Source organism: Salvelinus fontinalis, chromosome 7 (assembly GCF_029448725.1).
Source record: "Salvelinus fontinalis isolate EN_2023a chromosome 7, ASM2944872v1, whole genome shotgun sequence".
Lineage (NCBI taxonomy): Eukaryota > Metazoa > Chordata > Actinopteri > Salmoniformes > Salmonidae > Salvelinus > Salvelinus fontinalis.
Genome location: NC_074671.1, coordinates 43,199,598 through 43,271,686, shown reverse-complemented (window position 1 = coordinate 43,271,686; position 72,089 = coordinate 43,199,598). Strand labels below are relative to the sequence as shown.

General features: G+C 44.6%; 3 protein-coding genes across 3 annotated transcripts; all 3 read left to right on the top strand.

Annotated features, from left to right (window-relative positions):
• The first annotated feature begins 2,399 nt into the window (after nt 1-2,399).
• On the top strand, nt 2,400-33,507 carry LOC129859505 (A disintegrin and metalloproteinase with thrombospondin motifs 5-like). Its single transcript, XM_055929369.1, has 8 exons — nt 2,400-4,326; nt 15,792-15,924; nt 16,586-16,753; nt 17,143-17,426; nt 24,705-24,888; nt 25,108-25,283; nt 27,129-27,304; nt 30,002-33,507. The coding sequence occupies exons 1-8, from the start codon at nt 3,232-3,234 to the stop codon at nt 30,663-30,665; spliced, it is 2,880 nt and encodes a 959-aa protein (XP_055785344.1). The 5' UTR covers nt 2,400-3,231; the 3' UTR covers nt 30,666-33,507.
• Nucleotides 33,508-37,260: 3,753 nt separating this feature from the next.
• Nucleotides 37,261-44,871, top strand: LOC129859506 (A disintegrin and metalloproteinase with thrombospondin motifs 1-like). Its single transcript, XM_055929370.1, has 8 exons — nt 37,261-38,420; nt 39,547-39,890; nt 40,142-40,274; nt 40,426-40,883; nt 41,379-41,565; nt 41,833-42,011; nt 42,285-42,460; nt 42,715-44,871. Exons 1-8 carry the CDS (start codon nt 37,796-37,798, stop codon nt 43,451-43,453), a joined length of 2,841 nt encoding a protein of 946 aa, XP_055785345.1. The 5' UTR covers nt 37,261-37,795; the 3' UTR covers nt 43,454-44,871.
• Nucleotides 44,872-47,097: 2,226 nt separating this feature from the next.
• LOC129859504 (cysteine and tyrosine-rich protein 1-like) lies at nt 47,098-71,837 on the top strand. The gene is made up of 4 exons (XM_055929368.1): nt 47,098-47,564; nt 50,821-50,920; nt 52,461-52,621; nt 71,483-71,837. The coding sequence occupies exons 1-4, from the start codon at nt 47,498-47,500 to the stop codon at nt 71,608-71,610; spliced, it is 456 nt and encodes a 151-aa protein (XP_055785343.1). The 5' UTR covers nt 47,098-47,497; the 3' UTR covers nt 71,611-71,837.
• Nucleotides 71,838-72,089: the final 252 nt, after the last annotated feature.

The window sequence follows — 72,089 nt, the reverse complement described above, 5'->3', positions numbered from 1 at the left end:
CCTCAACACTGGGGCCCCACAAGCATGTGTGCTCAGCCCCCTCCTGTACTCCCTGTTCACCCATGACTGCGTGGCCAAGCACACCTCCAACTCAATCATCAAGTTTGCAGACACAACAGTAGTAGACTTGATTACCAACAACAACGAGACTGCCTACAGGGAGGAGGTGAAGGCTCTGGGAGTGTGGTGATAGGAAAATAACCTCTTAATCAACATCAACAAAACAAAGGAGATGATCGTGGACTTCAGGAAACAGCAGAGGGAGCACCCTCCTATCCACATCAATGGGACAGCAGTGGAGAAGGTGGAAAGTTTTAAGTTCCTCAGCGTACACATCACTGACAATCTGAAATGGTCCACCCACACAGACCGCGTGGTGAAGAAGGCACAACAGCCCCTTTTCATCCTCCGGAGGCTGAAGAAATTTGGCTTGTCACCTAAAACCCGCACAAACTTTTACAGATGCACAATTGAGAGAATCCTGTCGGACTGTATCACCACCTGGTATGGCAATTGCACCGCCCACAACAGCAGGGCTCTCCAGAGGGTGGTGTGGTCTGCACAACGCATCACCAGGGGCAAACTACCTGCCCTCCAGGACACCTATAGCACCCGATGTCACAGAAAGGCCAAAAAGATCATCAAGGACAGCAACCACCCAACCACTGCCTGTTCACCCCACCATCATCCAGAAGGCGAGGTCAGTACAGGAGCATCAAAGCTGGGACCGAGAGACTGAAAAACAGATTCTATCTCAAGTCCATCAGACAGTTAAATAGCCATCACTAGCACAGAGAGGCTGCTGCCTATATACACAGACTTGAAATCATTGGCCACTTTAATAATGTCACTTCAATATTGTTTATATATCTTCCATTACTCATCTCATATGTATATAGTGTATTCTATACTAGTCTACAATATCTTAGTCTACGCCGTTCTGACATTGCTCATCCATATATTTATGTATTCTTAATTACAGTCCTTTACTTAGGTTTGTGTGTATAGGGTATATTGTCACGGAAGTCAACAGAAGTAGACCAAAGCGCAGCGTTGTGAGCGTACATCATCCTTTATTTATTATGACACCGACAAAAACAATAAACAATCCAAAACCACCGTGAAGCTAAAGGGCTATGTGCCACAAACAAAGTTAACCTCCCACAAAGACAGGTGGGAGAAAGGGCTACCTAAGTATGGTTCTCAATCATAGACATCGATAGACAGCTGTCCCTGATTGAGAACCCTACCTGGCCAAAACATAGAAATACAAATAATAGAACATAGAATACCCACCCCAAATCACACCATGACCAAACAAAATAGAGACATAAAAAGCATCTCTAAGGTCAGGGCGTGACATAAATGTTGTTAAATTGTTAGATATTACTTGTTAAATATTGCTGCACTGTCGGAACTAGAAGCACAAGCATTTCGCTACACCCAAAATAACATCTGCTAAACATGTAACCATGTATGTAACCAATAAAATTTGATTTGTACTCTGATTCTTAACACGGGTGCCTCACAAGAGTGCATCCTCAGTCCCCTCCTGTACTCCTTGTATACCCACGACTGTGTGGCCTTACACAGTTCCCACTCCATTATCAAGTTCGCTGATACTACACGAGAGTAGTAGGCCTGATTGCCAACAACGAGACGGCCTACAGGGAGGAGGTAGGCAGTCTGATGGCGTGGTGCCAGGTAAACCACCTCTCCCTCAACATCAGTAAAACAAAGGAACTGATTGTGAACTTGAGGAACCAGGCTGGGCACGCCCCCATCCTCATCAATGGGGCCGTCGTGGAGGCGGTCAAAAACCACAGGTTCCTCAGCGTACACATCTCAGAGGAGCGGATATGGTCAAACTGGTCAAACCACCTGGAGACCGTGGTGAAGAAGACACAACAGCGACTCTTCAACGTCAGGATGTTGAAGAAATTCCTCCCGCACACAAAGAGAAAGATGTGTTCCCAGCATTGTGAATATAGGACAGGACATACACACTTTTTGAGAGAGTTGAACTGTGAGAACTTCTATTCTGAAAATGCCATAAATTATCCATCTCCTCAGTTGTATAAATCTGACTTCAGACACTCTACAGCCCACTGTTACAAATGCCCCTTCAATAATTGAAAGAGACACACTTAGGAAGTTTAAAAAATAACAGACAAGTGTTAAATACACCCATTCAAATGCTGAGATAAAGAATGCTATTTTCTATTTGGCTTACTATAACAAGAGAGGAAGCTTATGAGTTGTGGTGGTGGCTGGTGTTGTTGTTATTGTTGACATTGTGTGGCTGGTAGTAGTGATGATGAAATGAGCTCCAATAGACCCACACATCACCAGAGTGAATGCCCCTGCTCCCATCGCACAATAGCCGTTATTCTGTACAGTGAGTAGGCTAAACCCGCGGGCGACTAGGGTAGCTGGAACGTTGTAATATAGTGCTGGTTTTCCATAGCAGTACATAGAGTGACTGTATATGACATAGCACTCCCTGTGACTGTAAATGACGGCACGTTTTTTTTATATCGCCTTCCAAAACACGGTGTATTTTTTATATCTCACAAAGGAAGAAGATTTTGATGGATGACCCCCGAATTGAGCCCTTGCGCGCTCTCATATCTAGACTACACACACGCTCGCGCGCTTAAAAACGCAAACAGATAGACTGCCACGCTCTTGCTGTCCCCACTAGTGGGAATGCTGAAGATATGGGTGACATTATTGAAAGATGCTTTGTTATAGTGCTCCTTTACTCTTGTGTTTGCGTCTCGGCGCCGGGGATAGGACCAAAAAATGGAGTTGAGTGGGACGGCAGACTCGGAAGCCTCCAGCACTTGACTTTGCTTTGATTTCGGCAGACACGAGAACGCAGCAGAGAGAGAGAAGAGGGGGGTAGAGTGGCGAGTGAGTGCAAAGGGGCAGGACTTTTTTTCTCTCCTCTATTAAGAGGAAACTTTTGTGTTTTGTTCTCCAAGTTCAGCTCGGTCCTCAAGCCCTGTTCTCCGCTGCTCTTTTCATACATCTCCGCGGCGTCTTTTCTTCCATACCCTCCGATGCCTTCATTTTTCTGTGTTTTTACACTTTTCATGGGAATTCTGGATATCAAGACCATGCGCATTCAAACGGGACCTGTTCTGAAAATTGTTTGTTCTTCGTTTCCATTACTGTTTTAGTTGGAATATAAATGTTTCGCCGTGCACTGCTAGTTTTGGGGTAAAGATGACCCGTGTATTTTGTGCTTTTGCTGGAGTCATGTTGGTGTTTCGGATTATTTTGCTGTGCATCGTGGAGTTGCATACTGGCTGCGATGCGGTGCTCGCCGCCGGTCTCACCACTTTCCGGGCTTTTGATCCACCTGCAAAAGAGGGTGTTGTGCGGACCGTCGATCGGATTTACCATGGAGGTGGGAAGGTTGGTTACCTACTCTACATGGACGGGAGAAGGTTTCAGTTAGATATGGAGAGGGATGAGTCAATTTTGTCACAGCACTTCAGTCCGAAATATGTGATGGCCCTGATAGGAGCGGGAGAAAGCGCCGCGCCTCTGCACCGGGAGTGTGTGTACCGGGGAACCGTGGACTCCAACCCCATGTCCCTGGCGGTTTTCAGCCTCTGTGGTGGGGGTCTAGAGGGCTTTTTCGCTTTGAAACACGCACGCTACACAATCACACCCCTTATCCGAACCAAGGGGCACAATAGCGACGTGCGTTCGCTGGATGACAAGGATGCAGAGAGCGCTCTCCACTACTTCACGCAGGAGAGTTTCAGCTTCGAAGCCATGCCTGTGAGCGAGAGCTGTGGGACCAAGGAAGGGCGCGGGCGCATGGATGCATCGAGGAAACACCGGCGTAAGGGCAGAGGGAAAGGGAAACGCGACCTGCACGGTGTCACCCTGGACAGGGGCAAGGAGCGAAGCAGAGCGCACGGCAGAAGATGGTGGAAGCAGTTCTCCAAACCTGCCTCTCCGCCCTCACTGGGAAGTCGGCGCAAGAGGTCAGTTTCGCGCGCCAGGCACGTGGAGCTTCTGCTGGTCGCTGACGAGTCCATGTCCAAGAAGTACGGCAAGGACCTGCACCACTACCTGCTCACGCTGGCCTCCATCGCTTCCAAGTTGTACGGCCATGCCAGCATCGAGAACCCCATCCGTCTGTCCGTTGTGAAGGTGACCATGGTCACGGAGAAGGAGAAGGGGTTGGAGGTGTCCAAGAACGCAGCCGCCACGCTCAAGAGCTTCTGCAAGTGGCAGAACCAGCAGAACCCACTGGACGACGACAACCAGCACCACCACGACGCCGCCATCCTCTTCACCAGGCAGGTAAACAAACAAACAAAACCATAGAGTTCGATTCGCCCCCCTCCCCCCCGACAAAACACATACCACTGCGCGCCAGGTCCATCCCTTCCCACTCACTGGACTAGAGCGCATTTTACACTGAGGTGTTATGGTATGGTACTGCTTGCATGACAGACCGTTTCTGTACTCTTACCTGATATTCAAGAGAGTCATTTGGCTCAAAATATGTTTATTACATTGTTGTTATCAAGGAGAAATCTGCTTCGGTTTAGTGTTTCCAAATTGAGTGAGTGAGCGTCTCTCTCTCTCTATTTCTCTCTGTCTGTCTTGCACACCCTCCCTCCTCTGTGTGGGCTCTCGCACGTGTCTTCTAACAACCCTAAAAAAGAGAGTTTCCTCCGCTTGTGTTTTTATGGGCAGTCTCCTCTGTCTCAGACTCTCCCAGTCCCCTGACAACCAATGTCTCGAGCCCGTGTGATCTCTCGCACCCACTGCGCACGCACATTCTTCCAGGGTTGAAGGGATGTACTTGAAATCAGCTGAAGGTTAGAGTTCAGAATGTTTATCTCAACCAGAAACTGCAGCCAATCGACAGCCCTATGTTTTTTTTTTCCTTACAGTTTTCTTTTTTCCCCCTCCTACTTTTTTTTCTCTGAGCAGAGCAGGGACTGTCAAAAATTCAAACACATATATCAAATCAAATTGTATTAGTCAAAGGTGTAGACCATACAGTTAAATGCTTACTTACCTAACCAACAATGCAGTTTACAAAATACAAATAAGAATAAGAAATAAAATAAGTAGTTTTAAAGAGCAGCAGTAAAATAACAATAGCGAGACTAAACTCAGCAAAAAAATAAACATCCTGTCACTGTCAACTGCGTTTATTTTCAGCAAACTTAACATGTGTAAATATTTGTATGAACATAACAAGACTCAACAACTGAGACATAAACTGAACAAGTTCCACAGACATGTGACTAACAGAAATGGAATAATGTGTCCCTGAACAAAGGGGGTCAAAATCAAAATTAACAGTCAGTATCTAGTGTGGCCACCAGCTGCATTAAGTACTGCAGTGCATCTCCTCCTCATGACTGTACAAGATTTGCCAGTTCTTGCTGTGAGATGTTTTACCACACTCTTCCACCAAGGCACCTGCAAGTTCCCGGACATTTCTGGGGGGAATGGCCCTAGCCCTCACCCTCAGATCCAACAGGTCCCAGACGTGCTCAATGGGATTGAGCTCTTAGAGATCTGGGCTCTTGCAGGAAATCACGCACAGAACCAGCAGTATGGCTGTGGGCATTGTCATGCTGGAGGGTCATGTCAGGATGAGCCTGCAGGAAGGGTGCCACATGAGGGAGGAGGATGTCTTCCCTGTAACGCACAGCATTGAGATTGCCTGCAATGACAACAAGATCCGTCCGGTGATGCTGTGACACATCGCCCCAGACCATGACGGACCCTCAACCTCCAAATCGATCCCGCTCCAGAGTACAGGCCTCGGTGTTACGCCCAAACGCGAATCAGACCATCCCCCCTGGTGAGACAAAACCGCGACTCGTCAGTGAAGAGCACTTTTTGCCAGTCCTGTCTGGTCCAGCGATGGTGGGTTTGTGCCCATAGGCGACGTTGTTGCTGATGATGTCTGGTGAGGACCTGCCTTACAACAGGCCTACAAGCCCTCAGTCCAGCCTCTCTCAGCCTATTGCGGACAGTCTGAACACTGATGGAGGGATTGTGCGTTCCTGGTGTAACTCGGGCAGTTGTTGCCATCCTGTACCTGTCCCGCAGGTGTGATGTTCGGATGTACCGATCCTGTGCAGGTGTTGTTACACGTGGTTTGCCACTGCGAGGACGATCAGCTGTCCGTCCTGTCTCCCTGTAGCGCTGTTTTAGTACGGACATTGCAATTTATTGCCCTGGCCACATTTGCAGTCCTCATGCGTCCTTACAGCATGCCTAAGGCAGGTTCACGCAGGTGAGCAGGGACCCTGGACATCTTTCTTTTGGTGTTTTTCAGAGTCAGTAGAAAAGCCTCTTTAGTGTCCTAAGTTTTCATAGCTGTGACCTTAATTGCCTAAGCTGTTAGTGTCTTAACGACTGTTCCGCAGGTATATGTTCATTAATTGTTTATGTTTCATTGAACAAGCATGGGAAACAGTGTTTAAACCCTTTACAATAAAAGTTAAGTTATTTTGATTTTTACGAATTATCTTTTGAAAGACAGGGTCCTGAAAAAGGGACGTTTCTTTTTTTGCTGAGTTTATGTACAGGGGGTACCGGTACAGAGTCAATGTGCGGGGGCACCGGTTAGTCGAGGTAATTGATGTAATATGGACATGTAGGTAGAGTTATTAAAGTGACTATGGATAGATAATAACAGAGAGTAGCAGCAGCGTAAAAGAAGGGGGGGCAATGCAAATAGTCTGGGTAGCAATTTGATTAGATATTCAGGAGTCTTATGGCTTGGGGGTAGAAGCTGTTTAGAAGACTCTTGGACCTAGACTTGGCGCTCCGGTACCGCTTGCCATGCGGTAGCAGAGAGAACAGTCTAGGACTAGGGTGGTTGGAGTCTTTGACAATTTTTAGGGCCTTCCTCTAACACCGCCTGGTGTAGAAGTCCTGGATGGCAGGAAGCTTGGCCCCAGTGATGTACTGGGCCATACGCACAATCTTCTGTAGTGCCTTGTGGTCGGAGGCCAAGCAGTTGCCATACCAGGTGGTGGAGCTGTAGAACCTTTTGAGGATCTGAGGACCCATGCCAAATCTTTTCAGTCGTCTGAGGGGGAATAGGTTTTGTCGTGCCCTATTCACGACTGTCTTGGTGTGCTTGGACCATGTTAGTTTGTTGGTGATGTGGACGCCAAGGAACTTGAAGCTCTCAACCTGCTCCACTACAGCCCTGTTGATGAGAATGGGGGCGTGCTCAGTCCTCCTTTTCCTGTAGTCCACAATCATCTCCTTTGTCTTGATCACGTTGAGGGAGAGATTGTTGTCCTGGCACCACACGGCCAGGTCTCTGACCTCCTCCATATAGGCTGTCTCATCATTGTCGGTGATCAGGCCTACCACTGTTGTGTCATCAGCAAACTTAATGATGGTGTTGGAGTCATGCCTGGCTGTGCAGTCATGAGTGAACAGGGGGTACAGGAGGAGACTGACCACGCACCCCTGAGGGGCCCCTGTGTTGAGGATCAGCATGGCAGATGTGTTGTTACCTACCCTTACCACCTGGGGGACGGCCTGTCATGAAGTCCAGGATCCAGTTGCAGAGGAAACTGTTTAGTCCCAGGGTCCCTAGTTTATTGATGAGCTTTGAGGGCACTATGGTGTTGAACTCTGAGCTGTAGTCAATGAATAGCATTCTCACATAGGTGTTCCTTTTGTCCAGATGGGAAAGGGCCGTGTGGAGTGCAATAGAGATTGCATCATCTGTGGATCTGTTAGGGTGGCATGAAAATTGGAGTGGGTCTAGGGTTTCTGGAAAAATGGTGTTGATGTGAGCCATGACCAGCCTTTCAAAGCACTTCATGGCTACGGACGTGAGTGCTACGGGTCGGTAGTCATTTAGGCAGGTTACCTTAGTGTTCTTGGGCACAGGGACTGTGGTGGTCTGCTTAAAACATGTTGGTATTACAGACACTTGCCAGTTGGTCAGCGCATGCTCGCAGTAATGTTGACCTTGTGAATGTTGACCTGTTAAAAGGTCTTACTCCCATTGGCTGCGGGGAGCGTGACCACACAGTCGTCCAAACAGCTGGTACTCTCATGCATGTTTCAGTGTTATTTGCCTCGAAGCGAGCATAGAAGTAGTTTAGCTAGTCTGGTAGGCTAGTGTCACTGGGCATCTCTCGGCTGTGCTTCCCTTTGTAGTCTGTAATGCTTTGCAAGCCCTGCCACATCCGACGAGCGTCGGAGCCGGTATAGTACGATTCGATCTTAGTCCTGTATTGATACTTTGCCTGTTTGATGGTTCGTCGGAGGGCATAGCGGGATTTCTTATTAGCTTCCAGGTTAGAGTCCTGCTCCTTGAAAGTGACAGCTCTAGCCTTTAGCTCAGTGCGGATGTTGCCTGTAATCGATTGTTTCTGGTTGGGGTATGTACGTACAGTCACAGTGGTTATGATATCATCAATGCACTTATTGATAAAGCCAATGACTGATGTGGTGTTCTCCTCAATGCTATAGGAACAATCCCAGACCATATTCCTGTCTGTGATAGCAAAACAGTCCTGTAGCTTGGCATCTGCTTCATTGACCCCTTTTTTATTGACCGAGACAATGGGGCTTCCTGATGTAATTTTTGATTGTAAAATTATGGTCAGATTTGCCAAATGGAGGGCGAGGGAGAGCTTTGTACGCATCTCTGTGTGTGGAGTAAAGGTAGTCTTGAGTTTTTTTTCCCACTGCTTGCACATTTATCATGCTGATAGAAATTTGGTAAAACAGATTTAAGTTTCCCTGCATTAAGTCCCCGGTCACTAGGAGTGCCGCCTCTGGATGGGTGTTTTCCTGTTTGCTTATGGCAGAATACGCTCATTGAGTGCGGTCTTAGTGCCAACATCGGTCTGTGGTGGTATGTAGACAGCTACGAAAATACAGATGAAAACTCTCAAAGTAGATAAGTGTGGTCTACAGTAGAGGTCGACCGAGTAATCGGAATGGCCGATTAATTAGGGACGATTAAGTTTTCATAACAATCGGAAATCGGTATTTTTGGGCGCGATTTGCCGAATATTTTTTTTTACACCTTTATTTAATCTTTATTTAACTAGGCAAGTCAGTTAAGAACACATTCTTATTTTCAATGACGGTCTAGGAACGTTCTGCCTCTTGCAACCTTACAGTTAACTAGTCCAATGCTCTAACACCTGATTACATTGCACTCCACGAGGAGCCTGTCTGTTACGTGAATGCAGTAAGCTAAGGTAAGTTGCTAGCTAGCATTAAACTTATCTTATAAAAAACAATCAATCATTGACTGTCATTGCTCCAATGTTTACTTAACCATAAACATCAATGCCTTCAATCAATTCACAAGTATATATTTTTAAACCTACATATTTAGCTTAAAGAAATCCAGGTTAGCAGGCAATATTAACCAGGTGAAATTGTGTCATTTCTCTTGCGTTCATTGCACGCAGAGTCAGGGTATATGCAACAGTTTGAGCCGCCTGGCACTTTGCGAACTAATTTGCCAGAAATGTACGTAATTATGACATAACATTAAAGGTTGTGCAATGTAACAGGAATATTTAAACTCATGGATGCCACCCGTTAGATAAAATACGGAACGGAATAAATGTTAAGTTTTCGAGGTGATAGTTTCCGGATTAGTCAAAGGTATATGGTTTAGAGAGAAATAGTCGACGCGTTATAATTCCTGTAATAACTTGTGGCTGAACTTGAAAGGGGTTCCTTCGTTATTTTACTGTTCATGTCTTCCATAGAGAATGTCTTGATCTACTTCGGTCTGCCTGCGTTTATAGCACACACATCTCAAACCCACTAAGCTCTCTGCATTTTTCCCCCCTCTGGTGTGGTTTCTTTGTCTGTCGGCTGTGGTTGAGGTGTCAGGATTGTGGTGCGTGTAACTAAGTCATGCAAGGTCTTGTTGTGCTGGAGACGGCTGCTAATACCAGGGAATACCGACTTTTTTTGTCACCGGCATCCAGGTGGAAGCTGTTGGCAGCGCCATGTGAGCATACCTGGGCTTGGCAAGTTGGTGGAGCATGGTGTGCCAACTATTACCACCACCACCACCTACATGGGCATCTACTTTCCACCCACTTGACAGTGCTTTCCCTCTGTGTCACCGGCAGGGGGTAAGGTGGCATGGTTGGTACAGTGGTTGGAACAACGGGCACGGAGATACCTGGCGCTGGCTCTACCCAGGGGCAAGTGACAGGTCATAACAACAGTAACAACTCCATAGCATGACAACATTATAACACCTGCAAGGTGTTTGGAGTGGACCATGACTTATCAAAAGGTCAAAGGTCAGTGAATCCCCTTAGCCAATAGGATTTGAACTCTGATTCCATGATTGGCTGTAGTGTTCGATCACTGTATCTTTAAAACAAAACCCTTCCATTCAGTTGTCTCTCATTGCTGTAGCTTGTCATCAAAGAAGTAAGTGTCGTAGCTTGAGTGAGTCACGCTCATTCAATAGAAGTCAAATCCATCATCAGACTGCATTCTCGCAGTCAGAGACAAGACCCATCCATTCTTTGGAGATGTAGAGGGGGGGAGCTTATTGGAACATGATGGGTTATTCATGCATGGGTCCAATTACTCCGGTCCCAACACCCCCGTGTCCTGAGTGAGCTGACCCGTGTGCCTGTGTCACCGGGCTCTGTGCATGCCGCACCAGGACAGAACAAGAGACACATTGAGGGGACTCTGTGTGTGTATGCATTTGTAATTTGTATGTGTGTGCATTTGTGGGATTGCGCGTGTGGGCATGCGCGCGTGTATGTGCGTGCCTGTGTGTGATTATTAGTGGTTACGTCACAGTGTGACCCGACGCATGACTGCTCTCGCCAGGGACCGGGACATTAAACAAAGCCTTACTGTGAGGAGAAGAGCTCTCTACTGACAGAACATAGAGCAGGGATCATGGACTAGATTCAGCCGCAGGCCTATTTTTGTTCTTGAGCGGATGGTCAGGGGGCCGGGACATAATTATAAATAATTTGTAGACTGCAATTTAACCCACAAGAAGCCCAAACAGATATAATATTTGACTAAAACATAATCCTTTCAAACATTGCCTACATTTGTATATGATCACGTACTGTATATCTCTCTATTATGCGTGAGAATACTTTGAAACAGATTTCCAAAATTGAAATCACTTGGAGTTGATTTGTTGGTGTTTTTACGGTCTATGCCCAACAATAACAAAAGTAATTTAAAAAAAACACTTAGTTATTTGCTCAGAAAACTTGGGGGGGGCGGCCAAATAAAATTGGCTCGCAGGCCGCCAGTTAAGGAACCCTGACATAGAGAGAGACAAAGAGCCCAGAAATAATCAACTTGAAATAACCAAGAAAACATAATTAATTACATGAATATGCAGCATGGAAATATTCACCATAAATATTACATCCTCAATCAAATCATTCAATCAAATGTATTTATAACGCTCTTTTTACATCAGCCGATGTCACAAAGTGCTTATACAGAAACCCAGCCTAAAACCCCAAACAGCAAGCAATACAGATGTAGAAGCACGGTGGCTAGGAAAGACTCCCTAGAAAGGCCAGAACCTAGGAAGAAACCTAGAGAGGAACCAGGCTCTGAGGGGTGGCCAGTCCTCTTCTGGCTGTGCCGGGTGGAGATTATAACAGAACATGGCCAAGATGTTCAAACGTTCATAGATGACCAGCAGGGTCAGATAATAATAATCACAGTGGTTGTAGAGGGTGCAACAGGTCAACACCTCAGGAGTAAATGTCAGTTGTCTTTTCATAGCAGATCATTCAGAGTTATGAACAGTGATTTATAACTAGGTCAATATCACCTTCTCTCATTACACTGTACTGTATGTCAATTGAGATTGTCATGTTTATTGTAGTCTCTTTGATTGTTCCCTCGTGCACTAGGACATACATGTTTAAGGTTTCCTTGTTGCCAGAGAGAGAGGTAGAGAGAGAAAGATTGAGGGGCTAGAGTGATAAAGAGAGGACGCCGAGAAAGAGAGAAGGAGCGAGACTGTGTGTGGACTCTGAGAAAGAGACAGGGAGAGGGAGAGGGACAGAGGGAAGGACTCTGAGAACGAGAGAGTGTGTATGCAGAGAGCACAGAAAGGATAGAAATGTTAGGGTACATCTCCTTTTTGTTGAAGGTTACGTATCTGTTGAAGGTTAAGGGCACGTATTCGCGAAACGTCCCAAAGTTGGACTACTGATCTAGGATCAGATCCGCCCTCTTATTCATAATGAGAAGTTCAATTATTGTTGTTTCCATGTTAAAGTACAGTACCCTGCAGATGTCCCTGTTAGTTTCACCAGACAGACAGACATGTCACCCCAGTGGTGCGCAGCCCGGTGGCTTTGCTCAAACCAATAACACCTAGGCCATTGTCACGTTATACACAAAACACGCAATAACCTTATGCAGGTGCCGGGTCTGAAAAGTTCATTCATAATCTGTGATACAGAGTAGCCTATCACACACTCTCACTAGGCAGCTATGGCATATAACAAGATGTTCCTGACCAATCACGTGGACCGAGTGATAGGTCGAAAGTTGAATGGCGGAGTATATAGGCATAAAATATAGGACCTGTGAAATACCCCAGTCTTATAACAAACAGAGGAGATATAGGCCTACCTATAGGAGGAGAGGACCGGGAAACTCACACACCTTAAACACATGCGCGCATGTTCGCACACACGCATACACACACACACACACACACACACACACACACACACACACACACACACACACACACACACACACACACTTTAAGCAGACACACACTGTACACACAGTACACACACACAATCTAAAAGCACACACGCACACACACTGTAAGCAGAAACACTGTAAGCCGACACACACTCACACATACACACTCAAAACAAGCATGAGCGAGGAGGAGAAGAGACAGGAGAGCACATAGGACACACTCTGTTCAAGTCAAATAATACACTTGCGTACATACTCAATTCTCCACGGCATAAATGATAGAGTGTGTGCATGTGCACTGGAGTTGGAATGATAGAGTATGGCCATATGGATGTTTTGGAAGGGGGTCTGTCTGTTGCTATCTGATTTGTTTAGTAGACAAAACAATGCCATGGAGTTAAATGATCACCTGGCAGTTAAGGTCTGGGATGATATTCACAAAGCATCTCAGAGTAGAACTGCTGCTCTAGGATTTTGTCTTTTTAAATCCTACCTCTGGAATGACAATCACAGTCTCTCTGATAGGCTGATATGGTTGAATATGAAGGATACTATCATGTTATTGGACGAAGGTAGCCGCTTAGACGTGTGTCATAGGTCACTGGGCCAGGAGTTTTGTCAGGGCCTGACCAGGAAAAACTTTGAAGGGGTGGGCTCTAGCCTAGTACAATTGCCATTTAATAGGCTAATGTCACTCTCACCAATGATTGGCAGGCCATTAATTTCACGGTTAGTTGACGATTACGTTGTTGACACTGATTTTTGAGTGACAAGTTGTTGTGTGTGTGTGTGTGTGTATGTGTGTGTGTGTGTGTGTGTGTGTGTGTGTGTGTGTGTGTGTGTGTGTGTGTGTGCGTGTGCGTGTGCGTGTGTGTGTGCATGTGCGCTAACGCCACCAACCGACAGTGTGTGTGTGCGTGTGTGTCTGTGATTGACACTCTCCTTTACTCAGAGTGGAACTGTGTTATCCGAACGAAGCTAGGGTGTGTCCTTTACTCACAGTTCCACTCTGAGTAAAGGAGAGTGTCAATCACAGACACACACACACACTGTCAGTTGGTGGCGTTAGCGCGCAATGCACACACACACATACACGTACGTACACATGTACATGTACATGCAAACACAAACACACCCTAACTCTCTTTCTCACACACACACTCAGCCTTCTTATATGATCGTCTACTGACCTAAATACCTTATCACCGGTGCTGAGGTTGTTTTTCTCAATGTTTCCATAACGGCCCATTCCCTCCATTCTTTCCTCCTCTCTTTTCATTTCCTCCATCCTCCCATCCCTTTCCCCAGGTGTCTGAATAAATAACTGTATTTCTCTTGCTCTCTCTTTCTCACCCTCCCTCTTTCTTTCTCTCGTTCACCCTCTCATACAGTATGTCTGTGAAAGCCCCTTAGGATAAAAAGGGGAAAATACCAAGCTGGAAACACACTGAAGAGCGGGAGGGAGAGGAGAAGAAAAGAGAGACGGAGTGAAAGTGTGAAAGACACAGAGGGAACATGAGAGAGACATGGACAGAGTGTAAGGGGGAGTGGTAGTCAGAGCGAGTTGGGGGCAACAAGTTCAAGTGAACAAAAGAGAGGGAAAGTGAGAGAGAAAGAGAGACAGGGACAGCTAGTAAGTAAGAAACAGGAAAACCAACACATCTATGGTGAACATGTTGGTTTCTACAATGTCCCTCCCGATTGGCTAGTTCATCTGATAGTGACAACAAGGAGTTCAAAACATGTTATGTCTATTCTCTCCATCTACACACACATCAGGGGGCAAATCTTAACAATGACCAACACAACGCATTTAGTGAAATGGAATCAGACTGGACTGTATTTGACTTTGTTTTTATTTCTCCTTTTTTTTTCTCCGTTCTGTCTAAAGCAAGAGTGTGTCCGAAATGGCATCCTATTCCCTACATAGTGCATTAATTTTGACCAGAGCCCTAAGATGTTCACTATATAGGGTAAATGGGGTACCACACTAGGGCTATGGCCGAAATGGCACTAATGGCCCTATGGACCCTGGTCAAAAGTAGTGCACTATGTAGGGAATTGGATGCCATTTCGGACACAGCCAGAGTTTGTGTCTAGAGTATGTGTATGTGGCGTTCCACCCTGTTGGTCATGTGTTGGAGAGCCCAGAACAGAACATAGACGGGTTTGTTCCTGAAGTGTTCCATCTGATACAAGTAAATACACACCCCAGAGTCTCTCACAAATGGCACAGTGGGCCTGTCAACACCTCTTATCAAGGGATTCATCCTGTCCCCAGGATGTGTGTGGGAGGGGGGGCTGGGGTGGTGGGTGGAGTGGAGAGGAGAGGAATGTGTGTGTGTGGCCTTATCTCATTCATACATGACACGTGCACTTTTACAGTTAGTAATGTACACACTGTATGTATACTGTGAGAGTGTGTGTGTTTATGTGTGTGCATGCCTATGTGTGTCTTGTGTGTGCATGCATACTTGTGTCTCCATGTGTGTGTCCGTGTGCGTGCATGTGTGTGTGTGTTTCGGAGAACGAGACAGTCGATGGCATAGGGACACAGTGTTTGATTGACTGATTGATTCCGCTACACAGCAGAGTAGCTTCAAGCCCTCTGGGCATCATCTGTATAGATCTGTGTGGGAGCTGGAACACTGGTCAATACACAGTTCCCTATGAGAGAGAGAGAGAGAGAGAGAGAGAGAGAGAGAGAGAGAGAGAGAGAGAGATAATGATTGATTGAAGAAAGAGCAGAAATATAGTGAACTCAATAGCATCAACAATTATGGGTCAAATAAGGTCTATTGGCATATGATCTTCTTTCATTTCTCATCTGTAATCTATCCAGCTTGTCCTTGCATTGTCTGTGTTTTGGTGTGCGTGTGTGAGCCCTGCAGTATATATGTGTATAACTTTACACTAACTTAAAATCAACATTTAACATGATACATACATTCAATCTCAGGTGATGGACAAAGTAAAGCAATATGTAAAGCAATGTGCAGGCAGGTATTTTTATGTAATATCACCCTTTTCCACCAACCCATTTGCTTGTGCCCCCTGTATAGGACCTGTGTGGGCACCACTCGTGTGACACACTGGGCATGGCCGACGTTGGCACCATCTGCTCACCAGAGAGGAGCTGTGCCGTCATAGAGGACGACGGACTCCATGCCGCCTTCACCGTGGCACACGAGATAGGTGGGCACCGCTCACACACCTGCATACAAACATACACACACACACACTCAATTACCTGCCAATACACACTCACATTCCCACACATTTTTTTTTTATATATGTAAGCACATGCAAACACACATCCAAACTCTATTGCCATCATTGTCACCAGGGGTCTCTTCATAGTCCCCAAATCCAGAACAGACTCTGGGAAAACACACACTACTACATAGACCCATGACTACATGGAACTCTATTCCACATCAAGTAACTCAAGCGAGCAGTAAAAGCTGATGAAAAAAGATGCAACTACAGGTTATGGAATGAAGTGGACTGCGAAGAGACACAAGCACAGGCACACACGCATACGCAGACACACGCTAACACACGTACATTGTAATGTTGTAATATTGTGGTATTATACATTTTGTATTGTAGATATGTAATGGTAGAGTACTGGTGTAATAATGTGTTACATGTTGTACTGTTTTATTTATTTTTTGTGATGTAGTTGCCTTAATCTTGTTTGGACTCCAGGAAGAGTAAATACATTAATCTTAATAAATACAAATACAAATACACACTCTCAAGAACACAATGCTCACTGTGTAACAAACACCCCCCAAAAATGATTTCTATTTCTGTCTGCCTGCATGTCCGTCTCTCTGTCTGTGAACCAAAGGTCACTTGCTGGGCCTGTCCCACGACGACTCCAAGTTCTGCGAAGAGCGTTTCGGCGCCAGCGCGGACAAGCGTCTCATGTCGTCCATCCTGACCTCCATCGACGCCTCCAAACCCTGGAGCCGCTGCACCTCAGCTACCATCACTGACTTCTTTGACGATGGCAATGGTAAGACATGAAGAGGGAGATGAGTGGAGGAGAGCAGGGAAGAATGGCAGGATAGGATAGGGGGGGATGAGGAGAGGAGAGAATGAAATACAGAAGTATTTTGGCACTCCAGGCATAGAGTTGACTAGCCCTGAACTAATGGTTAGGGAGGTAACCAAGTCTTTATTGTAAATGTCAGGAGAATACCTCAATGACTTACTTGGTTAAACAATGAGGGTTGGGCTCACCTACTGTACATAGTTAATGTGCTGTTGTCTTTGCCAAAATTGAATCCAATGTCCCTTCACACCTATCGAGTGGCAGATTAGAATGATCGCAGGTTTGACAAACCAGACAGATAAACAGTCTTTGGCATTGGACACCATGTCCACCCCTCTCCCCCTCTACAGCCGAGTGTCTCCTGGACACTCCTCGCCAGCCCATCCTCGGCTCAGAGGAGCTGCCCGGCCAGAGCTACGACGCCGTGCGCCAGTGCCGCCTGGCGTTTGGGCCTGAGTACACGGTCTGCCCGGGCATGGACGTATGCGCCCGCCTGTGGTGTGCAGTGATACGCCAGGGCCAGATGGTGTGCCTTACCAAGAAGCTGCCCGCCGTGGAGGGCACGCCGTGTGGCAAGGGCCGCATCTGCCTCCAGGGCAAGTGCATGGACAAGACCCGCAAGAGACACTACTCGGTAAGGACAGGGCGGAGGGTGAGAGGGAGGGAGGGGAGGAGAGGGAATGGGAAGCAACAACGCAATGGGCTGACAGCATAGACAGAGTGAAAGGTAGTGAAAGAGCGGAGTACTACTTTATTATGATGTATTATTCTCTAGAGAGGGAAGGAGGGAGGGAGGAAAGGAGGGGATGGGAAGGAGTGGAAGAGTGTTGAGAGAGGGAACGGGAGGCAACAATGCAAAAATTATAAATAAAATGTATTGTCACAAACACCAGATATGTGTTGTTTTACAAGATCAGCCATAGTAGTATGGCACATTAGGGTTAAGTACCTTGCTCAAGGGCACATCAACAGATTTTCACCTTGTCGGCTCTGGTATTCAAACCAGCGACCTTTCGATTACTCACCCAACGCTATAACCGCTAGGCTACCTCCTGCCCAATAGGATGACAGCATCTCAAATTATACTACTTGGTGAGAGGAATGAAGGTGGGAAAGAGGGAGGAGTGTAGGGAGAGTGGTAGTAGAGGGGGGCGGGTGGACTGTGGAGTAGGGTGAGTAGGGTGAGAGTGCCAACAATAGCATTGAGAGACACTATAAAACAAAGAGAGGAGGAATGAGAGAGGCAGTATAGAGAGAGGGACAGAGAGAATGAGAGGCAGGGATGGAGTTAGGTGAAAGTGTGGACAAGAGCCACAGGAAATATGCACTGCGTACAAAACATTAAGGACACCTGCTCTTTCAATGACATTGATTGACCAGGTGAAAGCTATGATCCCTTATTTATGTCACTTGTTAAATCCACTTCAATCAGTGAAGATGAAGGGGTGGAGACAGGTTAAAGAAGGAATTTTAAGCCTTGAGACAGTTGAGACGTGGATTGTGTACATGTGTCATTCAGTGCGTGAATGGGCAAGACGAAAGATTTAAGTGCCTTTGAAAGGGGTATGTTAGTAGGGGCCAGGTGTAGGGCTGTTGCGGTCATTACATTTTGTCAGCCGGTGATTGTCAAGCAAATAACTGTCGGTCTCACGGTAATTGACCCTAATTACCATAAACACATTTAGCATCTCCTAGCTTCCACGCATAGCCTACAAGCCACTGATGCAGACCTTTGGAACATCTACATTTTAAGTCTAATAAATCCATGTAATATAGGCTACACCATCACAGTAAATCCATTATTTATTTTAGACAGGTCTAAGGAAACATGATTTGAAGAAAATGTGGCCTATTTCCGAAGAACAGAATAGCATACTCTGAGTTATCCTTATGTTCGGCCCTAATCTGGCTATGTCCTATGGCTGTGGGCTACACTAGTTCATTTAGTAGACAAGATTTGCTTAGAATTCCGTGGCAGTATTTTATATTATTGTATAGTATGAAGAATATAATTGAAAATAACTGAATATAGTAGAAAGGATATTCTGCGGCTAATCTATGTTGAGCGGTTAACAAAGAAACCGGTACTCCTATATGCTTAATTTAGAGTTATTTATATAACTTTAGAAGTGATACAAATGTTGGGCTATATGTTTTGATTTTTAATACATTCTAAGGCTTCATGATGTGACTTTAATGATGATTTGAAAAAAGTTGCATTACATTTACATTTACATTTACATTTTAGTCATTTAGCAGACGCTCTTATCCAGAGCGACTTACAGTAGAGTGCATACATTTTATTGCATTTTACATACTGAGACAAGGATATCCCTACCGGCCAAACCCTCCCTAACCCGGACGACGCTATGCCAATTCGGCGTCGTCCCACGGACCTCCCGGTTGCGGCCGGCTGCGACAGAGCCTGGGCGCGAACCCAGCCCAGCCTGGGCACGAACCCAGAGACTCTGGTGCCCTAGACCACTGCGCCACCCGGGAGGCCCGGGGCGCCTTGCATGAAAGGCATGAGCGCTGCTTTGTTTTTTAGAGCAGGCTGTACACACTTCATCAGTCTCTCATTCACAATTTGACAAGCACTTGATAGTGACTAGAATTTCCCAGCTCCATCCCTTTTGTGTGCCTTTAATGCCCCCTAAAAAACTCCATGCCAGTGGCCTCTGTGCCCTTGGGCTGAATATAATAATTATAATTCCCTTCTCCCGGCTGCGTGACGAAGCCCCTCTCACTCACATGGCTCTCCGTCATCTGATTGGGTCTTTCTCACAGGCTACAAGTGAAGATAGACACATCGGGAATGCAACTGCACTATCCAATTCCGAGGCGCATATTGAAGATATTGGAAGAACTGTCCACATTTACTTTTCGTCAGCCAACAAGATGATTAGGCTTAACAAATGATTAGGCTTGACCTATTCTGAGCAAGAAATAAATATTCCAAACATAGTCTGGGACAATTGTGGGATCCCAAATTAATACAACCACTAGCATCAAAAAAACCTGTTTTAAGCAATGAGCCTGACAACAACAGATCAGAACGTTTAGCTTAAAATGTTGATAAACTATTAGGCTATTTCTTCACATTATAAGCTCAGCAATGTGCACACGGCAGTAGGCTATACGTATGAATGTTCCATTAGCAGGAAAACATCATTCTCTATAGTGACCGCAAGTGTGAATATGCATGTAATGCTTTTATTACAAAGGTGCATTTTTATGGTGAAAAAGTTCTTCCCCAGACTTGAAACTCACGCTCTGAGTATGTATGCCAGTTAGTCTGTACACCCGTTATTTGGCCACTTTAATGTCTTGATACAAACCTTGTCAAAATATATTGGCCTATGAGCTAGCCTACATGAGGTGTGTGACTATGATTTTTTTAAAGTCGCCAAAAAAAAGGCAGGCACTGTTTCTTGCCTTAAGCTGGGCATCATTCACAAGCAATAATATATCATTCACAAGTGATAGGCTAATATTGTCACCCATCAGACTATTCTTGATTTAATCTAGTCTTTACATGTACACGGTGTTCTTAATGTTTTGTACTCTCAGTGTAGCGGTAGAGGGAGGGTAGGAGAGAGTTGGAAAAATTAGAAGGTTTCCATAACGTTTACTGCACATTGTAATTTATTTGGGCTTTACTGTCACGGACTTTCAATGAATCTAATTCCATTGAATTTGATTTGGAACAAGATTACCAGAGGAGTGACTGGGTGTATTTTTGGCAGGTCGGAGAAGGAGACCTGCCAAAAATACACCCAGTCACTCCTCTGGTAATCTTGTTACCTCCCTACCGGAGAGGGAAATAATGTTTATTTTGTATGTGGGCGTGCCTGTGTGTTTACTATGTCTCCCTCCTCTCAGACTGTGCTCTTAGCAGGCTGTTTCTATTGAGTCTTTTCAACTTCTGAGTCCCTGAGTTTTCAGTCACTCTTATGACAAGCAGCACAGAACTCACTACACTTTAATCGTCACCACCATTTTGTTTGTCTTTGTGTTGAAACATTACGTTCAACATTTTTTTTATTCTATTAGATTTACAGTGTAAGAGTGTCACTTCATTTTGAATTATTAAACGAGACGTCCCACCTGAATCACTGTCATCAGAATATACAAAGCCTACTGTATATGCTTTGGGCATTCATATTTTGACTTGTGGCTATTGACACTAATGATATGTCAGGCTATAGTCACCTAACTAGAATATAGTTCTAGACCAACTAGACATCTATATTCAGTGTTGGGGAGTAGTGACCTACATGTAGTGCAACTAGTAATTTAACCACATTTTACAGAAGCTTGTTTGTGTTTTCAGTAGTTAATTACTTTTTTGCCATGTAGTGGTGTAGCTAATCACTGGAAACATACACTACTTTAAAATAAATATATGGTTGTTGGCAATAATTCCCTTTCTTTTTCAGCAGCAGATCTGCCTAATTCTAACTTGAAACATAGTTGTTGTGTTTGATAGGCAAAATTACACATTCTGTTAACGTCTGACTCCAGTGATCTGTTCTTGCAATTTCAGATTCAGTAACTTTAGTTAAGTAAACTATATTTTTCTTAAGGGTAGATTTAGTGTAGTTTAACTTCTTCCCGTGTGCAGTATTTGGTAGCTTGGTAAACTATATATTCAGAGTAGATTCCCAAACACTGTCTATATTGTATGTCTAGACCAACTTGGTAGACACCTAACTAGAATATACAGTAGATCTATCTAGACCAATGGTCTATTTCAAAGTAATCACAAACAAAATGTTCAATGAAAATATGCATGATTATTTTGGATGGGAAGTGGAGAGGGGAGCTGATGGGATTGGAGGATAGGTGAGGAGAGCATAGGAGAGGGTAGGAGGTTTCACACCTGCTGGAGGGGGGTCCCCCTACTGGGCCTAAGGGTGAAGAGGAGGGGGGTACAACAACCCATTGAGAGCTGCAACAAAATAAAAACAGGACATAGGTTAGGTTAATCCTAGGATCAAAGGTGAGGGGTTCAAGTCCATTGTTAGTTTATTGATTATGTGTTGGGTTAGGGCTATAAAATGTTCTACTCCTGACTTTAATGCTACATAGCAACTGTCCCTTTAGGATTTCATCTCTCTTTCATTCTCGACCATCCTACTCACCAGCCCCTGTCTCTCATTCATCAACGCCTCTCGCTCCTCCTTCTTCCTCTCTAACTCCTTCTTCATCCATTCCTTGTCTGCGATGTCCTTTTCTCTCTTCTCTATCTCTCCGTTCTTTATGTCCAGGAGTTTGGCTTGATTTGCCAGAGTCCTCCTCTCTCCATCTCTTCAACATTGACTCCTGCCCCAGTCTATTCATTTTCATCCTCTCTCTCTCCATCCGCACTCCATTTCCTTCCACCTACTCTCTCTCCTTCCTCAGCCTCTCCTTCTCCATCTTCCTTGTCTTTCCCTTTGTCAACTCTTTCTCTTTCTCCAGCTACGCTTCAACCTCTCCACTTCCTCTCCCTTCACTCCACCTCCTCCACCTTCACCTTCACATCCTCTGCCCAGTTCTAAACATTCTCCTTCTCCTCCCTGACAGCCATCCTCTCTTCCATCAGCCACTTGCTTTTCAGAACAATCTGCCGCCTCTCTCTTCTCAGAATCTTCTCTTCTCTCCCTGCAGTCTTCTCCATCTTCTCCCTCTTCTCCACCTCCCTCCTTGCCACCTCGACCTCTTTTCTCACCTCCGCCACCTCCTTCCTCTCCTCCGCCACCTCCTTCCTCTCCTCCGCCATCTCCTTCCTCTCCTCCGCCACCTCCTTCCTCTACTCCGCTACCTCCTTCTTCTCCTCCACCACCTCCTTCCTCTCCTCCGCTACCTCCCTCCTTTCCACCATCCACCATCGCCTCTTCTCCACCTGCAGCTCCCTCTTCTCCACCTCCACCTCCTTCCTCTCCACCTGCTCCTCCCTCCTCTCCATTACCTCCTCCCTCCTCTTAAACTCCTCCTCCATCCTCCTTAACTCCTCCTCCTTCTTCTGGTTGGACTCCGACCTTTTCTTATCCTCCTCCATGGCTTTGAGCTGAAGGATAGTCTGTAAGAATGATACTCCGTAAGTCAGTAAGAGAGTACATGTTAATTTTACAGCCTATTTCAGCCCAACAGTCAGTCGCTGGTCATGATGACCCACTCAGACCTGGGTTCCAATACTAAATGAAATCTTTCAAATACTTTGAGCGTTGCTCTATACTGCTTGGAGTGCCAGATGGGTGGGGTTTACCGTTTTGGGCCTATTCTATTGGTCCATTGAGGAAAGCTCAATCGAGCACAAGGTCCTGAACCCAGGTCTGAACCCACTACAACTAACAACCCATAGAATAAGAATAAATCAAACCCATATAATAAACCAATAGAATGAAGTGTAGTGTGAGAGAATATAGAATTATAATTAATTATTGTAATTATATAGGTTGTTAGTTGTAGTGGGATAGAATTAGAATGAATAGAACCCATAGAATGAATCATTCTAATTCTATGGGTTGATAGTTGTAGTAAGACAGAATTCAGAATTAGAATGAATAGAACCTCTAGAATGAATCATTCTTATTCTATCTATCTAAATAGAAATAGAATAGGCTAAATAGTATGTTGAATATTTCGCAGGTGTTTGCAGCTAGTAGCAGATAGTGTTGGTAGCAGTCCAAAAATAAATGGAATCTGATTTGTGCCTGGATGGCGTAACATTGGAATTTTTACACCATCCGTTGCCATGGTAAATGGGCATGTCGTAGAGGTAAATCAGGATAGATGTATCTCTGTGATGTCATCACAGTTCTGGAATTGCAAATATCTGTCACGGCCGTGAATAGAAGAGGACCAAGGTGCAGCGTGGTGAGTGTACATACTTTTAATAGTAGATGTCGCCAACAAAACAATAAACAATATAAAAACAAACCGTGAAGCTTAAGGCAGGGTGCCATCAAATAAAGTTAACTTCCCACAAAAACAGGTGGAAAAAAGGCTACCTAAGTATGGTTCTCAATCAGAGACAACGATAGACAGCTGCCTCTGATTGAGAACCACACCCGGCCAAACACAAAGAAATAGAAAACATAGAACATAGAATACCCACCCCAACTCACGCCGTGACCAAACCAAAATAGAGACATAAAAAGGATCTCTAAGGTCAGGGCGTGACAATATCAACATTCTAGATTATATAATAATGATATCAACATCTGTGGCATCTACAATGATAGTAAGCCCAGTAATGAATAAGAAATAATAATACAAATGTAAAATTAAAAACACACAACAAACAAACAAAGAATAGAGGCAAATCGTAAAAAATCAAGACAGTTCAAATCAGCTTTCTCTCCCCCAATCCTAACCTTAACCATTAGTTGGGAAAATGCTAAACTGACCCAAGATCAGCATCTAGGGGCAACTTCACCCTATACCCTCAAGATGTTGTAGGCTAGCATGTGAGCTAGCATAGCACAATTCAACAGTCTGACTTTGCCTTGATGTACTGGGTCGCCTTTGAACATTACTTTCATTTCTATCATCATGCCGCCCCACAACCCTCTCAATGTATTCAACTTGCACAGACAATTACGTGCATGCAGATACACAAATGGATCACACACCAACACACATAAACACATGCATCACACATGCACAGACAAATGCATCACACACACACACAGACACACATTTTACACGTGGCTTGGCTGCCGGCCAATCCAACTTTTAACGTGCTCACTAGGCAACAATAACAGTACTCGCTTATCTCTCTCCTCCCTCTCTCCCTCTCCTCCTCTGTGCTCTCTCCTCTCTTTCTCTCTCTATCTCTCTCTCAATCTCTTTCCTATCACCATCTCTCCTATCTCCTCTTTCTCTTTCATCTTCCCGCTCTCCTCTCCTCATTCTCCTCTCCAAGGCATCTAACCATGGTAGTTGGAGTTCGTGGGGTCCGTGGGGGGCATGTTCGAGGACGTGTGGTGGAGGGGTGCAGTTCGCCCAGCGTCTATGTAACAACCCGCCGCCCCGAAACAATGGGCGCTACTGCACCGGCAAGAGAGCCATCTACAGGTCCTGCAGTGCCACCCCGTGCCCCTCGCCCAGTGAGTGTAGTACTGCAGATTGACTAGCTGACGTGTGTGATCATATAGTTGTATAGACACGCATAAGCACACATTAGTATACATTTGCTCAGGCAAATACACAGGCTTACAATAGACCAATGAATGGTAAATATTTTGACTCTCTCTCTCTCACACACACACACAGTCTGAAATTCTAATGTTCCCTCTCTAACATGTGGTGGAACTTTCCTCCTCTAGGTAAGAGTTTCCGCCAGGAGCAGTGTGAGGTGCGGAACGGCCCCCAGACAGACCCTAAGGGGATGAAGACCTTTGTGGAGTGGGTACCCAAGTTCGCAGGAGTGCTCCCCAAAGATGTGTGCAAGCTGACATGCCGGGCCAAGGGCACAGGCTACTATGTGGTGTTCTCGCAGAGGGTGAGTGAATAAGAGAAGGGCACCGGGGAGTGAAAGAGTGTGAGTGAGGGTACAGTACTTTGGAGTGCTGTCTTCCACTACCACTAGTCCACTACCTATGTTAGCAAGACTTGTAGTGTCCATTCTGCTAGTATGATAATGATAATGATAATGGTATTGATATAGCCATGATAATGATATATACATACAGTGCCTTCAGAAAGTATTCACGTCCCTTGACTTTTCCCACATTTTGTTGTGTTACAAAGTGGGATTGAAATTGACTTAATTGTCATTTTGGTCAATAATCTACACAAAATAGTCTGTAATGTCAAAGTGGAAGAAAAATTTGAACATAATAAAAAAAAACACTAATATATCTTGATTAGATAAGTAATCACCACCTTGAGACAAAACATGTTAGAAACACCTTTGGCAGCGATTACAGCTGAGGCTTTTTGGGTAAGTCTCTAAGAGCTTTGCACACCTGAATTGTACAACACTTGCCAATTTTTCTTATTCTTCAAACTCTGTTAAAACTGTAACAAGGCACCCAGGAACATTCAACGTCGTCTTGGAAAGCAACTCGAGTGTAGATTTGGCCTTGTGTTTTAGGTTATTGTCCTGCTCAGTTGTGAATTCGTCTCCTAGTGTCTGTTGGAAAGAAGACTGAACCAGGTTTTCCTCTAGGATTTTGCCTGTGCTTAGCTGTATTCCGTTTATTTTTATCCTAAAAAACTCCCTGGTCCTTGCCGATGACAAGCACACCCATAGCATGATGCAGCCACCACCATGCTTGAAAATATGAAGAGTGGTACTAAGTGATGTGTTGTGTTGGTTTACCCCATACATAACGCTTTGTATTCTGGACAAAAAGTAAAGCCACATTTTTGTTGCAGTATTACTTAAGTGCCTTGTTGCAAACAGGATGCATGTTTTGGAATATGTTTTATTCAGTACATGCTTGGTGTACATGCATGGTGAAATCCTTCCTCTCCGGCAACTGATTTGAAAGGACGCCTGTAACTTTGTAGTGACTGGGTGTATTGATACACCATCCAAAGTGTAATTAATACACCATCCAAAGTGTAATTAATAACTTCACCATGCTCAAAAGGCTATTCCACATCTGCTTTTTTTTTTGCACATCTATCAATCGGTGCCCTTCTTTTGCTTGAAATTCATTACTCGATTGAGGGACCTTAACAGATAATTGTATGTGTGGGGTACAGTGATGGGGTAGTCATTCAAAAGTCATATTAACCACTATTATTGAACACAGAATGAGTCCATGCAACTTATGTGTTTTAAGCAATTTTTTACTCCTGAACTTATTTAGGCTTGCCATAACAAAGTGGTTGAATATTTGACTCAAGACATTTCAGCTTTTAATTGTTTCAACTTTTTAAAAATTCTAAAAACAAAATTCCACTTTGACATTATGGGGTAGTGGATGGTCTTCAGATAAATAATGATGCAGTTCAGTAAAGTAGAGTTGAGTAAAGTAGAGTTGTAAAGTAAAGTAGAGTTGAGTAAAGTAGAGTTGAGTAAAGTAGAGTTGAGTGCAGGTGGCGTCGATAGTTCACCATACAGCCAGCGAGAGAAAAATAACAGTCAGATTGTCAGGCTCTTCATCAGGCACCTCTGTCATTGAAGTTCACAGCTACTCCTCCTTTGTAGGTAGGCTAGAACATCTACCACCAAATCTGTAGCACCCATCTGGGTAATGCTGGGTAATGCTTCGGCAGCTATAAGCGCCTGTGAGACCACCACACCTCGGCAGTAATCAGCAGCAATCTCCTACGAGGCTAGCCTCTATGATGATGAAGACTACCACAACAACAAATATGATATCTCCTTCTCCAGGTGGTGGACGGGACAGAATGTCGGCCGTACAGCAGCTCAGTGTGTGTGAAGGGCAAGTGTGTGCGTACCGGCTGTGACGGCATCATCGGCTCCAAGCTGCAGTTTGATAAGTGTGGCATCTGTGGAGGGGACAGCACTGGCTGCATCAGAGTGATAGGCAACTTCACCAAGAAGAGGTAAGGGAACCCACATACACACACTGAAATTGAAAAAACATTTGGTGTTTACATGTGTATTTGTCCGATGCACAGCACCAAGAAAAGACGAATCAAAATTGAGATTTTTCACATCAAAGTAAAAAAAAAATGGCCTTTACTTAATTATTCAAAATTCTAGATATTTGGTTGGAGGCAATGATTCTTGTTAATTGTGTAATTTCTCTCACCTGTAGTAAGTTGCAGGTGCATATAGGTAAAAATAGCCGTTCAAACATTTTGAAAAATAAAAACATTCTGCTCCGTTACACTCAATTGTAAAGTGAAAGGGTGCGAGTAAGCTGTATTTTAACACGTCTGTACATCTTGAGTACATTTGAAGGAATGGTCTATAGCACAGGTGTCAAACTCATTCCACGGAGGGCCGAGTGTCTGCGGGTTTTCGCTCCTCCCTTGTACTTGATTGATGAATTAACATCACTAATTAGTTAGGAACTCCCCACACCTGGTTGTCTAGGGCTTTATTGAAAGGAAAAACCAAAAACCTGCAGACACTAGGCCCTCCGTGGAATGAGTTTGACACCCCTGGTCTATAGATTGTCTTCCTCTCCAGCTTTCATTCGACACATTGACGCATTCTTCTTAAAGATATACATTTCTCACACTCACTCTTTCACTCCCTCTCACATCCACCCTTCTCCCTCATCTCTCTATACAGCGGCATGAAAAAGTATGAACCCTTTGGAAATACCTGTATTTCTGTCTAAATTGGTCATAAAATTTGATCTGATCGTCATCTAGGTCACAACAATAGACAAACACAGTCTGCTTCAACTAATAACACACAAACAAATATGGTTTCATGTCTTTATTGAACACATCGTGTAAACATTCACAGTGCAGGGTAGAAAAAGTATGTGAACCCTTGGGTTTAATAACTGGTTGACCCTTCTTTGGCAGTAATAACCTCAACCAAACGTTTTCTGTAGTTGGGGATCAGACATGCACAACGTTCAGGAGGAATACAGAGGAACATTCCTCTGTACAAAACTGTTCCAGTTCAGCAATTTTCTTGGGATGTCTGGTATGAACTGTTCTCTTGAGGTCATGCCACAGCATCTCAATCGGGTTGAGGTCAGGACTCTGACTGGCCAACACTATTTTCTTCTGTTGAACCCATTCGGTTGTTGATTTATTTCTGTGTTTTGGGTCGTTGTCCTGTTGCAACTTCAATTGGCGGACAGATAGCCTTTGGAATTGATAAACTTCGGAATTCATTTTTCCGTTGATGATAGCAAGCTGTCCAGGCACTAAGGCAGCAAAGCAGCCCCAAACCATGATGCTCCCTCCACCATACTTTACAGCTGGGATGAGGTTTTGATGTTGGTGTGCTGTGCCTTTTTTCTCCACACATAGTGTTGTGTGTTCCTTCCAAACAACTCAACTGTAGTTTCATCTGCACACAGAATATTTTGCCAGTAGCGCTGTGGAACATCCAGGTGCACATTTTGCAAACTTCAGCTGAACTTTCTCCATTTATAGACAATTTGACTTACCGTAGACTGATGAACATCAAGGCTTTTAGAGATACTTTTGTAACCCTTTCCAGCTTTATGCAAGTCAACAATTGTCACGATCGTCGTTGGAAGCATACACGGACCAAAGCGCAGCGTGATCTGGGTTCCACATGTTTATTGACGTGGAACTTTGAACAAGACAAAATAAAGAAACAATGAAACGTGATGTAAATGAAGTGCTCAAAGGCAACAACACAAAAACAAGATCCCACAAAACACAGTGGGGAAATGGCTGCCTAAATATGATCCCCAATCAGAGACAACGATAAACAGCTGCCTCTGATTGGGAACCATACCAGGCCAACATAGAACTAAACAACCTAGATTGGAACAACCCCGACCTAACCAAAATAGAGAATATAAAGGCTCTCTATGGTCAGGGCGTGACAACAATTCTTAATCTGAGGTCTTCTGAGATCTCTTTTGTTCGAGGCATGGTTCACATCAGGCAATGCTTCTTGTGAATAGCAAACTCAAATTTTGTGAGTGTTTTTTATAGGGCAAGGTAGCTCTAACCAACATCTCCAATCTCGTTTCATTGATTGGACTCCAGGTTAGCTGACTCCTGACTCCAATTAGCTTTTGGAGAAGCCTAGGGGTTCACATACTTTTTCCAACCTACACTGTGAATGTTTAAATGATGTATACAATATAGACAAGAAAAATACAATAATTTGTGAGGTATTAGTTTAAGCACACTATGTTTGTCTATTGTTGGGACGATCAGGTCAGATATTGTTGGGAAGATCAGATCAAATTTGATGACCAATTTATGCATAAATCCAGGTAATTCCAAAGGATTCTCATACTTTTTCTTTTCACTGTACGTCATGAGTTTGTAATTCTAAATCACACCTTCTAATGGTGAAGATAGACATACACTATATATACACCCCTTCAAATGAGTGAATTCTGCTATTTCAACCACACCTGTTGTTGACAAGTTTATAAAATTGAGCACACAGCTATGCAATCTCCATAGACAAACATTGGCAGTAGAATGGCCATACTGAAGAGTTCAGTGACTTTCAACATGGCACCATCATAGGATGCCACCTTTCCAACAAGTCAATTTGTAAAATTCTCTCCTATAAACACTCTCCTGTAACTGCTTTCTCCCCTCTCTCCCTCCCCCATGCAGTAAGGGCTACACAGACGTTGTGAAGATCCCAGAGGGCTCCACCCACATCAAGGTCCGCCAGCACAAGCCCAAGGATCAGCCCCAGTACACAGCCTACCTGGCACTGCGTCGTCCCGGTGGCGACTACCTCCTCAACGGCAAGTTCATGATCTCTACCTCAGAGACAGTCATCCCCCTCAACGGCTCGGTGCTCAACTACAGTGGCTGGAGCCAGCGGGATGAGTGGCTACACAGCATGGGCCCTGGGGCCCTCAGAGAGGCCCTTACAGTTCAGATTCTGGCCACGGACTCCAAGAGGCCCCTGGATATCCGCTACAGCTTCTTCATGCCCCGTCGGGTTTTGGCTCCACCACCGCCACCTCCCCCGCACACCTCCACAACCACATCCACCACCACTACTAGAACCATCTCTACAAGATCAAGCAGTAGAACCACATCGGCCCCGTTTTCAGCCATGGCTCTCTCTACAGCCCCAGGGGTGTCGACGGTGGCCTCTGTGCCCCAGTGGGTGACTGGCCCCTGGATGATCTGCTCCAGGACTTGTGACACGGGCTGGCAGAGCCGCACGGTGCAGTGCAAGGACCCGCAGGCCAAGCTGGCCAAGGGTTGCCCTCTGGGCGACCGCCCCTCCGCCTTCAAACAATGCCTAGTGAAAAAGTGTTGAAAGGACCAGAAACTAGACTCCCCTGAAAGTAGGGGGTACACACAGACAGAGACACTGGTTATTGACAGTCAACCCCTCCTCTTCCTTATCCCCCAACCTACTATTCCAGGCCCTGCTTGGCACAGCTACATACATACGGCAGATACATGTGGACACTTCCGAATAGTGCAGCCGCCCAATCAACAACCACCCACTTGCCAAATCCCTCCTCTATCTGAAGGTTTTGTTTGTATTCCTCTGTTAATGACACATTTTGTTTGCTTTTCTGAATGTTCTTGCTACTGTGGGTTTTTCATGATTGTCCGCTTTGTCTCTTTGTCTTGTGTGACTGCACACCGCTGGACCATGGGCCTCCGTACTGGTCTGTTGCGTGGTACTTTTTCTCCACTTCCCTTCGGGGTCCCCTTTTTCTTCTTGCTCCTCCCACGGCCGATTCTCCACATACGATTGGTCTATCCAACTTCCTGTTGGATTGCAGACCAGGAAGTAGGCTGGGGGCACAAGCAAGAGCAACCAATCCGTACTGTAACCAGTCCAGAAATGGGGTTGAACCGCACTGCAAACATCCCAGGTATGCAAATGGACATAAAGTGATGGAGTGAGGTCTATCCAACTTCCTGTTTGGATTGCAGACCAGGAAGTAGGCTGGGGGCACAACCAAGAGCAACCAATCCGTACTGTAACCAGTCCAGAAATGGGGTTGAACCGCACTGCAAACATCCCAGGTCAGAAAATGGACATACAGTGATGGAGTGAGTTGGGGCAGAGTTGTGCCCAACAGCTAGTGCTGAGCGATTAACCTAAATTGTGTTTTTATTTTGGTTTTTAAACAACTAATTGACAGACTTCGTTTCAATTATTTGAATTCCATTTAGTTATGTTTTTGTCTGTGAACTCAATGCGCACATTGTGCAGTTTCTCTAGAAATAAATCAACTGAATCCCGAACTGTGCGATGTAGTTGTAGGGAGTTGTAGTTTCCAACAGGCCAGTATTAAAAATAATTTAGTGCAGAAAACATGCTAGTTAACTACAATGATCATAATCGATTGCGTGCGTACTTGTCCGGTCTGTGTCTTTCTTTTATGCCTGCTACATTAGGTTAGTACAGAAGAATGCGCGATCGAAAGGGATAGAGAGCAGTTACTTTGTGAAGTATCTCTACCTGAAAATGCATAATCTAAGTGGTTGATAGTTGGTAATCAGCATCCTATTTTACTTTTAAGAACTACTAAAATACTGATTTTGTCAGTATTTAAAATCATCAAATTAAACAAATGTAATATACACACCTGAAATATTTTATTAAAGTAAAGTAATGTGAATAAATGTTGTTACAGCATTCAACCCACATAATGTAAGTCGCTCTGGATAAGAGCGTCTGCTAAATGACTTAAATGTAAATGTAAATAATGCATAGTGCATTTAATAATTTTTTTAAATATTGATATTTTAATAATCGAACCAAAACCGAACCGACCTCAAAAACCACTAATCGCTCAGCACTACCAACTGCCAATGCCCAGTGACACCTATAGAGTGACTCTGGGCCAAAAAACCATGGTGACCCTTCAACGCTGACCTTTGTGGAGGTTAAAGGTTGTAATTTTATGGGATTACATAATGTGTGGGGCCAAGCTTGACGTGTGTGTGTGTGTGTGTGTGTGTGTGTGTGTGTGTGTGTGTGTGTGTGTGTGTGTGTGTGTGTGTGTGTGTGTGTGTGTGTGTGTGTGTGTGTGTGTGTGTGTGTGTGTGTGTGTGTGTGTATTGTGAACATACAATTGTGAACATATAGTGTTTTTGTCATACTCAGTGTCCTAAACTATTTTAATGGACTTTAACCCTCAGTTCCATTTGTATCACTATGCGGGTGCTAGAGGGTCGCTACCATTTTGTCACTGTGTTTCTTTGGCTCTCCATGTCTGTCTGTCTGTCTGTCTGTTTGTCTGATTAGGAAAAAAGCAATTATTGCTAGTATGACAATGTGTGCACTGGATACTCGCAAATACAGCAAGAGGGAAACTAACCCAGTCATACCTGACCAAATACACTTCTACAGCTCGCTCACTCTTTCTCTCTCTATCTCTCTCTCACTCGCTCACCCTCCCACCCTCTCCATCTCTCATTCAACATATTGACACATTCTTGTTTAAGCTATCCATTTCTCACACTCAGTCTTACTCTCACATCCACTACCATCCATTCTCCGTCAGTCCCTCTATCCCTCATGAGCTTGTAATGCTAACCCACACACATTTTCAAGGGTGATGATAGACATGCATTATACTGGATACATATGGGCTCTTGCCACATAGACACAACTCACTATTTCTCATTTCTCATACACAGGCACAGACACACATTCACATAAAGAATACACAACACCCCCAAATTACTTAATTACGAGTATTTTCACTGTATTAGGCTCACATTAACGTATAATACACACATTTGTATACACACCTTTTAACTCACACACTACAATACACATTTAGATAGAAACACCAATATCACATATGTACAGAAAATTAAACCACACGCATACATACAAACACACACACACACACACACACATACTGTATATGTATTACTGTTTGACTCTTCCCATGGGAAAAGACCCTTTCGTTGAACGACAGAAACACAGCACTGAACTTGTAATTTATTGTTTGTACAACTGGTATGTGAAAAAAAAACGTGATGAATTTATTTATTATAATGGCAATGTTGTATCATATTTACTATTTAACTAAGAATATGACTGTGCAGAATAATTCATTTTTAAGAAAAGTGTGTTTTCTCATCATCTACATGAGTATATGTACATTAAATGTATATATTTAAAAGCTCTGTCTGTTTCATTCATTTATTGGACGTGTTCAGAACTTTTTTTTATTTTACTAGGAAAGACCCTTGGGTTACGAAACCTCTTTTGAAAGGGCGACTTGAATTAAAATAGCAAAGTATCCTCTCTCTCTCCCTCTCTCTCCCTCTCATTCAGCCTTTTTACATTACATACAAGAGGATAAAGCCTTGTTGCCAGGTCTTGTTAGATTGTGGCCTGTGGTCTTGAAACCATGCATACAGCTGTTACTGTGAAAGTTGTGCCCCATGACAATGTGATCAAAACTACTCCTGTTGGCGCATGCGACAATGCACTCAGGTCAAATGGAACGTACGGTAATCAGTCCATTCAGGAATTGATCTTCAATGACAACGAATGGCATTTTTCATTTTGTGAATTGGAATTTTGAGCACGGTGGAGACGGACGGCCAGACTACACCGATCTACAACAGCATAACAGCGACAGTATATCAGCTAGGAGAGAAGAACTCAAAGACCATTTCCACTCTTTGTGAAGAAGAGAGAAAACAACTGATAGGTGATGAAAGTATAACCATTATAATTCACAGCATAAGTCACAGTTAAGAAAGGCAACATAAAAACCTAGTTGGCTTTTGTTTAGTGTCACTGTAACGGCTTTCGTCTTCCTCCTCTGATGAGGAGTAGTAGGAAGGATCCGAAGACCAAAATGCAGCGTGGTACGTATCCATAATGACTTTTAATGAGAATGAATACGACAAAATACAAACTAACAAAGTGAAACAAAATGAAAACCGAAACAGTCCCGTAACGTGAAACACACAAACACTAAACAGGAAATAACCACCCACGAACCCCAGGTGGAAAAAGGCTACCTAAGTATGATTCTCAATCAGAGACAACTAACGACACCTGCCTCTGATTGAGAATCATACCAGGCCAAACGAAAAAAACAACATAGACAAACGAACATAGATAACCCACCCAACTCACGCCCTGACCACACTAAAACAAAGAAACAACAAAAGAACTAGGGTCAGAACGTGACAGTCACCCTCACCTCATGGAGTTCAGGGGAGACCATACCCTTGCTCTTCCCCTCTCATTATTCAATGGCTGTGCCTCATATACCTGCATTTACTAAGGCGTTGTCTTTAACTTGTTCACTACGCGATTGATGATGATTACGATGATGATAGATCATTGTACCACAATCCCAGGTCAGATGAGAGTAGAAGTGTGTGTGTGTGTGTGTGCAGTGCTGGCGTGCGTGCGTTTCCCCTGTTGCTATTAAGAAGACATCAAAAGGGCACAGGGACTACTGTATGAACTACTCCATGATGAGTAGCGGCGGATAGAGTTTGATATGCAACCGTCCGTTTTGACGCACACACACACACACACACCACTACACACACACACTCTAGAATGTAGTGACTTTCGTTCCTTTTTATAGCCAATGGGGATGTAGTGTACTTAACCTTCACGCCCTCATATAAATTAATATGCGTGCTAAATGTTGTGCAGTAGACTCCGTCTCTCCGTATGACGTGTCCACTAAGATAGCGTAATAACTGCTACTCCCTTAAGAAACTGATATGTGTTCAAGAATCATGGTGTAGCTGCATATGCTATTATATAATAGCCCTAACTCCCTTTACAGAGGCAGTATGGGGTTCAGTAATCGCTCATTTAAAAGTTGAAAAATGGATGTAGAAATCCCAGATTGCCCCTTTAAGGGCTGATATGTTCACTATGTTCTAGTGTAATTTATTGCTCCTTTCTAGGGACTAGTAAGAATGCTGTAGAGTCGCTGTAAGTCCCTGTGTGGCCTGTAGAGTGTATGAATTGATGGAAGTTACATTCCCATGGTACTGAAGTCAGAACACTGAGGTCAAATGTGATGTTTTGCTGCCATCTACAGGCTGTAGGGCTTTTGTAACCAAGAAATTATCTTCACGTACACAATAATACTACATGACTACACCTTGCAAACCCTTTTCTGTGCCTAAATGTAATACCCAATAAAAACAAAAGCAACAACAGCCTATTGCCTTCACTTGTGTTCCCAAAATAACATTGGACCTCAGAATAAGTCATTTAGAGACAGCAGAGGTGCCATATCCATTGAAATATATGCCATAGAGCAGACTCTTTTATCCAAAGCGACTTATAGTTACATATGTATACATTTTTTTGTGTGGGTGGCCCCGGGAATTGAACCCCAAATCCTGCCATTGCAAGTGCCATGCTCTACCAACTGAGCCATACAGGACAAGACGCCATTCATAATACATAATTAATTCAAAGATATTGGATTTGGCCATCAATGACCCTTCAACAAAAAAATGGGACTAAATACCCCTCTATGCCACAGAAGTGTACAGTTGAGGCTGGTATCATGGCCCTGTTCATTTTGTGGCCCTTTTGGACATAATTTAGAATCCCTAATGCCTCCATACCTGGGTTAATAAAGATAGAAGTTATGATCTTACATACAGCCAATTAATATTTTTGTCCCTTACATGTGTGACATGCAATGCACACACATAGCATGTGCCATGTATTGGATTTATGGCAGTGGTAGAGCCATTGTCTTTTGATACTTTTTCCACGGTCCACGTCTGACATCTGTTGGAGAACTATGTCACGACAACTATTCCCTCTCCCCGACCTGTTGCGCTTAAGGTGGCCCGTCACACTTCTCCCCTCGAAATGGTAAATTCAATTCGCATGATGTGGACTCCAACTAATGCGTTATAAAACGCATTTCGTGAATTGATTATAAATGTTTCCCTCATATACTCTACTTGCCAGGCCATATTCATAACAGACTCGGAGTTCACTAAGAGGGTGAGACCACCGTGTATGGCACTTTATCCATCTTATCTCTTGATCTCTTGGCTATTGGTGTTCCTGCACTGTACCTGTGACGTCTCGTTTTGTTCCCATACGGTGTGTACCACTTGTCTGTCCTGTCATCTGGGTGAATAGACTAAAATGTACATGTAAATAGACTTACCATACATAAACACGGCTGGGTTTTCTATTTTATTGGTGTGTCATGTATCATTATTCAAACGTGATATATAATACTTAGCAAATAATTACTCTGTCACTAGGAAGGGACGAGTAATCCGTCGATAATTATTTTGGGAAGGTTCCAGAGTTTTGGATTTACACAAGTGATGCACCTTATGTTTGAGAAGAGGAGCTGGGAAGACGAGCGCGGGGAGGGGAGGGGGCGTCCGCCCAAGGAGACGGGCCACGGCCTCGGAGAGTTGAGTGGAGGAGATGCGTCCAAGGGACTATTCCACCTTAAGAACTCACCGGCCCCTCTGCGCTCCCTCTCCCGAAGAGCTACAGAATCCCACCCGGTCGCCACGGCGCACAGCTCGCTTGACACTGCGGCTATGCAAACGACTCCTAGCTCCGGGTATCGAGCCCAGGTGCGATGGGTGCCATGTCTGACCTGCTATCCCCAGATCTCCAGTTTCACAGACACCACAACCCTGCCACAGACAAACCACTGCCACCCCCATGAAGTATAATTTACATTCAACGTGTGGGTATAGCCGAAAGCAATATGAGCACAGCGTAAAAGTAGCAGGGGCGAAAAGTATGAGAGTTTTTAGTGTAAATGATGAGAACATTTAGGGGGAGGACGGGGTATGGGGAGAGGAGTGAGGGCTATAGTCCCGCCTACAAGCGGAGCAGGGGGAAAAAAGTTTCCTGGGCCAAACGCGTCCCACTCCACATTGATTGATTATTATGGCACGTCTCTATGTCTGCGTTTTGTTGCGCACGAGATTTCCCCTCTAAAAGATCAAGGCGGCGTCGGGAAGGGGTGGTCCGGAGTTTGGGGATATATAGGGAGCCGGGGTCTGTCCGTCTTTAAGGCAAAATATGAGCAGAAACTAGACGGCACAGTAGAAAAAAAAACTGCCCCGAAGTCACATAGAAACTCAAACAGCTGTTGCGTATTCAAGAGAGGGCTGAAAGAAACACCAACGTTCCGAATAGTTGGAATTGATCTATTGCTGAGCTTTTATCTAGCAAGAGAATATAAGAAGACTCGAGCTTGAAGCGCTAAGATATGAAGTCTGAGCTGTAGACTATTTTGAATGGCTTTTGCACTGGATTTGTTTCCGTTTTAGTTTTTCTTTTAGACTTACTTCATTACTGGAGGTGTTTTAGTTCTTGGACTGATGTTTTTTAGTTATTAGTGGAGTCTTTTACGGATTTTACTTGCTTCCGCCAGACACTTCAATATCACTTTCTCTTTCAGTTAGAAGGGTTTGACACGGAATATGATGTCGTTCGCTTGCGTCTGGTTCAGTTTGATTACGGTTCTGTGCGTGAGAGCGGCGCACGGCACATGGGAGGAAAGTACAGTTGTACCGGTCAGACTCGACCCGGTTCGGCCCGAGAGGGAAGCCGAGCAGGGCCGGACCCTTTCGGTAGAGGAGCGAGAAAAGGAGTCGGAGATGCGAGTCTACCGGTTGGACGTATTTGGCAAACGGGTGGTCTTGAAGCTAGAGCCGGATCAGACCTTCCTGGCACCTGGGTTTGTGTTCCATGTGGTGGGGAGCCCCGAGTCGCAGGCGCAGCGGGAATCTGACAGCAGCGCAGCCGAGACTCAGTGCTTCTTCTCGGGCACGGTGAACGGGGAGGAGGACTCAGCAGCTGCTCTCAACCTGTGCCACGGACTACGGGGCGGCTTCTATCTCCAAGGTGAAGAGTACTTCATCAATCCCAATAATTCGAGTGATGCACAGCCTATGGATGGGGACCTCCACCTCATTCGCCGAAGAGGTCGGGAATATTTTGCAGAGGAGAGCAGCTCAAAGTGCGGGGTCAACGAGGAAGAGGACAGGTTGCCAGAGAATCAGGAGACAAAAGTAAACCATGGAACCACTAACCCCGACCACCCAGGTATGCATTAACACTTATAAAACCTTTGACTTGGATCCATTTAGGAATAGGCTGACATTACATCATATTCATAGGCCTACGTGTTTTAGTAAGAAAAACAATAAGCCAAGCTGTTCCACATAGTCACTTAGTTGTGTAATGTGTCTACATCATGTATGGCAAACGAAATGGACTCTGGCCCAATTCCTGTACCGGCCGTGTCCTGGGGCTTCAATTCCTGGAACGGAGGATTTGTCTATCCAAACTACCTCAACTTCTGTCTTGGAGTGATCCGTAAAATACCCCTTTTACTCAAACATCTGAGCCTCTAATAATTACACAGCGCAGGCTATATATTTAAATGTTGAGGTAAGGGTGGATAAGTCGATACTTTGACCGGTGCACAGCGAGGGTTAACGGGGAATGGGCTCAGCTTTGACAGTATACGCAGGCAAGAAGGGGGAGGGTAATGCTCGGAGGAAGTGAGCGGGGAGTGACGGAGGGAGGGAGGTACGGGCCTGGGACGGGGGCTGGTGGGGGTGAGACCTGGAAACTAGTCTCGCCTCCTCCTGGTACTGCACGTTACAGGTCAGCACTGTCAGACAATTCCCAGAAGTATTTTTCTTCCCCCTCTCACGCATAATTTCCGCCCAGTGAAGATCAATTTGGGAATGTGGTCATTTTGAAGAGGGCCTCTGATGGTAAGAAGCCTCGTGAAATTTCACATGTGAACTCAAGTAAAAACATGTGTTTTTGGAACACTTCACATGTAATAATCACATGTGAAATGCATGTGGTTTTTCGTAAGGGGCTGCTGAGTCACCCAGTGAGAGCAGCTGGAGCTGCTCCAGACACATCTGGAGAGATGATCTGCTCTGTGCTTAGTAGCTCTTCATCTGCCCTAGAAAATACACACGTGTAGCCTACAAACCCGTGATTGGCCTGTAGTATCACATGGTACAACTCACATAAAATCTCTTGTGACTACTCAGATATTTGCCATAAACAATTTTACATTTCATCTTTAAGTCTAACAGTTCATCAATTTAAACCAGAGAAAACAGGCTCTCACAAGAGAGCTGTATTAAAAGTCGGATTCTAGGCCAGTTTGTCTGACCTTTCTCCCTTCTTCTCTCTTTCCATCCAGCCCACCACCAGCGGTCCAAGCGCTTCGTGTCCACGCCTCGCTTCGTGGAGATCATGATCGTGGCCGATCAGTCCATGGCCGAGTTCCACGGTGCCGGCCTCAAGCCCTACCTGCTGACCATCATGGCGGTAGCATCGCGCCTCTACCGCCACCCCACCATCCACAACTCCATCAGCCTAGCCGTGGTCAAGCTCCTGGTGGTTTACGAGGAGGAGAGCGGCCCCCAGGTGTCATCTAACGCTGCCCTGACCCTCCGCAACTTCTGCCAGTGGCAGCGGCAGCACAACCCACCCAGCGACCGCCACCCAGAGCATTACGACACGGCCGTGCTCTTCACCCGAACGGTATGTTGCTTTTGCTTTTTAGCACTGTTTTCGCAATGTTTTTACACCAATGTTTACTGTGGTAACAGGCAACACCTTCACAACTACTAGGGTTGATTCTGCTTTCCAACCGGCACCCTATTCACTATATAGTGCACTACTTTTGATTTGAAACAGGGTTCTGCTATGTGATATGGGTTTTGTGTCTGTGTCTGTATGGGGGAAAGCAGTGAGTTTGACAGATGTGTTTTGTCCCTTCTCACCCCCTGTAGGACCTGTGCGGCGCCCACTCCTGTGACACGCTAGGCATGGCGGATGTGGGCACGGTGTGCGATCCGGAGAGGAGCTGCTCCATCATCGAGGACGACGGGCTGCAGGCGGCATTCACTGTGGCACACGAACTCGGTAAGATGCCACCCTGATGCCAAGCTGACACATATGCACCATACATTCACATCTCTGTCACTAGCCACACACAGTACACATCTCCTCTCTCAGTCCCAAACCAACCCTTTGTCTCCCCTCTCTCCATTCCTCCATCTCTTTTGCGCTCTAGGCCACGTCTTCAACATGCCCCACGACGATTCCAAGCAGTGTGCCAGCGTCAACGGTGACCATTGGGGCTCGCACATGATGGCGTCCACCCTGTCCAACCTGGACCAACTCCAGCCGTGGTCGCCTTGCTCTGCCCTCATGGTCACCTCCTTCATGGACAACGGACACGGCCAGTGCCTATTGGACAAGCCCCACAAGCCCCAGTCGCTCCCAGCCACACTACCCGGAAACGTGTACGACGCCGACCGCCAATGTCGCCTGACGTTCGGGGAGGAGTCACAGCACTGTCCCGGCCTGAGTACCACATGTATGGCACTCTGGTGCACAGTGACCACAACCAATGGACTTCTGGTCTGTCAGACCAAGAACTTCCCGTGGGCGGATGGGACGCTGTGTGGCCATGACAGCTTCTGCCTGGCGGGACAGTGTCTGAGCAAGACGGAGGCCGCTCGTCACCAGGTGGGTGTTAAGACTGTTATAACACAGCCCTGTGACAAAGTCTTAAAGTCAATGGGAGTGATGGGATTGGTCCATTGGGGGGAAAGGAAGCATAATGCAGCTTTGGGATTGGTTAGTGTTAGCTACATTGGATTAGGTCCAATGTTATGTCTTTTTTTAATATCAGGCTAGCTATTGGAGTGTTGAAATTTATAGGGCCCTCAAACTCAAATCTGGACTTTGAAGCCAGTTCCACTGCATTTTTTCATTGTTCCCTTATTATCAGAGACTGATTTAGACCAGGGACACCAGGTGTGTGCAATTCATTATCGGGTAGAACAGAACACCAGCAAGCTCCTTACCTCATAGGGTAAGAGTTGAGTACTCCTGTTATAGGGGCTAAAGTGTGTGTAACTATTAGCTTTTTAGCTACAGGACTACCTATAGGACTATTGAAATGTTATATGGGCTAGTGTGTGTGACTATGAATAACGATGGTGTCCTCTCCTGTTGCAGACTCCAGTCAACGGTGCCTGGGGTGTATGGGGACCATGGGGAGACTGCTCGCGTACCTGCAACGGAGGGGTGCAGTACTCCTTCAGGGACTGTGATAGCCCCCTGCCCAAAAACGGGGGCAAGTACTGCGAGGGCAAGAGGATCCAATACCGCTCCTGTAACACAGAGATCTGCCCTGAGAGCAACGGTAAGAGCCTCTACTAGCCTCACTTATTACATACTTAGTTCATGCTTATTACATAGCTAATACAGTAATTACTCTTATTACACACGCATATTCATATATTTATACTTTGAAATTATACAACCTTATTTAGGCACTTATACTTTCTACACATTCGAGAATAGCCATACTTGAATATCACAGCCTACTGTAAAGTAAACATAAGGCTCAAGCTAAACTAACAGTGAATATCACACCTCTCTCTCTCTCTTCATCCCTCTTTCTCTAAAGGTCTGTCGTTCCGTGAGGAGCAGTGTCTGGCCCACAACGATATTTCGTCACAGATGTCGTTCGGTTCGGGAGAGGGCGTGGAGTGGGTTCCCAAATATGCCGGCGTCTCACCCAAAGACCGCTGCAAGCTGGTGTGCCGGGCCAAGGGCACGGGCTACTTCTTCATTCTGAAACCAAAGGTTAGTCAGGTCACACCACAGACACTTTTGCAAAAATGTAGACAAACACTATCTAGGCTAGCTAGACTAGCTTACACTTTCTAGGCTAACTAGGCTAATACTGTCTAGGCTAACTAGGCTAACACTGTCTCTAGGCTAACTAGGCTAAGCTAATGCTGTCTAGGCAAACAAGGCTAACATTTTCTAGGATAACTAGGCTATCACTGTCTAGGCTAACTAGGCTAACACTGTCTAGGCTAACTAGGCTAACATCTGTTTCTCTGCAACTGTCAGGTGGCTGACGGTACTCCCTGCAGCCCGGACTCCACCTCAGTGTGTGTGCAGGGTCAGTGTGTGAAGGCGGGCTGTGACCGGATCATTGGCTCCAGCCGTCGCTTCGACAAGTGCAGCGTGTGCGGAGGCAACGGCTCCACCTGCAAGAAAGTGTCGGGTGCCCTGGAGCGTGCCAGGTGAGAACAATGACCTATGACCTCAAAACAGACATCTTTGACTTGAAATTACTGTTTTCTTGTTGAACCCATTTACTATATGTTACTACAGTCTGTAGAATCCTATTTTTCTCTAATGAATCTATCTCTATCACACCTCTTAGCACTGCCACATATTTTCTACTCAGTCTCTTACTCTTAGACTTAACTCTTACACTTATGCATAACTTTTTCCCCATGGCTATGCTTGACCATTGTGTGTTTCTGTCCCTCAGGCCTGGTTACCAGAACGTTGTGACCATCCCCGCTGGCGCCACTCACCTGGACGTGAAGCAACGTGCCCCCGGCGGGGGTCGCCATGACAACAGCTACCTGGCAGTGTTGCGCCAGGACGGCACCTACCTCCTGAACGGCGACTACAAGCTGATGACTCTCGAAACAGACATCGCCCTCAAGGGGGCGTTGCTACGGTACAGTGGTAGCTCCGCCTCCCTGGAGCGTCTACGCAGCTTCTCGCCCCTCCCCGAGGCCCTGACCATCCAGGTGTTGTCTGTAGGTGACTCGCCCCGCCCCCATGTCAAATACAGCTACTTTGCGCCGAGACCCGTTTTTGCGTCACCTAGTGGCGGAACGGTGGCACGCCGCCAGTCCATCAATGCCATCCGGGAGCTGGGGGAAGCGGAGTGGACCCTGCGGGAGTGGGGCCCATGCTCGCAGAGCTGTGGGGGTGGTACTCAACAGAGGGAGGTGCTATGTCTGGATTCCCAGGGGCGGCCATCGCGGGAGTGCCCGGAGGAGCTGCGCCCGTTGGCTTCGTGCCCCTGCGCCCCACACCCCTGTCCTTCGTGGTTCCTGGGGGAGTGGTCGGTGTGCTCCAAGAGCTGTGGCCGCGGGTTCCGCATGCGGCCGCTACGCTGCGTGGGACACAACGGGCGTACACTCGCCCACGAGAGCTGCGACCACAAAGACAGGCCTCGACCACTGCTGGACTTGTGCAACCAGAGCGCCTGCTAAGTTTGTCAGCTCACCTCATTATTACGTCCCTAAAGAACAACTCATGACGGAAAGAAAGAAAGAAAGAAAGAAAGAAAGAAAGAAAGAAAGAAAGAAAGAAAGAAAGAAAGAAAGAAAAAAAAAAACTAAAACAACCATATCGTCATGAACTTTGCGTCTGAAAACACAGTGACCTATCCTGAGAATGTTTACATCCCACGCAGAGTGCTTTCGTGGGTGTTTTCTGGGGTCCAATGGGTCCAAAGTGGCCGACTGATTGACTGACACTGCAGAGCCAACAACATATCTCTCAACTCCCTCCAGCCACTTTGAGGGTAGACTTTAGTGTTGTTTGGGTCTGCTCCGTGGCACTGCCACCCCTAGAACACCGCATAGACTTGGTGCAGCTGCCTGCTGGGCTGGCACGGGGGCACATTGCAGGCACACTGTGCCCTTCTCCCTCCCTCCACCCCCCACCCATGTCAGTGGAGCTGAAATGGAGTAACAGTTTCAATGGACACTTCTCTTTCGAAAAAGCATGCTGCTTTAGGTGCCAATGACATGCTTGTGTTCGTGTGGTTGTGTGGTTGTGTGTGTGTGTGTGTGTGTGTGTGTGTGTGTGTGTGTGTGTGTGTGTGTGTGTGTGTGTGTGTGTGTGTGTGTGTGTGTGTGTGTGTGTGTGTGTGTGTGTGTGTGTGTGTGTGTGTGTGTGTGTGTGTGTGTGTGTGTCCTAGCTGGACTGGACAGACATCTTGGGGGGACTATATGTATCACTTTACAGAATTGGTTACCTTGGGGTGAGGATGTATGTATATGTATTAGAAACAAATTAATGGTCTCACTGCCACACATTCCACTCTCTGTATCGGTTGGAGGCACTTCCTGTTTCAAAGGGTGCGGAACCAAAGACAATCCGGATTGTCCCTCCTAATCCATACGACTTTGTATGCAACCAAACTAACTCAATACAGTTCATTTCAATCAACTTGGGTCATTCCTGAACAAGTTGATATGTGCTGCTAACATTCCAGTAGAATCTCCCAATAGACTCATTCCAATAGACGTATTATTCAATATGCATCCTGGACTGAACAAAAGCAATTTCAAAGCCATATCACTCCGCCCCGTCCGAGACAAAAGAGGTGTGTGAGCAAGCGAACGCGTGTGCGTGCGTGTGGCTTCTCTCCTGCTACTACTTCATAAGTAAGTCTCTCCTGCCTTCCGAGAAGGTTTTTTTTTATGATGACGTTTTGTGCAGAATATCCAAACATTATTTATTTTTTGTTAAGTATAATCTTGTTGCTTTTTATTATTATTGTTGTATTTTTATTTGTTATTATATTGAAATAACAGAAGGATGTAGAGTATATAGAGTATTTATACAGTATTATATATATGGTCCTAGGTTTATGAATAATAAAGCATCACGTCGACCTATATACTGTTGTCATGAGTGTGGTGTGTCTTGGTATTCTTACACATCCATACACACACACCTTAATATATCTGACTCTATACACAAACCTCAATATATCTGACTCTATACACACACCTCAATCTATTGCACTCTATGCGCGTGCACACACACTCACACACGTGCAAACGTACTCACAAACATGGCCCTCGTCAGCAAATATATGGTGGATTTGTGTAATAAACCTAATCCCATTATATACTCAATTGTCTGATCACATTTCTCTTATGGACAGTGTGTAATAAACATATCATCCACTAGATGGCCGTGTTTCAGTGGCCCCTCCTGACTTCCTCTGCATCTCAGGATAGGAATGCTGATCTCAAATCAGTTCCCCCTGTCCATGTAATCTTATGCATTATGGTCTCAGCACTCCTATACAGGCTCTGATGTAGTATCAGTTTAGCCTTTTAGTCTATAATGAATTAATAGATAACATAGACAGCAGGAACCTGTTCCTAGATCAGTACTCTTATTCTGAGAAGCTTTATGAATATGGCCCCTGGATGTAGGATTTGCAAAAACAATTGGCCATAATGAATAAAATTATATAGACAGCAGAGACCAGATCCTAGATCAGCACTCCTACTTTGAGACGCTTTGTGATTACGGGCCAAGACTCAAAGGAAGTCATTACTCTGTAATTATGGGAGAAGAAGACTCCAACATCACTGTAATTTAGGTAACACCATAATGGTTGTCATCTCAAATGGCACCCTAATCCCTATATAGTGCACTACTTTTGATTGCCAGGGCCCATATGGCTCTGGTCAATAGTATTGCACTATAATGGGAATAGGGTGCCATTTGGGATGCACACAATGTGTCAGCAGATTCTGTAAACAACATGTTTGCAGAACAGAAAAGGAATGTCCTGGATCTGTATTCCCTCTAAATGTAGCTTATGCTGACTATAAGAAAAAAAGAGCCAAAGAAGGGAAATGAAAAGAGAAGCCCAAACCGCTCAAGCTCAATGCTAACTTGTCCACATTTCAGTGATATACCGTTTCAACCACTGAAAAGACTGACTTACAATTTATTTAAAGAGCATTTCAAATATACTACAACAGAGTCTGTATAGGACTAGATATATTAAATGCTGTGCTCTTCCCATAAGCACTGTGGAGTTGCCACCGAGTTGGCCTACCACAGTTGTGTTGCTGTTGTTGCCAATGGAAAATGCTTCTTTCCTTGGTAACTGGGACTTTCTTTATAGAATACAATTACACTATTGTTGTACTTCTGTTTAGTTTTCCCATCTCTGCCTGCCGGTGCAAGACAAAACCAAAAACTCCCACCAACCCACACTTAATTAATTAACTGCCTAAAACCCCTGACATCTGTGAGCAATTATGAATGGGTGGCATTTCTGCAAAAGGCCACGGTTCCCTATAAAGTTAAGAATGACAAGATGCCACTCTGAGGTGTAGGGTGAAGTTACCCCTAGACTATGGTCGTGGGTCAGTTTTGCATTTCCCCCACTAACGGTTAAGCTTATGATTGGGGGTGGGGAAGCTGATCCTAGATCTGCACCTAGAGGAAACTTTAACTATAACGAATGCATTACATTTTAGAATGAATCTATCTATGTATCCAAGTTCTCCTTTCATGCATCATGGCAAAGCCAAAACCGCGATTCAAGCTTATTCTGTCTTTATTAGAATAAGGATATATATTCGTAATAAAGAGATACTGGACTGTTCTCACCTAAAACAATTAGTATTTTATCCAGAATGAGTGGCCCTATATTAAGGCATAACCAGGTTTGATTGTCACACAAGGTAAATTGGCCTATGTTGATTAAAGATGGTGTTTGAGAGGGGGGTCATTCATCCTACAAGCTTGAGCAACCCATTTAGCCTACATTTTACAAGATGAAATAGTTTAGTTCTAAGTTATATCAAACAAACTTCGTGCTCCTTGAACATTTAAAATAGAGGTTCATGGATGTTTTGTAGGACATATTGAGAGGGTGCGGGTGGATATGGTTTGGTTTATGACTAGGGACGTTGGTAAACAGAGTTTAAAAAAAGAACATTTCCTCTCAAAATGATCGTGAGATGTGTGTGTACACGACATAGACCAATATATATATATTTTTCATTTTCAAAGTGGTCGTGATAGTGGGGGGGCGGCGTCCTTTATGTCGGAGAGATGCAAATGTTATCGAGGTACTTACATCCCTTTTCCCACCCAGTCAACAGAGTAATTTGAGAAAATAGCTACTGCGGGGGAGGGGAAGCGCTAGGACCCACTCCGGGGGAAAAGGGAACAGAAGAAAACAACGAGGAAAGACTGAAGGAAACACTTTTAGAGATACGAACACATGAAAGAAGAAACGAATGAGACTTTACATTCTGATTTAAGCATTTTTATGACTGGAGCAAAGATCCATTAATTTGCGTTCATGGCTCTCTTCGATGGAACTTTTTAGAGAACTCAATTGATTGCGCATATCAGCGATGTTTCGGCGAGCGACTATATCCCATAGTCTTCTTCGTGGGCGCATATTAATGAAAAACACGGACGTTATCGTTTGGGAATAACTGTGCGCAACATTTAGAACAAGTAGGCCTACGTTATCAGTCAATATGGACAGAACGGAGGCAGCGGGGTGGAAATTCCTACGGGACTCTCTCCTACTTTGTGTTTTTGCCGGTAAGAGTTCGTTCATTTGTCCCTGGTTCTCTAGGGTGCTTTATCGTTTTCAACGTGCGCAAATGTTTTATTATCAGCAGAAGTGTTCCTTTAACAATGGTTTACCTTTTTATCAGGCTAATTGTGAATGTGAACTCATCAACCCAATGCATGGACGGTTTCACAACGTAAACGAACGGTAGCTATATCTAAATGAAACAGTGCTTTAATGTAGCCGATCATTAACTTAGACATACTACCGTTCATTTACTCAATGGTAAAAGAGTCCCTCGATACATAAAAGTACTGTAGCTTACCGTATGTATCGCCACCTCTACATTATAAAAAGGCTCAATTGAGTTTTAATCTCATTAATGTAACCCAATAATAGGCATAAAACCTTACATCAAAACTCTGAAGCGATCTACATAGAAGAAAATAAAGTGTGTGTGGGGGACGGGGGGGGGGTGTACAAGCCCTGCTCAGCACTAGTCGCAGAACTATACTGCCATTGTCCCCAGCGTAAAAAGCGACAGGACCCCGGGGGTAAGGAGCTAGACCTCAAGGGACCACCCATATAGACTCCCATCGTTGGATGACATGCACATCAAAGTGGTTACACTTCACAGGGATAAATATGTTTGCAGCTCAAATGGTTGTGGTCAAAAGTAGTGCACTACTGTATACAGGGAAGAGGGATGTACCCAAATTACGTTTACTCTGTTTCAAGATTACTATTATAGGCCCACACACGCCTTTTCGGGTTTGGAAAGCAAAATCTGCCATCCGTTTGTGAGGGATCTGTTGAAAATACACCAGCTTTTGAACAAAGTGAGAATAAAGCTGGAATGAAGATGAAAATCATTGAACACACACACACACACACACACACCAGTACTTTGTGGGAGTATGCTTGAAGGTTGAGAAAAAGCAGGGCTGTGTCTGGGTTAAATGATGTGGTTGTTGAAGAGGGCAAACACTGAGATATAGGACACACAGCCTTTAGACAGACCGTGTGTGTTCAAATACTCTATAAAAAAATAGTCAAATACAAACCCACAAGTGGTGTTTCCAAATGTCCTTTATTTCAAGTGCTTTCTCATTTTGAGACCCCTCTCCCTGAGCCATCCCCGTTCATTTCAAGTTGTCACATATCCGTGTGCTTCATCGTTGTCGTGCTCACATACACAGAAGGTGTACACACAGGTTTACACATTTTTAGATTACATTTGAGTAATTTAGCAGATTCTCTTATCCAGAGCAATTTAGCAGTGAGTGCATTCACCTTAAAATACTGTAGCTAGGAGAGACAACACATCACAATCGTATCAGGTAGTTTCCCTCAGCAAAGTCAGTTCCAGTGAGAAAAGAGAAGTGCCTTTTTTTTTACACACACACACAATACATATATATATATACACACACACACAGAGAAGATTTACACACACACACACACACTCTCCACCCAACCACGGCTAACTAAACCACTGAAAACCAGTGTACTGTATACAAAGGGAAAAGCTTTGGTGAGAGAGAGGTATCTGCAGGTTTAGACTAGTGCAGAGAGAAAGAACACAGAGGTGAAGTTAGTGAATAGTGTAGTTGACAAAGTATACGCTTTCATACAAAGAAAATATTTTCTGAAATTTCTTGTATGATCTCCATTCACATAGCCCTGTTGTCACACAACTCATCTTATTGTTATAGCCCTTTTTGATGTGTCGTGTTGTGTGCTTATCGGTTTAGGGTTAGGTCCCACTCCACAGAATGAATGCCCTTTAAGGCTTAAATGAAGCCTTCATAAACCCTCTATAAGGACTATATATTTCCACTTACAGTTGAAGTCGGAAGTTTACAAACACTTAGGTTGGAGTCATTAAAACTCGTTTTTCAACCACTCCACAAATTTCTTGTTAACAAACTATAGTTTTGGCAAATCGGTTAGGACATCTACTTTGTGCATGACACAAGTAATTTTTCCAACAATTGTTAACAAACAGATTATTTCACTGTATCACAATTCCAGTGGGTCAGAAGTTTACATACACTAAGTTGACTGTGCCTTTAAACAGCTTGGAAAATTCCAGAAAATTATGTCATGGCTTTAGAAGCTTCTGATAGGCTAATTGACATAATTTGAGTCAATTTGAGGTTTAACTGTGGATGTATTTCAAGGCCTACCTTCAAACTCTGCTTGACTTCATGGGAAAATCAAAAGAAATCAGCCAAGGCCTCAGCAAAAAAAATTGTAGACCTCCACAAGTCTGGTTCATCCTTGGGAGCAATTTCCAAATGCCTGAAGGTACCACATTCATCTGTACAAACAATAGTACGCAAGTATAAACACCATGGGACCACGCAGCCGTCATACCGCTCAGGAAGGAGACGCGTTCAGTCTCCTAGAGATGAACGTACTTTTCTGCGAAAAGTGCAAATCAATCCCAGAACAAAAGGAAAGGACCTTGTGAAGATGCTGGAGGAAGCCGGTACAAAAGTATCTATATCCACAGTAAAACGACTCCTATATCAACATAACCTGAAAGGCTGCTCAGCAAGGAAGAAGCCACTGCTCCAAAACCATCATAAAAAAAGCCAGACTATGGTTTGCAACTGCACATGGGGACAAAGATCGTACTTTTTGGAGAAATGTCCTCTGGTCTGATGAAACAAAAATATAACTGTTTGGCCATAATGACCATCATTATGTTTGGAGGAAAAAGGTGGAGGCTTGCAAGCCGGAGAACACCATTCCAACCGTGAAGCACGGGGTGGCAGCACCATGTTGTGGGGGTGCTTTGCTGTAGGAGGGTCTGGTGCACTTCCCAAAATAGATGGCATCATGAGGTAGAAAAATTATGTGGATATATTGAAGCAACATCTCAAGACATCAGTCAGGAAGTTAAAGTCAAATTCTTGTTTTGTAAGTTTAAGTGCAATATGGTTGTTTTGCTCTAGCGAAAACTCTTAATTACTCCTTAAAAAGGCTTGATTTTAGTGACATTTCCATATTTAGAAAAGGTTAAATTAAGCGAAAGACAAAGTTTTAAGTGTATCTGCCGTAGCTGCTCTCCATTGTGTTTTTAACCTTTTGTAATATGAACATAGCATTGTGATTTTGTCCTTTTAAAAGGTTTTGGAAATCTTGATTACAAAGAGCACACTACCTTTCTCTCAGCATGTTAGATGCAGAGAGTGTGAGTGTGTGCATGTGTCCGTAGTAAAGGTAGGTGTGTGTGTGTATGTCGCTCTAATATAATGTATTGCATCACTCCTGCAGGTCACAGTGAGGCCCAGTGTGATGGCTGTGTGGAATACTGCTGTGAAGGCTCTCCCCCTTTCTGCTGCTCCTACTACGCCTATATGGGAGATGTCCTCTCGTAAGTACACACACACACACACACACACACACACAATGTCACCTTCTATACATACACACATGCTCATGTAACAGTATAACTTTAGACCGTCCACTCGCCCCGACACGGGCGCGAACCAGGGACCCTCTGCACACATCAACAACAGTCACCCACGAAGCGTCGTTACCCATCGCTCCTCAAAAGGCACAGCCCTTGCAGAGCAAGGGGAAACCCTACTTCAAGTCTCAGAGCAAGTGACGTAACCGATTGAAGCGCTAATAGCGCGTACCCGCTAACTAGCTAGCCATTTCACATCCGTTTCACTCAGTCACCCTGAATCTATAAACACACACACCCCAACTACACACACACAAAATCACTTCTCTACCACTTCACCACCTGCCCTTTCCACATGCAGCGTATGACCCCTCTGAGAGTTTTGACCTTCGTCATTTGGCTCAAGACGGCTGGCCTCTCACTTTCTCTGTCCTCTTTCTCGCCAGAGTATAACACATGCCTCCTGCTTCAGTCCACCAATGTAGATAGTAATGATATTAAAGTGTTGTGTATATGCATTCAACATTAATTCATGTCACAGTTAAAATTCCCAAATTCACAGTTTTAGATTCATAAAGTCGATGCTAAATAAGTGGGGGTTTCACAAAAAAGTGCTATTGAATAGGCCCATTGAATGTGGACTCGTTTTATCTATCCATATAATGTAGCTCTTTCAAGGCCATGGTTGTCATAAGGTAACGGGGAGGAATAATGGTTCCTTTTTTCAGGAGAGATATCTCATCTCATTCTACAGCTTCTCCACAGCCTTTTAAATGGAGTTTGACCACATACATACACAAAAGCACACGTATATGTACACACACACACACGCTAACACACACACATACTCACATACACACAGGTCTGAGTCATATAATCAGATGTTTGAGCAGATCTCCATGGTTGCCCACAGACATGTTTGGTCCGGTGTACGTTATAGGCAGCTGCTCCCAGCCTTTTTTCTCAGTCCTAGATGGCCCTATCCCAAAATGCACTGCTTCTCTATAGAGCAGGGTTGTATTCATTGGAGCACACTGTAGCAAAACATTTAGCAACAAAAACTGAAATGTTTCATATTGCACGTGTCCCTGTTTCAGTCTGTTTTTTTTTATTTGGTGTCTAGTGAATATGACCCAAACTTGGGGTCAATTCACTTTTCAATTAAGTCACATTATACATTTACATTTGAGTAATTTAGAAGACACTCTTATCCAGAGCAACTTAAATTAATGTATTAAGATAGCGAGGTGAGACAACAACATATCACAATCTTAGCAAGTATGTTTTCCCTCAAAGTCGTTTTCAACAAAATAGCCTTTTTGGGGAGAGGGGTGGCCGTGAGATTTATTTATGATACTCTTTAAAGAGGTGAATTGAAATTCCATGCAAAATTGATTTGTGAGAAGACTAATTGGATGAGTTGACTTACCAGCAGCCACAAACTAGAATTAAAAGGGGTATTCAGTCAAAGTGACAAACGTGTGTTTGTGTGTGTGTTTTCTAGGGGCACGGCGATCTCGGGCATCGTGTTTGGTGTGGTGTTTCTGATGGGAGCGCTGGCGGCCTTCTTCCTGTGTGTGTGCATGTGTGTGAAGAATGGGCGCGGGGCCCGGGTGGACGTGTTCAACACCTCCTACATCAACACTGTGTCCCAGGGCTACCCAGGTAAGAGTGATCTAGGATCAGGTCCCTCCTGTCCATATAATCTTATTCATTATGATCGAAAAGGCTAAACTGATCCTAGGCCAGCTCTCAGAGTCCATATAGTTTCAAGTTTTATTAGTCACATGCACAAGTACAGTGAAATGCTTAAAGGTCCAATGCAGCCATTTTTATCTCAATATCAAATAATTTCCAGGTAACAATTAAGTACCCTACTGTGATTGTTTTTCCATTCAAATGTCAAAAAAATAAACAAAATTAGCTTCTTAGCAAAGAGCAATTTCTCAAGCAAGAATTTTGCTACGACTGTCTGGGAGTGGTCTGAGTGGGGAGGGGAAAATTGAAAACGATCTGTTATTGTCAGAGAGGTTTGGAACTCTCTTTCTTATTGGTCTATTAACTACACTGAACAAAAATATAAACACAACATGTAAAGTGTTGGTCCCATGTTTCTTAAGCTGAAATAAACGATCCCAGAAATGTCACTCTAAAAGGGTATTATCATAATTTTCACAATTTCACAGTATTATTCCAACCTCATAGTGTGGAAATATATATAATACACAAGAAAATCTCATTTTTGACTGCACTGGTCCTTTAATAACCCCTTAAACTTGTGTAAATTGGCCAATATGGATAGGGCCAAATATATATATATACATATATTTATATATTTAAGAATAACTATAAAAAGCTAATGCTTTATCATGATAGCAATTGAAAGAGAACACTTTGGAGATTATGGTGAAATTATCAGACCAAAGGTGAGGTCAAAACAGTTCACCTTACACGAGACTGATTCCAAACATTACACTGTTCAATCAATCAAATGTATTTATAGAGCCCTTCTTACACGAGCTGATGTCACAAAGTGCTGTACAGAAACCCAGCCTAAAACCCCAAACAGCAAGCAATGCAGGTGTAGAAGCACGGTGGATAGGAAAAACTCCCTAGAAAGGCCGGAACCTAGAAAAAAACCTAGAGAGGAACCAGGACTGTGCCGGGAGGAGATTATAACAGAACATGGCCAAAATGTTAAAATTTTCATAGATGACCAGCGGGGTCAAATAATAATAATCACAGTGGTTGTAGAGGGTGCAACAGGTCAGCACCACAGGAGTAAATGTCAGTTGGCTTTTCATAGCTGATCATTCAGAGTATCTCTACCGCTCTTGCTGTCTCTAGAGAGTTGTAAACAGCAGGTCTGGGACAAGGTAGCACGTCTGGTGATCAGGTCAGGGTTTCATATCCGCAGGCAGAACAGTTGAAACTGGAGCAGCAGCATGACCAGGTGGACTGGGGACAGCAAGGAGTCGTCAGGCCAGGTAGTCCTGAGGCATGGTCCAAGGGCTCAGGTCCTCAGAGAGAACGAAAGAATGAAAGAGAGAAAGAATTAGAGAGAGCTTACTTAACTTCTTTCAGCTAGGGGGCAAAATGTTTATGTTTGGAAAAATAACGTTCCCGAGGTAAACGGACTATTTCTCAGGCCCAGATCGTAGAATATGCATATAATATACAGATTAGGATAGAAAACACTCAAGTTTCCAAAACTGTCAAAATATTGTCTGTGAGTATAACATAACTGATTTTGCAGGCGAAAACCTGAGGAAATCCAACCTGGAAGTGCCTTTTTATTTGGAAAAATCCCTGTTTCATTGCCTGCCCCTCCTCCATTTAAAGGGGTATCAACCAGATTCCTTTTCTAATGGCTTCCTCAGGCTGTGACCAGGCTTTAGACATAGTTTCAGGCTTTTATTTTGAAAAATGAGCGAGATTTATCAAAACGAGTCAGGTGTCCTTTGATTAGTTCATGCGCGGGAGAGATGTAGCTCGACATTTTCTTTCTCTGTAGTATTGAATAGTTTACCGTCCGTTTGAAATATTATCAATTATGTATGTTAAAAACAACCTGAGGATTGATTATAAAAAACATTTGACATGTTTCTACGAACATTACGGATACTTTTTGGAATTTTTGTCTGCCCTTCAGGACCGGAACGAGCCTGTGGTTTTCTGAACATAACGCGCAAACCAAATGGCGGTTTTTGGTTATAAAACGAATCTTTATCGAACAAAATTAACATTTATTGTGTAACTGGGAGTCTTGTGAGTACAAACATCCGAAGATTATCAAAGGTAAGCAATTCATTTTACTTTTCTGACTTTCGTGACTAAGCTAATTTGTGGCTAGCTGTTCTTACTGTTTTGTCTAGTGATTGATAAACTCACAAACGCTTGGATTGCTTTCGCTGTAAAGCATATTTTCAAAATCTGGCACGATAGGTGGATTAACAACAAGCTAAACTGTGTTTTGGTATATATATATATATATATATATATATATATGTGTGTATATTTATTTATTTTTTGGCGCTCTGCAGTTTAGTGGTTGTTGTTGATAAATGATCCCGGTAACGGGATCCGTGCGTCAAGAAGTTAAATTCACACAGGACACCGGATAAGACAGGAGAAATACTCCAGATATAACAGACTGTCTCTAGCCCCCCGACACAAACTATTGCGGCATAAATACTGGAGGCTGAGACAGGAGGGGTCGGGTGACACTGTGGCCCTGTCCGACTATACCCCCGGACAGGGCCAAACAGGCAGGATATAACCCCACCCACTTTGCCAAAGCACAGCCCACACCACTAGAGGGATATCTTCAACCACCAACTTACTATCCTGAGACAAGGCCGAGTATAGCCCACGAAGATCTCCCCCATGGCACGAACCCAAGGGGGGGTGCCAAACCGGACAGGAAGATCACATCAGTGACTCAACCCACTCAAGTGACGCACCCCTCCTAGGGACGGCAAGGAAGAGCACCAGTAAGCCAGTGACTCATCCCCTGTAATAGGGTTTGAGGCAGAGAATCCCAGTGGAGAGAGGGGAACCGGCCAGGCAGAGACAGCAAGGGCAGTTCGTTGCTCCAGTGCCTTTCCGTTCACCTTCACACTCCTGGGCCAGACTACACTCAATCATAGGACCTACTGAAGAGATGAGTCTAAAATAAAGACTTAAAGGTCGAGACCGATTTTGCCTCTCTCACATGGATAGGCAGACCATTTGCATAATATATAGTAAAAACAATAGTGGTCCGGGGGGATTGGAGGGACGCCATGTGCGACTGACGTGTTTTTCGTTTGCTCCCGTGGTATTTTTAAAGTTTATGTGAATTTTGCAGCAGAACCGTATTTATTTTCATATATTATTTTGGTGATCCCTTCCTGTAAAAACCAAGACTACTTTACTTCCAAATGTCAGCATGTCGAAGAAACATAAGGCCAAAAGCATGACTTTGAGAATACCCGGCCTACAAGACACACTCTCATCACCGCCCTCTCCTGAGCCTGACGGCCCGGGGACTGACACTTTACCCGGGGGGGCGGCTTCGCCTGGCGGCGCTGAAATTAACATTCTCGAGGCCATCAAACTACTACGCTCTGGGATAGTTGAAATGAAAACGGAGGTGGTTGCTACGATTGAGGCCCGAAATAAAGGAGGTTTCTGATACTTTAAAAGCAGATCTAACCATCCTGCGGAACGAGACGGTGCCAGCAATCACATCACTCAAAACAACAATGGCGTTGCACACTACAACGATTGCAGCACTGGAGACCTCCGCTACAAATGTCTCCGACTTAGCTACATCCCTGGAGGCTGACGTGAAACGCCTAGCTGCGGATTTGAAAAAGGTGAAGGAGAGCTGTGTAAGTTTAGAGGGATTCTCTCGCCGCAACAACCTGAGACTTGTATCGGCCGCTGCGCCCAAAGCCCCGTGACATAATTCTTCGAGTGCACTTTTTCCATGAGAAGATGGAGATTCTCCGACGAGCCCGCAATACCACACTGAGCTTTCAAGGACAGAGCTTCTCCATCTACTAGGACTCCTCCCCCACTGTTTCCAGGCAGCGCGCAGCTTTCGGACAGGCCAAACGGGCTGCCATTTTGGTTGATAAAGCTACTCCCTTTGTAGCTTCTGAGGTTATTGCTGATCCTAAGGGACGATACGTCATAGTAACCGGTAAACTGTTTTCTACCCCTCTTGTTTTGGCTAGTGTTTATGCTCCCAATTGGGATGACACAAGTTTCATTTCTTCCTTTTTGTCTGCTTTACCCAATTTAGATTCTCATTTGTTTATTTTAGGGGGGGATTTCAACTGTAAAATGTCCCCAGTTCTTGACAAGTCCTCACGAACAACTACAGGCCCATCTAAATGTGCCCTTCTTATTCAAGCCTTTCTTCAGAAATATGCCATGTTTGAGGCCTGGCGTTTCCTACATCCTACAGATAGACAGTATTCCTTTTATTCTCTTGTTCATCAAACATACTCCCGGATTGATTACTTATTTTTGGACAAAAAACTTCTGCCTAACCTTCGGCAGTGTACTTACAAGAGTATTGTTATTTCTGACCATTCACCATTAGTGCTTGAACTAGAGTTTCCCCAGCGACCTCCTATGTGTTATCAATGGCGTCTTAACCCCATTTTACTCTCAGATAAGGAGTTTGTCAATTTAATTTCTTCTGAAATCACCTTATTCCTAGAAACTAATTCAACACCAGGTATGTCCTGCTCTACCATATGGGAGTCTCTCAAAGCATACCTACGTGGCCAAATTATTTCTTATACAGCCAACCAAAACAGAGTTCGCTCTCAGCGACTTCGGGACCTGAGCGAATCCATAGCCACATTGGATGAGAAGTATGCTACGGTTCCTTCCTCTGATCTGCATTAAGAGCGCCAACTACTCCAATCTGAATTTGATGAGCTTTCTACCAGGCAAGCTGAACAATTACTCTTGCGAGCTCGGTACAGAGTGTATGAACAAGGCGACAAGGCCAGTAAACTCCTTGCACATCAGATCCGTAAATCTGAGGCCTCACGTTTAATCCCACAAATAAGGACCCCGTCTGGTGCCACCACAGTTATACATAAAGAGATCAATGATCAATTCAAACAATTTTACTCTGCGCTATACACCTCTGAATCCCCTCAAGACCCTTTGCTGATTGATTCCTTCTTTAATGGCCTGAATATGCCTTCAATTGATACAGACACCCATGACTGTCTAGAATAAGAATTTACACCTGAGGAGATTGCAACAGCAGTGTCCGCAATGAAAAATGGTAAATCACCGGGTCCGGATGGTTTTCCAACCAAATTTTACAGGACGTTTTCTGGTCTGCTTTGCCCATTCTTGTCTCGACTATTTGCAGAGTGCCTTAATACCTCAAAGCTACCGCCTAGTCTTTATCAGGCTTCAATTTCATTACTATTAAAGAAAAGCCCAATCTCGCTTTTAAACTGTGATTACAAAATCCTAGCCAAGCCTTTAGCCATCCGTATGGAAGGCTCGCTGCACCAAGTAATACACTCTGACCAGACTGGCTTTGTGAGAAATAGGCATTTGTTTTTCAATATTAGGCGCCTTATGAATATACTGTACTCCCCAGCGTCGGAGGACCCAGAGGTGGTGGTCTCACTTGATGCAGAAAAAAGCGTTTGACCGCGTTGAGTGGGATTACCTAACAGCTACCCTTTATAGATTTGGCTTTGGCCCCAAATTCATTGCGTGGATAAAGATTCTTTATTTTTCCCCCATGGCTTCGGTACGGACTAACAACTTGTCCTCTGACTATTTTCCCTTGCACCGCGGATCCAGACAGGGTTGTCCACTCTCCCCCTTGTTGTTTGCTTTGGCAATCGAACCTCTCGCCATTGCACTACGCTCTAATGATGCCATTCAAGGCATAATCAGGACGGGCTTAGAGCAGAAAGTCTCGCTATATGCGGATGACCTCCTTTTGTTTATCTCTAACCCTGATACCTCATTGCCACGCGCCTTATCTGTTCTTAAAAGGTTTGGATCAATCTCAGGGTACAAGCTGAATCTAGGCAAGAGTGAGCTTTTTCCTGTAAACAAGGCTGCTTTAAAGTGCTCTTTTACAAGTTCTCAGTTTAGGATTGTCCGGGATCAATTCACCTACTTGGGAGTTAAAGTGACAAGGAAATATTCAAATTTGTTTCAGGAAAACTTGGTTGCTCTAGCAGACAGTTTGAAACAATCTTTTACTTTTTGGAATTCGCTACCTCTTTCTCTTATCGGAAGGATTAATGTCATTAAAATGAGTGTGTTACCCAAATTTCTATATTTATTTAAATGTTTACCCATTTTATTCCAAAATCTTTTTTTTATTTCACTGGATCAAACATTCATGCATTTTATTTGGGATGGCAAGGTACCACGGATTGGTAGAAAACATTTACAGAAGCCTAAGTCATTGGGGGGTTTAGCTCTATCAAATTTTCCGACATACTATTGGGCTGCAAATTTCAGAGCTCTTCTGTACTGGCTGCAGACTGATCCTACAGGCTCTAGACCACTCTGGGTGCAGATGGAGTCTGAATCGTGTAAACCTGCTGCACTTTCTTCTGTGTTGTGCTCGTCTATCCCAGTGTCCCTAGGCAAAAGGTGTATCAACCCAATTGTAAAGCAGTCTCTTAAAATTTGGAATCAGTTCCGTTTAGCCTTTGGCCTCCGAGGCTTTTCTCTATCAGGCCCAATCAATCAGAACATTTTATTTCCTCCATCTTTGAATGATGGGGCTTTTGGCATCTGGCACTCACTAGGCCTCTCCTCACTAGCCCAATTATTCTTTGATGATACATTTGCCTCTTTTGCTCCGCTACAGGAAAAGTTCAACCTCCCCCAATCCCACTTTTTCTGCTATCTCCAGACTAGGAACTTTGTCAGAGCTAACACACCTGAATTTCCCCATAGGCCTGCGAATACAGCTATAGAGAGCATCTTGGAGCTGAACAAGCTTCCTAGGGGTGCAATTTCAGATGTATATGCAATCATTCATGACTTACAGAACCCTTCTTTGGTGCCTTTAAAGACGCGATGGGAATAGGATTTGGGGGAGGAACTTGGGTAAGACACCTGGAAATCTGTGCTGGGCAGGGTGCATTCGTCCTCTTTTAGCACTAGACACAGCCTCATTCAATTCAAGGTGGTTCACCGTATCCACTGGTCTGGGGCCAGACTTGGAAGAATATTCTCTGATTTTGATCGTACCTGTGTCAGATGTAAAATTGAACCAGCCACACTGTTGCATATGTTCTGGGGCTGTCATAAACTGTCAGGTTTCTGGGAATTAATATTTAAATGTTTCTCTGATATATGTGACACTGTTATATATCCCTCTCCCCTTGCAGCCCTTTTTGGAGTACTGCCCATAGGTACCCCCCTGTCGAGAATCCAGTCGGACACTGTTGCTTATACAACTCTTTTAGCTAGACGGCTAATACTACAGAACTGGAAGATAGCAGCTCCCCCATCTTATAAATATTGGGTGAGAGATGTGTTGTGCTCTCTGAAACTAGAAAAAATTAAATTAAATTCACGTGGGAACCCCAAACTGTTTAATGAGGCTTGGGCTCCATTCCGGTCTTACTTTAAACAGGCCATCCTCTGATGGCATTCCTATTAAAACCAAAATAAGTCTGTATTTGACCCCCCTGTGACTTAGGGGTTGGATGAGCATTTCTCTGTGTTTCTTCTGGGGTGGGGGTGGGGGGGGGGTGGGGGGGATTAAGGTTGATGTGCTTATTGATTGTGACCTGCGGATGCCTTGTTCATCTTGCCCGGGCAGAGACTAAGGCGTGAGCTTGTTTTTCCCAGTTATTTTTACATTTTGTTCACGCCTACATAAAATTATTATTATTATTTATTTTTTTAAAGCATTGTAAACTTTTTATTTTTGGTCCAGTGGATGGTCGGTCTGTGGCCTTGACTGTCTGTGAGTGGTTGCATTTCTCCACCCCATCCCTTGACTGTTTACAGGAACAATGGTGAGGTGTTTGCTCTGTCCCTGTACTATAGATTGCCCTTTAACCTTTGTAGCCTTCTGCCTGGTGTGTTTAACTTGTCTAAAGTATGGTATCTTTAAGGCTATTTTTTTTTAAATGTATTATTTGTATTTGTTCTAGTTGAGTATATTATTTATATTGCTTTGTCTTGTCTGTGTGTGTGTAAAACTTAATAAACAGAGTTTTCAAAAAAACAATAGTGGTCCTAAAACGGAGCCTTGAGGAACACCAGAATTTACAGTTGATTTGTCAGAGGATAAACCATCTACAGAGACAAACTGATATCTTTCCAACAGATAAGATGTAAACCAGGCCAGAACTTGTCTGTGTAGACCAATTTGGGTTTCCAATCTTTCCAAAAGAATGTGGTGATCGATGGTATCAAAAGCAGCACTATGGTCTAGGAGCATGAGGACAGATGCAGAGCCTTAGTCTGACGGCATTAAAAGGTAATTTACACGTACAGTGTAACACGTACAGTCTCAGTGCTATGATGGGGTCTAAAACCAGACTGAAGCGTTTCGTATACATTGTTTGTCTTCAGGAAGGCAGTGAGTTGCTGTTCAACAGCTTTTTCTAAAATGTTTGAGAGAAATGGGAGATTCGATATAGGCCGATGGTTTTTTATATTTTCTGGGTCAAGGTTTGGCTTTTTCAAGAGAGGCTTTATTACTGCCACTTTTATTGAGTTTGGTACGCATCTGGTGGATAGAGAGACGTTTATTATGTTCAACATAGGAGGGCAAAGCACAGGAAGCAGCTCTTTCAGTGGTTTAGTTGGAATAGGGTCCAGTATGTAGCTTGAAGGTTGAGAGACCGTGATTATTTTCATCAATGTGTCAAGAGATATAGTATTAAAAAACTTGAGTGTCTCCCTTGATCCTAGGCCCTGGCAGTGCTGTGCAGACTTAGGAAACTGAGCTTTGGAGGAATACGCAGATTTAAAGAGGAGTCCGTAATTTGCTTTCTAATGATCATGATCTTTTTGTCAAAGAAGTTCATGAATTTATCACTGCTGAAGTGAAAGCCATCCTCTCTTGGGGAATGCTGCTTTTTAGTCCGCTTTGCGACAGTATCAAAAATACATTTTGGATTGTTCTTATTTTCTTCAATTAAGTTTGAAAAATAGGATGATTGAGCAGCAGTGAGGGCTCTTCGATACTGCACGGTAGTGTCTTTCCAAGCTAGTCGGAAGACTTACAGTTTGGTGTAGCTCCATTTCCGTACCAATTTTCTGGAAGTTTGCTTCAGAGCTCGGGTATTTTCTGTATACCAGGGAGATGTTTCTTATGTCAAATGTTTTTTGTTTTTAGGGGTGGGACTGCATCTAGGGTATTACGCAAGGTTAAATTGAGTTCCTCAGTTAGGTGGTTAACTGACTTTTGTACTCTGACGTCCTTGGGTAGGTGGAGGGTGTCTGGAAGGGCATCTAGGAATCTTTGGGTTGTCCGAGAATTTATAGCACGGCTTTTGATGATCCTTGGTTGGGGTCTGAGCAGAATTCCTTTCTAAGGAGTTTTTCCTAGCCACCGTTCTTCTACACCTGCATTGCCTGCTGTTTGGGGTTTTAGGCTGGGTTTCTGTACAGCACTTTGAGATATCAGCTGATGTAAGAAGGGCTGTATAAATACATTTGATTTGATTATTTGTTGCGATTGCAAACATAATAAAATGTTGGTCCGATAGTCCAGGATTATGAGGAAAAACATTAAGATCCACCGCATTTATTCCACGGGACAAAACTAGGTTCAGAGTATAACTGTGGCAGTGAGTAGGTCCGGAGACATGTTGGACAAAACCCATTGAGTCGATGTTTTTTTATTTTTTTATTTCACCTTTATTTAACCAGGTAGGCTAGTTGAGAACAAGTTCTCATTTGCAACTGCGACCTGGCCAAGATAAAGCATAGCAGTGTGAACAGACAACAACACAGAGTTACACATGGAGTAAACAATAAACAAGTCAATAACATGGTAGAAAAAAGAGAATCTATATACAATGTGTGCAAAAGGCATGAGGTAGGCAATAAATCGAATAATTACAATTTAGCAGATTAACACTGGAGTGGTAAATCATCAGATGATCATGTGCAAGAAGAGATACTGGTGTGCAAAAGAGCAGAAAAGTAAATAAAAGCAGTATGGGGGTGAGGTAGGTAAATTGGGTGGGTAGTTTACAGATGGACTATGTACAGCTGCAGCGATCGGTTAGCTGCTCGGATAGCAGATTTTTAAAGTTGTTGAGGGAGATAAAAGTCTCCAACTTCAGAGATTTTTGCAATTCATTCCAGTCGCAGGCAGCAGAGAACTGGAAGGAAAGGTGTCCAAATGAGGTTTTGGCTTTAGGGATGATCAGTGAGATACACCTGCTGGAGCGCGTGCTACGGGTGGGTGTAGCCGTCGTGACCAGTGAACTGAGAAGGCGTCACTTTACCTAGCATAGCCTTGTAGATGACCTGGAGCCAGTGGGTCTGATGACGAACATGTAGCGAGGGCCAGCCGACTAGGGCATACAGGTCGCAGTGGTGGGTCGTATAAGGTGCTTTAGTAACAAAACGGATGGCACTGTGATAAACTGCATTCAGTTTGCTGAGTAGAGTATTGGAAGCTATTTTGTAGATGACATCGCTGAAGTCGAGGATCGGTAGGATAGTCAGTTTTGATTTTGGATTGGAGATGTTTGATATGAGTCTGGAAGGAGAGTTTGCAGTCTAGCCAGACACCTAGGTACTTATAGATGTCCACATATTCTAGGTCGGAACCGTCCAGGGTGGTGATGCTAGTCGGGCGTGCGGGTGCAGGCAGCGAACGGTTGAAAGCATGCATTTGGTTTTACTAGCGTTTAAGAGCAGTTGGAGGCCACGGAAGGAGTGTTGTATGGCATTGAAGCTCGTTTGGAGGTTAGATAGCACAGTGTCCAGGGAAGGGCCGGAAGTATACAGAATGGTGTCGTCTGCGTAGAGGTGGATCAGGGAATCGCCCGCAGCAAGAGCAACATCATTGATGTATACAGAGAAAAGAGTCGGCCCGAGAATTGAACCCTGTGGTACCCCCATAGAGACTGCCAGAGGACCGGACAACATGCCCTCCGATTTGACACACTGAACTCTGTCTGCAAAGTAGTTGGTGAACCAGGCAAGGCAGTCATTAGAAAAACCGAGGCTATTGAGTCTGCCGATAAGAATATGGTGATTGACAGAGTCGAAAGCCTTGGCCAGGTCGATGAAGACGGCTGCACAGTAATGTCTTTTATCGATGGCGGTTATGATATCGTTTAGTACCTTGAGCGTGGCTGAGGTGCACCCGTGACCGGCTCGGAAACCGGATTGCACAGCGGAGAAGGTACGGTGGGATTCGAGATGGTCAGTGATCTGTTTGTTGACTTGGCTTTCGAAGACCTTAGCTAGGCAGGGCAGGATGGATATAGGTCTGTAACAGTTTGGGTCCAGGGTGTCTCCCCCTTTGAAGAGGGGGATGACAGCGGCAGCTTTCCAATCCCTGGGGATCTCAGATGATACGAAGGAGAGGTTGAACAGGCTGGTAATAGGGGGTGCGACAATGGCGGCGGACAGTTTCAGAAATAGGGGGTCCAGATTGTCAAGCCCAGCTGATTTGTATGGGTCCAGGTTTTCCAGCTCTTTCAGACCATCTGCTATCTGGATATGGGTAAAGGAGAAGCTGGGGAGGCTTGGGCGAGTAGCAGCGGGGGGGGGGCGGGGCAGTTGGCCAAGGTTGGAGTCGCCAGGTGGAAGGCATGGCCAGCCATTGAGAAATGTTTGTTGAAGTTTTCGATTATCACGGACTTATCAGTGGTGACCGTGTTATCTAGCCTCAGTGCAGTGGGCAGCTGGGAGGAGGTGCTCTTGTTTTCCATGGACTTTACAGTATCCCAGAACTTTTTGGAGTTAGAGCTACAGGATGCAAATTTCTGCTTGAAAAAGCTGGCCTTTGCTTTCCTGACTGACTGCGTGTATTGGTTCCTGACTTCCCTGAACAGTTGCATATCGCGGGGGCTCTTCGATGCTATTGCAGTTCGCCACAGGATGTTTTTGTGCTGGTCGAGGGCAGTCAGGTCTGGAGTGAACCAAGGGCTATATCTGTTCTTGGTTCTGCATTTTTTGAACGGAGCATGCTTGTCTAATATGGTGAGGAAGTAACTTTTTAAAGAATGACCAGGCATCCTCAACTGACGGGATGAGGTCAATATCCTTCCAGGGTACCCGGGCCAGGTCGATTAGAAAGGCCTGCTCGCAGAAGTGTTTCAGGGAGCGTTTGACAGTGATGAGGGGTGGTCGTTTGACCGTGGACCCGTGGCGGATACAGGCAATGAGGCAGTGATCGCTGAGATCTTGATTGAAGACAGCAGAGGTGTATTTGGAGGGCAAGTTGGTCAGGATAATGTCTATTAGGGTGCCCTTGTTTACGGATTTAGGGTTGTACCTGGTGGGTTCCTTGATGATTTGTGTGAGATAGAGGGCATCAAGCTTAGATTGTAGGACTGCCGGGGTGTTAACCATATCCCAGTTTAGGTCACCTAACAGAACAAACTCTGAAGCTAGATGGGGAGCGATCAATTCACAGATGGTGTCCAGGGCACAGCTGGGAGCTGAGGGGGGTCGGTAGCAGGCGGCAACAGTGAGAGACTTATTTCTGGAGAGATTCATTTTTAAAATTAGAAGTTCGAACTGTTTGGGCATAGACTTGGAAAGTATGACAGAACTTTGCAGGCTATCTCTGCAGTAGATTGCAACTCCTCCCCCTTTGGCAGTTCTATCTTGACGGAAAGTGTTATAGTTGGGTATGGAAATCTCAGAGTTTTTGGTGGCCTTCCTAAGCCAGGATTCAGACACGGCAAGGACATCAGGGTTGGCAGAGTGTGCTAAAGCGGTGAGTAAGGCAAACTTAGGGAGGAGGCTTCTGATGTTGACATGCATGAGGCCAAGGCTTTTTCGATCACAGAAGTCAACAAATGAGGGTGACTGGGGACATGCAGGGCCTGGGTTTACCTCCACATCACCCGAGGAACAGAGGAGTAGTAGGATGAGGGTGCGGCTAAAGGCTATCAAAACTGGTCGCCTAGAGCGTTGGGGACAAGGAATAAAAGGAGCAGATTTATGGGCGTGGTAGAATAGATTCTGGGCATAATGTGCAGACCAGGGTATGGTGGGGCACGGGTACAGCGGAGGCAAGCCCAGGCACTGGGTGATGATAAGAGAGGTTGTATCTCTGGACATGCTGGTCTCAATGGGTGAGGTCACCACATGTGTGGGGGGTGGGACAAAGGAGGTATCAGAGGTACGGAGAGTGGAACTACGGGGTCCATTGCAAACCAAAACAATGATAACTAGCCTGAACAACAGTATGCAAGGCATATTGATATTTGAGAGAGACATACAATAAGGCATAAAGTGATTGCAGGTCATGATTGGGAGAGCTAGCTAAAACAACAGGTGAGATAACAGCAGCTAGTCAGCTAACACAGCAACAGAAGGTAAAAATGGCGACGACTAGGCAGAGAGGGTCGGATTAACTACACACAGATCCTGAGTTAAGGCACAGAGCCGACAGATAAAACTCAAATAAACAGAATGGAGTACCATGAATCAATGGACAGTCAAGCAGGCATCAGCTATGTAGCCAAGTGATCATAGTGTCCAGGGGGCAGCCATAGATGGAGCAGTGAGGCCTCCACTAAGCTAGCACGCGTTTAAAGTTAGTAGCCCGGCGGGTGGTCTGCTCAGACGGAGGCCGGTTGAGGGCACCGGTTGAGGGCACGTCTGCAGACCAGACGTGGTCGTGTCGACAGAGAATCCAAGCCGGATAGCGATGGCGAAAGAGAGGTTGTGAATTGTAGAATTGTGTTTGCTAACTGGTGCTAGCTTCCTGGCTGCGCTAGCTGCAAGATAAGCTAGCAGTTAGCAGACCGGGGCAGGCAAGTTAGCCTTTGGGGGACATCGCGATGGGGGGGGAAGTCTGTTTTTGCCTCTTCGTGCGGTGACGTCGATAGACCAGTCGTGGAATTAGCAGGGTTCCAGGTAGCTCTAGGTAGCTAACAGGCCTAGTAGGTTAGCAGGATGGGCCTTCAGCGGGCGTCACGCCTGAGGGGCCTGTTGGAGTCCTCGGGCAGATTATGTCGGTATTCCAGTCGTAGAGGATCGGCGGGGTTCCGTGCTCCGTACCGGCAGTAAAGGGGTCCGGATATTGTAGCCCAGGAGTGGGCTTCAGTGGTAGCACAGGAGCCCTAGCCGGGCTAGCTTCAGGCTAATTGGTGCTTGCTCCGGGATGTAAACGCTAGCCAGGAGTGGTCACCCGGGATTGTGGTTAGCTAGTTGGGAAGATCCAGATGAAAATGTTCAGAGTTTGCGGTAGGAATCCGGGGATATGGAGAGAAATAGGTCCGTTATGCTCTGGTTTTAGTCACGTTGTTCGAGCTAAAGGTTAGCTGATGACCGCTAGCAATGGTTTGCTAACTGATAGCTGGTAGGCAGTTAGCTGGCTATCTTCAGTAGATGGATTCCAGATCAGAAGTAAATAGAAATACTTTAGAAAAAAGCAGATCCACGCCACATTGGGTGAGGCGGGTTGCAGGAGAGTATTTAGAAGTTGAGGTTTAAGAAAGTAATTTTAAAAGATATGCGAAGAAAAATATGTAAAAATATATATACAAGGGACACGGGACACGACAGGACAAAGACGTCTACACTGCTACGCCAGCTTGGATACGATGTTGATTTTATGTGCAACTCACATTTACTTTACTTTCATTGAAATGGCGTGGAAACAACATTGATTCAACCAGTGTGCCCCGTTGTTAGCTATGTTATAAAATACAATCTTACTGTGTCAGGCTTTCAAAATGCACTTCAGACAAACAGATTGTAATTTTGATGCACATAGAATGGAGTCATTAGCGCATTCAAGTGCATGTTTAACTGGAACTGAAAAGGAACATTGTTACATCAAATGCCTGTTTGCCTAAGACTGATGCCATGCAAGCGCTTGTATGCACTTACTCATGCATACACACACTTGCATTCAAACGAACACACGTGCACAGACACACATACACAAATGTAAATTGTGCCACACATGCACACAGACGCATACAGTTGGCCTTGCTGTCATGATTTTTGTTGTTTTCCTTTGTTTTTCTCTCTCTTTTGTTATTTTTGTGGGTTGTTGGCGCATTGGGTCGGTGGTGGTTTTGGTTGGGTTGGAGGGGGATGTGGCTTAGGGGGGATAGAGATGGGGGGTGGGGGGAGGTTTTTTGAGGGGGACTTATGGGGGGGTTCTTGGATGGTTGAGAGGAAGCTCTCGAGGGGATCTGTGGGTGGATCTTGGATGGTTGGAGGCCTGGCATTTGAGAGCTTGGGCCGGTGGCCGAGAGGTTGCTGGTTCGGGTCCCCGATTTGACTGGGTGGGGATCTATTCTTGTGCTATTGGGTGGGGCGCTTGACCCTGGTTGCTCTTGTGGGTCGCTCTGGGTGGGAATGTCTGCTAGATGACTGAAAGTAATGTAAATGTTGAGCAGCTTCACTGCAGGTATGTTAAAAAAGGTGCATGTTCCGTGGATATTTTTTTATTTTTTATATAATATGACAAACATAGGCTCAATCTGTTCAGGACAACCCAGGGTATAATGCCTGTCATCCTTGTAACTGTGGATCAAACAGTGATCACAAACGTTGATACTGAAAATTACATGAGTTTCCAAATATGGAAAAATGAAGTGCATTTTTGGACTCACGGGTGTGTGGTTTGCTTGTATGACATCAAAGCTGTATTTATTATAATCCTCAATGTCTCATCTTTCAGAACACATCCACTCCTCTCTATTTACAGCGTTTCCCTCACACAGACAACAACTAACGTGCAAAAGTAGCACAATTAGAGGGAGAAATGGGAGGATCTTCTTGTCACGCGCAGTGCTCAAGTTTATAACTGCTGTCAGTCTAAACCCATACAGCGCTGTGAAGCGGAGAACCTGAGCTCTGACGTCATGTATAGCATGTTACTGTACAGCCACTGCGTTCCATTGTAGGCACTTATCAATGCCATTTTCAATCCGTATACAGGATGACAGGGGCTGTGAGTGGAAAGGGTTACTACCTTGCTAGCCCAGTGCAGTATTCAGTATCAAAATACTATAACAAAAAAAACTGAGAAATAAGAAAGGAATAAAAAAAACATACGACTGTAAGCTATATACAGGGTCAGTGCCAGTACCAAATGTAGAATGTGCAGGGATAATGGAGTAGTTGAGGTAGATATGTACATGTAGGCAGGGATTACGAGAAACTGACTGGTAGCAGGATAAATAATAATAATAGTAACCAATATAGCAACGGCATAAGTAGTGGGTGGGTGGGTGGGTGTGTGCGTGTATGTGGTTGTTAGTGTGTGTGCAAGAGTGTCAGTGCAGGCGTGCATGTGGGTAGAGACCTGTGAGTGTGCATACAGTACCAGTCAAAAGTTTGGACACACCTACTCATTCAAGGGTTTTTCTTTATTTTCACTATTTTCTACATTGTAGAATAATAGGGAAGACATCAAAACTATGAAATAACACATATGGAATCATGTAGTAACCAAAAAAGTGTTAAACAAATCAAAATATATTTTATATTTGAGATTCTTCAAAGTAGCCACCCTTTGCCTTGATGACAGCTTTGCACACTCTTGGCATTCTCAGCTTTATGTGGTAGTCGCCTGGAATGCATTTCAATTAACAGGTGTGCCTTCTTAAAAGTTAATTTGTGGAATTTATTTCCTTCTTAATGCGTTTGAGCCAATCAGTTGTGTTGGGACAAGGTAGGGTTGGTATACAGAAGATAGCCCTATTTGGCAAAAGACCAAGTCCATATTATGGCAAGAACAACTCAAATAAGCAAAGAGAAACGACAGTCCATCACTATTTTAAGACATGAAGGTCAGTCAAATAGGAACATTTCAAGAACTTTAAAAGTTTATTTTAGTCGCAAAAACCATCAAGTGCTCTGATGAAACTGGCTCTCATTATGCCCGCCACAGGAAAGGAAGATCCAGAGTTACCTCTGCTGCAGAGGATAAGTTCATTAGAGTTACCAACTTGAGAAATTGCAGCCCAAATAAATGCTTCACAGAGTTCAAGTAACAGACACATCTCAACATCAACTGTTCAGAGGAGACTGCGTGAATCAGGCATTCATGGTCGAATTGCTGCAAAGAAACCACTACTAAAGGATACCAATAAGAAGAGACTTGCTTGGGCCAAGAAACATGAGCAATGGACATTAGACCGGCAGAAATCTATTATTTGGTCTGATGAGTCCAAATTTGAGATTTTTGGTTCCAACCACCATGTCTTTGTGGAATGCAGAGTAAGTGAACGGATGATCTCCTTATGTGTGGTTCCCCAATGTGAAGCATGGAGGAAGAGGTGTGATGGTGTGGGGGTGCTTTGCTGGTGACACTGTCTTGTGATTTATTTAGAATTCAAGGCACAGTTAACCAGCATGGATACCACAGTTTTCTGCAGCGATACGCCATCCCACCTGGTTTGGGCTTAGTGGGACTATCATATGTTTTTCAACAGGACAATGACACAACACATCTCCAGGCTGTGTAAGGGCTATTTTACCAAGAAGGAGAGTGATGGAGTGCTACATCAGATGACCTGGCCTCCACAATCACCCGACCTCAACCCAATTGAGATGGTTTGGGATGAGTTGGACCGCAGAGTGAATGAAAAGCAGCCAACAAGTGCTCAGAATGTGGGAACTCCTTCAAGACTGTTGGAAAAGCATTCCAGGTAAGGCTTGTTGAGAGAATGCCAAGAGTGTGCAAAGATGTCAAAGGCAAAGGGTGGCTACTTTGAAGAATCTAAAATCAAAAATATATTTTTGATTTGTTTAACACTTTTTTGGTTACTACATGATTATTCTACAATGTAAAAAATAAAGAAAAACCCTTGAATGAGTAGGTGTGTCCAAACTTTTGACTGGTACTCTGCATTCAGCGCATATAGTCCTTGGTGGGGGTTGGCAGCTATTGTCTATCTGTGTAGAAGTCTCATTACTTGGTGGTATAAGCTGTCTCGGAGCCTGTTGGTACGAGACCTGATACTCTGGTACCGCCTGCCGGACGTAAGAAGAGGGAACGGGTGGCTGGAGTCTTTGGTAATTTTTCAGGCGTTCCTCAGACACTGCTTGGTGTGTGTGTCCTAATCTTATTCATTATAGTCTAAAAGGGCAAACTGATCCTAGCTCAGCACTCCTATGAGACTCTTTATGAATACATGCCTTAACCACTGCGCCTCCACTAACCGGCTGAACCGAAAACCAATTTACCTATTTCCCTACAGTGCAATGATTCCATCACTAGAGGACATTGCTCCTCCACCAATGACCAACACATACTGAAGTCTAGAATGTTTCTACCAGTGCAGGCTGCTGAGGGGAGAACGGCTCATAATAATGGCTGGAATGGAGACTGCTGAAGAGAGGATGGCTCATAGTAAAGACTGGAATGGAGTCAATCAGAGGAGGCTGGTGGGAGGAGCTATAGGAGTACAGGCTGGAATGGAGTTTTTGGAACAGTATCAAACACATAAAGAAAACACCAGACTCCACTGGAGTCAATGGAATGGTATCAACCAATGGAAACAACGTTTCGATACCATTCCATTGACTCCAGTGGAGTCTGGTGTTTTCTTTTGGTGTTTGATACTGTTCCAAAAACTCCATTCCAGCCTGAACTCCTATAGCTCCTCCCACTAGCCTCCTGACTCCATTCCAGTTTTTACTATGAGCCATCCTCTCCTCAGCAGTCGCCACTGGTTTCTAAAGCCCATCAAAACAGATACAATGACATGGCAGGGTATGTTGTACTTGTATGTTGTATGTGTGCAGTATGTGTGTATTGACATAATCTTTATTTATCCAGCAACTACTGATGATAAACATACACTTTTCTCTGTGTGTCTGCCTCTCTCTCTCTCTCTCCAGGACCCCCACCTCCCTACACCTATGAGATGTACCCTTCGGCCATGCGCCCCCCTCCCTACACCCCCACCCCACCCAGGATAGACAGCTACTCACCTCCCCCTCCGTATCCGGGCTGTAACCGCAAATGACCTGAAGACAAAATGGAGAATCCTAACCAGGCTACTTGCCCTTCTGAAGGAGCACATCTTGGATTAAGTTTAAGCAGTGTTCTAGCAGAGAAAGATGAGACTGTAGGCATTGCCTTTAGAACATCTGGATCACTTAAAATGACTGCATGTGGACTGGACCACTTTGACCGTTTCTTGTGGGTGTGATTGGTTCAATTGAACCGACTGGTGTTTCGGGGGGGGGGGGGGGGGGGGGGGGTGAAAACCTCTGAATCACTTAAAATGACTGTGTGGACTGATCCACTTTTGACTATTTGATGTAGGGGTGTTGTCAATCCAACTGATCAGCTTTTCAGGGGTGAAAACCACTTTAGTTGTATTTGACTCATATTTTATGGCAATGAATATGAGTGAGGGGACAAAGTACATAACTTTATTTGAAGATGTGGATCTCTGTTGTACCATTTCTCTGGTAGAGATGCCTGTTAGCTGGCTTTCCT

Excerpts from the sequence above, each read along its gene's own strand:
- LOC129859505 (XM_055929369.1), top strand. The coding sequence starts at position 3,232 with ATGACCCGTGTATTTTGTGCTTTTGCTGGAGTCATGTTGGTGTTTCGG. Across the intron at positions 16,754-17,142 it reads CTTCTTTGACGATGGCAATG|CCGAGTGTCTCCTGGACACT; the intron begins GTAAGACATGAA and ends CCCCCTCTACAG. Across the intron at positions 17,427-24,704 it reads CCCGCAAGAGACACTACTCG|GCATCTAACCATGGTAGTTG; the intron begins GTAAGGACAGGG and ends CTCCTCTCCAAG.
- LOC129859506 (XM_055929370.1), top strand. The coding sequence starts at position 37,796 with ATGATGTCGTTCGCTTGCGTCTGGTTCAGTTTGATTACGGTTCTGTGC. Across the intron at positions 40,275-40,425 it reads CACTGTGGCACACGAACTCG|GCCACGTCTTCAACATGCCC; the intron begins GTAAGATGCCAC and ends TTTGCGCTCTAG. Across the intron at positions 41,566-41,832 it reads GATCTGCCCTGAGAGCAACG|GTCTGTCGTTCCGTGAGGAG; the intron begins GTAAGAGCCTCT and ends CTTTCTCTAAAG.
- LOC129859504 (XM_055929368.1), top strand. The coding sequence starts at position 47,498 with ATGGACAGAACGGAGGCAGCGGGGTGGAAATTCCTACGGGACTCTCTC. Across the intron at positions 47,565-50,820 it reads CCTACTTTGTGTTTTTGCCG|GTCACAGTGAGGCCCAGTGT; the intron begins GTAAGAGTTCGT and ends TCACTCCTGCAG. Across the intron at positions 50,921-52,460 it reads TATATGGGAGATGTCCTCTC|GGGCACGGCGATCTCGGGCA; the intron begins GTAAGTACACAC and ends TGTGTTTTCTAG.